Source organism: Gnatocerus cornutus, chromosome 1 (assembly GCF_029298725.1).
Source record: "Gnatocerus cornutus isolate USDA-ARS CGAHR chromosome 1, icGnaCorn1.1, whole genome shotgun sequence".
In the NCBI taxonomy this organism is placed as follows: Eukaryota; Metazoa; Arthropoda; class Insecta; order Coleoptera; family Tenebrionidae; genus Gnatocerus; species Gnatocerus cornutus.
Genome location: NC_142233.1, coordinates 23,242,245 through 23,314,029, shown reverse-complemented (window position 1 = coordinate 23,314,029; position 71,785 = coordinate 23,242,245).

Sequence of the window (71,785 nt, the reverse complement as noted above, 5' to 3'; positions counted from 1 at the left end):
TTCTTGGCGAATTCAAGATAGAAAACAACGAAAATCGGCGAGAAATCGTTGTTTTGCATCGAAATATTCAGTTTTCTCTAAGAATTTTGATGATTTCGTGCAGAATTCTGCTGTTTTCTTGCAATTCAGGCGTAGAATCTTGGTAAAAAGTGATGATTTTGTAGATTTTGTGCTCTTCTTTGCGAATTCAAGCCAGAAAACAACGAATATCGGCGAGAAATCGTCGTTTTGCATCGAAATATGCGGTTTTCTGTAAGAATTTTGATGATTTCGTGCAGAATTCTGCTGTTTTCTTGCAATTCAGCGGTTGAATCTTGGTAAAAGGTCATGATTTTGTAGATTTCGTGCTCTTCTTTACGAATTCAAGCCAGAAAACAACGAAAATCGGTGAGAAATCGTCGATTTGCATCGAAAAATGCGGTTTTCTGTAAGAATTTTGATGATTTCGTGCAGAATTCTGCTGTTTTCTTGCAATTCAGCCGTTGAATCTTGGTAAAAAGTGATGATTTTGTAGATTTCGTGCTCTTCTTTGCGAATTCAAGCCAGAAAACAACGAAAATCGGCGAGAAATCGTCGTTTTGCATCGAAATATGCGGTTTTCTCTAAGAATTTTGATGATTTCGTGCAGAATTCTGCTGTTTTCTTGCAATTCAGCCGTTGAATCTTGGTAAAAAGTGATGATTTTGTAGATTTCGTGCTCTTCTTTGCGAATTCAAGCCAGAAAACAACGAAAATCGGCGAGAAATCGTCGTTTTTCATCGAAATATGCGGTTTTCTCTAAGAATTTTGACGATTTCGTGCAGAATTCTGCTGTTTACTTGCAATTCAGCCGTTGAATCTTGGTAAAAAGTCATGATTTTGTAGATTTTGTGCTCTTCTTTGCAAATTCATGCCAGAAAACAACGAATATCGGCGAGAAATCGTCGTTTTGCATCGAAATATGCGGTTTTCTGTAAGAATTTTGATGATTTCGTGCAGAATTCTGCTGTTTTCTTGCAATTCAGCCGTTGAATCTTGGTAAAAAGTCATGATTTTGTAGATTTCGTGCTCTTCTTTGCGAATTCAAGCGAGAAAACAACGAAAATCGGCGAGAAATCGTTATTTTGCATCGAAATATGCGGTTTTCTGTAAGAATTTTGATGATTTCGTGCAGAATTCTGCTGTTTTCTTGCAGTTCAGCCGTTGAATCTAGGTAAAAAGTCATGATTTTGTAGATTTCGTGCTCTTCTTGGCGAATTCAAGATAGAAAACAACGAAAATCGGCGAGAAATCGTTGTTTTGCATCGAAATATGCAGTTTTCTCTAAGAATTTTGACCATTTCGGGCAGAATTCTGCTGTTTTCTTGCAATTCAGCCGTTGAATCTTGGTAAAAAGTCATGATTTTGTAGATTTCGTGCTCTTCTTTGCGAATTCAAGCCAGAAAACAACGAAAATCGGCGAGAAATCGTCGTTTTGCATCGAAATATGCGGTTTTCTGTAAGAATTTTGATGATTTCGTGCAGAATTCTGCTGTTCAGCCGTAGACTCTTGGTAAAAAGTGATGATTTTGTAGATTTCGTGCTTTTCTTTGCGAATTCAAGCCAGAAAACAACGAAAATCGGCGAGAAATCGTTGTTTTGCACCGAAATATGCGGTTTTCTGTAAGAATTTTGATGATTTCGTGCAGAATTCTGCTGTTTTCTTGCAATTCAGCGGTTGAATCTTGGTAAAAGGTCATGATTTTGTAGATTTCGTGCTCTTCTTTACGAATTCAAGCCAGAAAACAACGAAAATCGGTGAGAAATCGTCGATTTGCATCGAAAAATGCGGTTTTCTGTAAGAATTTTGATGATTTCGTGCAGAATTCTGCTGTTTTCTTGCAATTCAGCCGTTGAATCTTGGTAAAAAGTGATGATTTTGTAGATTTCGTGCTCTTCTTTGCGAATTCAAGCCAGAAAACAACGAAAATCGGCGAGAAATCGTCGTTTTGCATCGAAATATGCGGTTTTCTCTAAGAATTTTGATGATTTCGTGCAGAATTCTGCTGTTTTCTTGCAATTCAGCCGTTGAATCTTGGTAAAAAGTGATGATTTTGTAGATTTCGTGCTCTTCTTTGCGAATTCAAGCCAGAAAACAACGAAAATCGGCGAGAAATCGTCGTTTTTCATCGAAATATGCGGTTTTCTCTAAGAATTTTGACGATTTCGTGCAGAATTCTGCTGTTTACTTGCAATTCAGCCGTTGAATCTTGGTAAAAAGTCATGATTTTGTAGATTTCGTGCTCTTCTTTGCGAATTCAAGATAGAAAACAACGAAAATCAGCGAGAAATCGTCGTTTTGCATCGAAATGTGCGGTTTTCTCTAAGAATTTTGATGATTTCGTGCAGAATTCTGCTGTTTTCTTGCAATTCAGCCGTTGAATCTTGGTAAAAAGTCATGATTTTGTAGATTTCGTGCTCTTCTTTGCGAATTCAAGCCAGAAAACTACGAAAATCGGCGAGAAATCGTCGTTTTGCATCGAAATGTGCGGTTTTCTGTAAGAATTTTGATGATTTCGTGCAGAATTCTGCTGTTTTCTTGCAATTCAGCCGTTGAATCTTGGTAAAAAGTCATGATTTTGTAGATTTCGTGCTCTTCTTTGCGAATTCAAGCCAGAAAACAACGAAAATCGGCGAGAAATCGTCGTTTTGCATCGAAATATGCGGTTTTCTGTAAGAATTTTGATGATTTCGTGCAGAATTCTGCTGTTTTCTTGCAATTCAGCCGTTGAATCTAGGTAAAAAGTCATGATTTTGTAGATTTCGTGCTCTTCTTGGCGAATTCAAGATAGAAAACAACGAAAATCGGCGAGAAATCGTTGTTTTGCATCGAAATATGCAGTTTTCTCTAAGAATTTTGATGATTTCGTGCAGAATTCTGCTGTTTTCTTGCAATTCAGCCGTTGAATCTTGGTAAAAAGTCATGATTTTGTAGATTTCGTGCTCTTCTTTGCGAATTCAAGCCAGAAAACAACGAAAATCGGCGAGAAATCGTCGTTTTGCATCGAAATATGCGGTTTTCTCTAAGAATTTTGATGATTTCGTGCAGAATTCTGCTGTTTTCTTGCAATTCAGCCGTTGAATCTTGGTAAAAAGTGATGATTTTGTAGATTTCGTGCTCTTCTTTGCGAATTCAAGCCAGAAAACAACGAAAATCGGCGAGAAATCGTCGATTTGCATCGAAATATGCGGTTTTCTCTAAGAATTTTGATAATTTCGTGCAGAATTCTGCTGTTTTCTTGCAATTCAGCCGTTGAATCTTGGTAAAAAGTGATGATTTTGTAGATTTCGTGCTCTTCTTTGCGAATTCAAGCCAGAAAACAACGAAAATCGCCGAGAAATCGTCGTTTTGCATCGAAATATGCGGTTTTCTCTAAGAATTTTGATGATTTCGTGCAGAATTCTGCTGTTTTCTGGCAATTCAGCCGTTGAATCTTGGTAAAAAGTCATGATTTTGTAGATTTCGTGCTCTTCTTTGCGAATTCAAGATAGAAAACAACGAAAATCAGCGAGAAATCGTCGTTTTGCATCGAAATATGCGGTTTTCTCTAAGAATTTTGATGATTTCGTGAAGAATTCTGCTGTTTTCTTGCAATTCAGCCGTTGAATCTTGGTAAAAAGTCATGATTTTGTAGATTTCGTGCTCTTCTTTGCAAATTCATGCCAGAAAACAACGAAAATCGGCGAGAAATCGTCGTTTTGCATCGAAATATGCGGTTTTCTGTAAGAATTTTGATGATTTCGAGCAGAATTCTGCTGTTTTCTTGCAATTCAGCCGTTGAATCTTGGTAAAAAGTCATGATTTTGTACATTTCGTGCTCTTCTTTGCGAATTCAAGCGAGAAAACAACGAAAATCAGCGAGAAATCGTCGTTTTGCATCGAAATATGCGGTTTTCTCTAAGAATTTTGATGATTTCGTGCAGAATTCTGCTGTTTTCTTGCAATTCAGCCGTTGAATCTTGGTAAAAAGTCATGATTTTGTAGATTTCGTGCTCTTCTTTGCAAATTCATGCCAGAAAACAACGAAAATCGGCGAGAAATCGTCGTTTTGCATCGAAATATGCGGTTTTCTGTAAGAATTTTGATGATTTCGTGCAGAATTCTGCTGTTTTCTTGCAATTCAGCCGTTGAATCTTGGTAAAAAGTCATGATTTTGTAGATTTCGTGCTCTTCTTTGCGAATTCAAGCGAGAAAACAACGAAAATCGGCGAGAAATCGTTGTTTTGCATCGAAATATGCGGTTTTCTGTAAGAATTTTGATGATTTCGTGCAGTATTCTGCTGTTTTCTTGCAATTCAGCCGTTGAATCTAGGTAAAAAGTCATGATTTTGTAGATTTCGTGCTCTTCTTGGCGAATTCAAGATAGAAAACAACGAAAATCGGCGAGAAATCGTTGTTTTGCATCGAAATATGCAGTTTTCTCTAAGAATTTTGACCATTTCGGGCAGAATTCTGCTGTTTTCTTGCAATTCAGCCGTTGAATCTTGGTAAAAAGTCATGATTTTGTAGATTTCGTGCTCTATTTTGCGAATTCAAGCCAGAAAACCACAAAAGTCGGCGAGAAATCGTCGTTTTGCATCGAAATATGCGGTTTTCTCTGAGAATTTTGATGATTTCGTGCAGAATTCTGCTGTTTTCTTGCAATTCAGCCGTTGAATCTTGGTAAAAAGTGATGATTTTGTAGATTTCGTGCTCTTCTTTGCGAATTCAAGCCAGAAAACAACGAAAATCGGCGAGAAATCGTCGTTTTGCATCGAAATATGCGGTTTTCTCTAAAAATTTTGACAATTTCGTGCAGAATTCTGCTGTTTTCTTGCAATTCAGCCGTTGAATCTTGGTAAAAAGTCATGATTTTGTAGATTTCGTGCTTTTCTTGGCGAATTCAAGATAGAAAACAACGAAAATCGGCGAGAAATCGTTGTTTTGCATCGAAATATGCAGTTTTCTCTAAGAATTTTGATGATTTCGTGCAGAATTCTGCTGTTTTCTTGCAATTCAGCCGTAGAATCTTGGTAAAAAGTGATGATTTTGTAGATTTCGTGCTCTTCTTTGCGAATTCAAGCCAGAAAACAACGAAAATCGGCGAGAAATCGTCGTTTTGCATCGAAATATGCGGTTTTCTCTAAGAATTTTGACGATTTCGTGCAGAATTCTGCTGTTTTCTTGCAATTCAGCCGTTGAATCTTGGTAAAAAGTCATGATTTTGTAGATTTCGTGCTTTTCTTTGCAAATTCAAGCCAGAAAACAACGAAAATCGTTGAGAAATTGTCGTTTTGCATCGAAATATGCGGTTTTCTGTAAGAATTTTGATGATTTCGTGCAGAATTCTGCTGTTTTCTTGCAATTCAGCCGTAGAATCTTGGTAAAAAGTGATGATTTTGTAGATTTCGTGCTCTTCTTTGCGAATTCAAGCCAGAAAACAACGAAAATCGGCGAGAAATCGTTGTTTTGCATCGAAATATGCGGTTTTCTGTAAGAATTTTGATGATTTCGTGCAGAATTCTGCTGTTTTCTTGAAATTCAGCCGTTGAATCTTGGTAAAAAGTTATGATTTTGTAGATTTCGTGCTCTTCTTTGCGAATTCAAGCCAGAAAACAACGAAAATCGGCGAAAAATCGTCGTTTTGCATCGAAATATGCGGTTTTCTCTAAGAATTTTGACGATTTCGTACAGAATTCTGCTGTTTACTTGCAATTCAGCCGTTGAATCTTGGTAAAAAGTCATGATTTTGTAGATTTCGTGCTCTTCTTTGCAAATTCATGCCAGAAAACAACGAAAATCGGCGAGAAATCGTCGTTTTGCATCGAAATATGCGGTTTTCTGTAAGAATTTTGATGATTTCGAGCAGAATTCTGCTGTTTTCTTGCAATTCAGATGTTGAATCTTGGTAAAAAGTGATGATTTTGTAGATTTCGTGCTCTTCTTTGCGAATTCAAGCCAGAAAACAACGAAAATCGGCGAGAAATCGTCGTTTTGCATCGAAATATGCGGTTTTCTCTAAGAATTTTTATCATTTCGTGCTCTTCTTTGCGAATTCAAGCGAGAAAACAACGAAAATCGGCGAGAAATCGTCGTTTTGCATCGAAATATGCGGTTTTCTGTAAGAATTTTGATGATTTCGTGCAGAATTCTGCTGTTTTCTTGCAATTCAGATGTTGAATCTTGGTAAAAAGTGATGATTTTGTAGATTTCGTGCTCTTCTTTGCGAATTCATGCCAGAAAACAACGAAAATCGGCGAGAAATCGTCGTTTTGCATCGAAATATGCGGTTTTCTCTAAGAATTTTGATGATTTCGTGCAGAATTCTGCTGTTTTCTTGCAATTCAGCCGTTGAATCTTGGTAAAAAGTGATGATTTTGTAGATTTCGTGCTCTTCTTTGCGAATTCAAGCCAGAAAACAACGAAAATCGGCGAGAAATCGTCGTTTTGCATCGAAATATGCGGTTTTCTCTAAGAATTTTGATGATTTCGTGCAGAATTCTGCTGTTTTCTTGCAATTCAGCCGTTGAATCTTGGTAAAAAGTGATGATTTTGTAGATTTCGTGCTCTTCTTTGCGAATTCAAGCCAGAAAACAACGAAAATCGGCGAGAAATCGTCGTTTTGCATCGAAATATGCGGTTTTCTCTAAGAATTTTTATGATTTCGTGCAGAATTCTGCTGTTTTCTTGCATTCAGCCGTTGAATCTTGGTAAAAAGTGATGATTTTGTAGATTTCGTGCTCTTCTGTGCGAATTCAAGCCAGAAAACAACGAAAATCGGCGAGAAATCGTCGTTTTGCATCGAAATATGCGGTTTTCTCTAAGAATTTTGACGATTTCGTGCCGAATTCTGCTGTTTACTTGCAATTCAGCCGTTGAATCTTGGTAAAAAGTTATGATTTTGTAGATTTTGTGCTCTTTTTGGCGAATTCAAGATAGAAAACAACGAAAATAGGCGAGAAATCGTCGTTTTGCATCGAAATATGCGGTTTTCTCTAAGAATTTTGACGATTTCGTGCAGAATTCTGTTGTTTTCTTGCAATTCAGCCGTTGAATCTTGGTAAAAAGTCATGATTTTGTAGATTTCGTGCTCTTCTTGGCGAATTCAAGATAGAAAACAACGAAAATCGGCGAGAAATCGTTGTTTTGCATCGAAATATGCAGTTTTCTCTAAGAATTTTGATGATTTCGTGCAGAATTCTGCTGTTTTCTTGCAATTCAGCCGTTGAATCTTGGTAAAAAGTGATGATTTTGTAGATTTCGTGCTCTTCTTTGCGAATTCAAGCCAGAAAACAACGAAAATCGGCGAGAAATCGTCGTTTTGCATCGAAATATGCGGTTTTCTGTAAGAATTTTGATGATTTCGTGCAGAATTCTGCTGTTTTCTTGCAATTCAGCCGTTGAATCTTGGTAAAAAGTCATGATTTTGTAGATTTCGTGCTCTTCTTTGCGAATTCAAGCCAGAAAACAACGAAAATCGGCGAGAAATCGTCGTTTTGCATCGAAATATGCGGTTTTCTCTAAGAATTTTGATGATTTCGTGCAGAATTCTGCTGTTTTCTTGCAATTCAGCCGTTGAATCTTAGTAAAAAGTGATGATTTTGTAGATTTCGTGCTCTTCTTTGCGAATTCAAGCCAGAAAACAACGAAAATCGGCGAGAAATCGTCGTTTTGCATCGAAATATGCGGTATTCTCTAAGAATTTTGACGATTTCGTGCAGAATTCTGCTGTTTACTTGCAATTCAACTGTTGAATCTTGGTAAAAAGTCATGATTTTGTAGATTTCGTGCTCTTCTTTGCAAATTCAAGATAGAAAACAACGAAAATCAGCGAGAAATCGTCGTTTTGCATCGAAATATGCGGTTTTCTCTAAGAATTTTGATGATTTCGTGCCGAATTCTGCTGTTTTCTTGCAATTCAGCAGTTGAATCTTGGTAAAAAGTCATGATTTTGTAGATTTCGTGCTCTTCTTTGCGAATTCAAGCCAGAAAACAACGAAAATCGGCGAGAAATGGTCGTTTTGCATCGAAATATGCGGTTTTCTGTAAGAATTTTGATGATTTCGTGCAGAATTCTGCTGTTATCTTGCAATTCAGCCGTTGAATCTTGGTAAAAAGTCATGATTTTGTAGATTTCGTGCTCTTCTTTGCGAATTCAAGCCAGAAAACAACGAAAATCGGCGAGAAATAATCATTTTGCATCGAAATATGCGGTTTTCTGTAAGAATTTTGATGATTTCGTGCAGAATTCTGCTGTTATCTTGCAATTCAGCCGTTGAATCTTGGTAAAAAGTCATGATTTTGTGGATTTCGTGCTCTTCTTTGCGAATTCAAGCCAGAAAACAACGAAAATCGGCGAGAAATAATCGTTTTGCATCGAAATATGCGGTTTTCTGTAAGAATTTTGATGATTTCGTGCAGAATTCTGCTGTTTTCTTGCAATTCAGCCGTTGAATCTTGGTAAAAAGTCATGATTTTGTAGATTTCGTGCTCTTCTTGGCGAATTCAAGATAGAAAACAACGAAAATCGGCGAGAAATCGTTGTTTTGCATCGAAATATGCAGTTTTCTCTAAGAATTTTGATGATTTCGTGCAGAATTCTGCTGTTTTCTTGCAATTCAGCCGTTGAATCTTGGTAAAAAGTCATGATTTTGTAGATTTCGTGCTCTTCTTTGCGAATTCAAGCCAGAAAACAACGAAAATCGGCGAAAAATCGTCGTTTTGCATCGAAATATGCGATTTTCTCTAAGAATTTTGACGATTTCGTGCAGAATTCTGCTGTTTACTTGCAATTCAGCCGTTGAATCTTGGTAAAAAGTCATGATTTTGTAGATTTCGTGCTCTTCTTTGCGAATTCAAGATAGAAAACAACGAAAATCAGCGAGAAATCGTCGTTTTGCATCGAAATATGCGGTTTTCTCTAAGAATTTTGATGATTTCGTGCAGAATTCTGCTGTTTTCTTGCAATTTAGCAGTTGAATCTTGGTAAAAAGTCATGATTTTGTAGATTTCGTGCTCTTCTTTGCGAATTCAAGCCAGAAAACAACGAAAATCGGCGAGAAATCGTCGTTTTGCATCGAAATATGCGGTTTTCTGTAAGAATTTTGATGATTTCGTGCAGAATTCTGCTGTTTTCTTGCAATTCAGCTGTAGAATCTTGGTAAAAAGTGATGATTTTGTATATTTCGTGCTCTTCTTTGCGAATTCAAGCCAGAAAACAACGAAAATCGGCAAGAAATCGTTGTTTTGCATCGATATATGCGGTTTTCTGTAAGAATTTTGATGATTTCGTGCAGAATTTTGCTGTTTTCTTGCAATTCAGCCGTTGAATCTTGGTAAAAAGTCATGATTTTGTAGATTTCGTGCTCTTCTTTGCGAATTCAAGCCAGAAAACAACGAAAATCGGCGAGAAATCGTCGTTTTGCATCGAAAAATGCGGTTTTCTGTAAGAATTTTGATGATTTCGTGCAGAATTCTGCTGTTTTCTTGCAATTCAGCCGTTGAATCTTGGTAAAAAGTCATGATTTTGTAGATTTCGTGCTCTTCTTTGCGAATTCAAGCCAGAAAACAACGAAAATCGGCGAGAAATCGTCGTTTTGCATCGAAATATGCGGTTTTCTCTAAGAATTTTGACGATTTCGTGCAGAATTCTGCTGTTTTCTTGCAATTCAGCCGTTGAATCTTGGTAAAAAGTCATGATTTTGTAGATTTCGTGCTCTTCTTGGCGAATTCAAGATAGAAAACAACGAAAATCGGCGAGAAATCGTTGTTTTGCATCGAAATATGCAGTTTTCTCTAAGAATTTTGATGATTTCGTGCAGAATTCTGCTGTTTTCTTGCAATTCAGCCGTTGAATCTTGGTAAAAAGTCATGCTTTTGTAGATTTCGTGCTCTTCTTTGCGAATTCAAGCCAGAAAACAACGAAAATCGGCGAAAAATCGTCGTTTTGCATCGAAATATGCGGTTTTCTGTTAGAATTTTGATAATTTCGTGCAGAATTCTGCTGTTTTCTTGCAATTCAGCCGTTGAATCTTGGTAAAAAGTCATGATTTTGTAGATTTCGTGCTCTTCTTTGCGAATTCAAGCCAGAAAACAACGAAAATCGGCGAAAAATCGTCGTTTTGCATCGAAATATGCGATTTTCTCTAAGAATTTTGACCATTTCGTGCAGAATTCTGCTGTTTACTTGCAATTCAGCCGTTGAATCTTGGTAAAAAGTCATGATTTTGTAGATTTCGTGCTCTTCTTTGCGAATTCAAGATAGAAAACAACGAAAATCAGCGAGAAATCGTCGTTTTGCATCGAAATATGCGGTTTTCTCTAAGAATTTTGATGATTTCGTGCAGAATTCTGCTGTTTTCTTGCAATTTAGCAGTTGAATCTTGGTAAAAAGTCATGATTTTGTAGATTTCGTGCTCTTCTTTGCGAATTCAAGCCAGAAAACAACGAAAATCGGCGAGAAATCGTCGTTTTGCATCGAAATATGCGGTTTTCTGTAAGAATTTTGATGATTTCGTGCAGAATTCTGCTGTTTTCTTGCAATTCAGCTGTAGAATCTTGGTAAAAAGTGATGATTTTGTATATTTCGTGCTCTTCTTTGCGAATTCAAGCCAGAAAACAACGAAAATCGGCAAGAAATCGTTGTTTTGCATCGATATATGCGGTTTTCTGTAAGAATTTTGATGATTTCGTGCAGAATTTTGCTGTTTTCTTGCAATTCAGCCGTTGAATCTTGGTAAAAAGTCATGATTTTGTAGATTTCGTGCTCTTCTTTGCGAATTCAAGCCAGAAAACAACGAAAATCGGCGAGAAATCGTCGTTTTGCATCGAAAAATGCGGTTTTCTGTAAGAATTTTGATGATTTCGTGCAGAATTCTGCTGTTTTCTTGCAATTCAGCCGTTGAATCTTGGTAAAAAGTCATGATTTTGTAGATTTCGTGCTCTTCTTTGCGAATTCAAGCCAGAAAACAACGAAAATCGGCGAGAAATCGTCGTTTTGCATCGAAATATGCGGTTTTCTCTAAGAATTTTGACGATTTCGTGCAGAATTCTGCTGTTTTCTTGCAATTCAGCCGTTGAATCTTGGTAAAAAGTCATGATTTTGTAGATTTCGTGCTCTTCTTGGCGAATTCAAGATAGAAAACAACGAAAATCGGCGAGAAATCGTTGTTTTGCATCGAAATATGCAGTTTTCTCTAAGAATTTTGATGATTTCGTGCAGAATTCTGCTGTTTTCTTGCAATTCAGCCGTTGAATCTTGGTAAAAAGTCATGATTTTGTAGATTTCGTGCTCTTCTTTGCGAATTCAAGCCAGAAAACAACGAAAATCGGCGAAAAATCGTCGTTTTGCATCGAAATATGCGGTTTTCTGTTAGAATTTTGATAATTTCGTGCAGAATTCTGCTGTTTTCTTGCAATTCAGCCGTTGAATCTTGGTAAAAAGTCATGATTTTGTAGATTTCGTGCTCTTTTTTGCGAATTCAAGCCAGAAAACCACAAAAATCGGCGAGAAATCGTCGTTTTGCATCGAAATATGCGGTTTTCTCTAAGAATTTTGATGATTTCGTGCAGATATCTGCTGTTTTCTTGCAATTCAGCCGTTGAATCTTGGTAAAAAGTGATGATTTTGTAGATTTCGTGCTCTTCTTTGCGAATTCAAGCCAGAAAACAACGAAAATCGGCGAGAAATCGTCGTTTTGCATCGAAATATGCGATTTTCTCTAAGAATTTTGACGATTTCGTGCAGAATTCTGCTGTTTACTTGCAATTCAGCCGTTGAATCTTGGTAAAAAGTCATGATTTTGTAGATTTCGTGCTCTTCTTTGCGAATTCAAGATAGAAAACAACGAAAATCAGCGAGAAATCGTCGTTTTGCATCGAAATATGCAGTTTTCTCTAAGAATTTTGATGATTTCGTGCAGAATTCTGCTGTTTTCTTGCAATTTAGCAGTTGAATCTTGGTAAAAAGTCATGATTTTGTAGATTTCGTGCTCTTCTTTGCGAATTCAAGCCAGAAAACAACGAAAATCGGCGAGAAATCGTCGTTTTGCATCGAAATATGCGGTTTTCTGTAAGAATTTTGATGATTTCGTGAAGAATTCTGCTGTTATCTTGCAATTCAGCCGTTGAATCTTGATAAAAAGTCATGATTTTGTAGATTTCGTGCTCTTCTTTGCGAATTCAAGCCAGAAAACAACGAAAATCGGCGAGAAAAAATCGTTTTGCATCGAAATATGCGGTTTTCTGTAAGAATTTTGAGGATTTCGTGCAGAATTCTGCTGTTTTCTTGCAATTCAGCTGTTGAATCTTGGTAAAAAGTCATGATTTTGTAGATTTCGTGCTCTTTTTTGCGAATTCAAGCCAGAAAACCACAAAAATCGGCGAAAAATCGTCGTTTTGCATCGAAATATGCGGTTTTCTCTAAGAATTTTGATGATTTCGTGCAGAATTCTGCTGTTTTCTTGCAATTCAGCCGTTGAATCTTGGTAAAAAGTGATGATTTGGTAGATTTCGTACTCTTCTTTGCGAATTGAAGCCAGAAAACAACGAAAATCGGCGAGAAATCGTCGTTTTGCATCGAAATATGCGGTTTTCTCTAAGAATTTTGACGATTTCGTGCAGAATTCTGCTGTTTTCTTGCAATTCAGCCGTTGAATCTTGGTAAAAAGTCATGATTTTGTAGATTTCGTGCTCTTCTTGGCGAATTCAAGATAGAAAACACCGAAAATCGGCGAGAAATCGTTGTTTTGCATCGAAATATGCAGTTTTCTCTAAGAATTTTGATGATTTCGTGCAGAATTCTGCTGTTTTCTTGCAATTCAGCCGTTGAATCTTGGTAAAAAGTCATGATTTTGTAGATTTCGTGCTCTTCTTTGCGAATTCAAGCCAGAAAACAACCAAAATCGGCGAGAAATCGTCGTTTTGCATCGAAAAATGCGGTTTTCTGTAAGAATTTTGATGATTTCGTGCAGAATTCTGCTGTTTTCTTGCAATTCAGCGGTAGAATCTTGGTAAAAAGTGATGATTTTGTAGATTTCGTGCTCTTCTTTGCGAATTCAAGCCAGAAAACAACGAAAATCGGCGAGATATCGTTGTTTTGCATCGAAATATGCGGTTTTCTGTAAGAATTTTGATGATTTCGTGCAGAATTCTGCTGTTTTCTTGCAATTCAGCCGTTAAATCTTGGTAAAAAGTGATGATTTTGTAGATTTCGTGTTCTTCTTTGCGAATTCAAGCCAGAAAACAACGAAAATCGGCGAGATATCGTTGTTTTGCATCGAAATATGCGGTTTTCTGTAAGAATTTTGATGATTTCGTGCAGAATTCTGCTGTTTTCTTGCAATTCAGCCGTTAAATCCTGGTAAAAAGTCATGATTTTGTAGATTTCGTGCTCTTCTTTGCGAATTCAAGCCAGAAAACAACGAAAATCGGCGAGAAATCGTCGTTTTGCATCGAAATATGCGGTTTTCTGTAAGAATTTTGATGATTTCGTGCAGAATTCTGCTGTTATCTTGCAATTCAGCCGTTGAAGCTTGGCAAAAAGTCATGATTTTGTAGATTTCGTGCTCTTCTTTGCGAATTCAAGCCAGAAAACAACGAAAATCGGCGAGAAATCGTCGTTTTGCATCGAAATATGCGGTTTTCTGTAAGAATTTTGATGATTTCGTGCAGAATTCTGCTGTTTTCTTGCAATTCAGCCGTAGAATCTTGGTAAAAAGTGATGATTTTGTAGATTTCGTGCTCTTCTTTGCGAATTCAAGCCAGAAAACAACGAAAATCGGCGAGAAATCGTTGTTTTGCATCGAAATATGCGGTTTTCTGTGAGAATTTTGATGATTTCGTGCAGAATTCTGCTGTTTTCTTGCAATTCAGCCGTAGAATCTTGGTAAAAAGTGATGATTTTGTAGATTTCGTGCTCTTCTTTGCGAATTCAAGCCAGAAAACAACGAAAATCGGCGAGAAATCGTCGTTTTGCATCGAAATATGCGGTTTTCTGTAAGAATTTTGATGATTTCGTGCAGAATTCTGCTGTTTTCTTGCAATTCAGCCGTAGAATCTTGGTAAAAAGTGATGATTTTGTAGATTTCGTGCTCTTCTTTGCGAATTCAAGCCAGAAAACAACGAAAATCGGCAAGAAATCGTTGTTTTGCATCGAAATATGCGGTTTTCTGTAAGAATTTTGATGATTTCGTGCAGAATTTTGCTGTTTTCTTGCAATTCAGCCGTTGAATCTTAGTAAAAAGTCATGATTTTGTAGATTTCGTGCTCTTCTTTGCGAATTCAAGCCAGAAAACAACGAAAATCGGCGAGAAATCGTCGTTTTGCATCGAAAAATGCGGTTTTCTGTGAGAATTTTGATGATTTCGTGCAGAATTCTGCTGTTTTCTTGCAATTCAGCCGTTGAATCTTGGTAAAAAGTCATGATTTTGTAGATTTCGTGCTCTTCTTTGCGAATTCAAGCCAGAAAACAACGAAAATCGGCGAGAAATAATCGTTTTGCATCGAAATATGCGGTTTTCTGTAAGAATTTTGATGATTTCGTGCAGAATTCTGCTGTTTTCTTGCAATTCAGCCGTTGAATCTTGGTAAAAAGTCATGATTTTGTAGATTTCGTGCTCTTCTTTGCGAATTCAAGCCAGAAAACAACGAAAATCGGCGAGAAATCGTCGCTTTGCATCGAAATATGCGGTTTTCTGTAAGAATTTTGATGATTTCGTGCAGAATTCTGCTGTTATCTTGCAATTCAGCCGTTGAAGCTTGGCAAAAAGTCATGATTTTGTAGATTTCGTGCTCTTCTTTGCGAATTCAAGCCAGAAAACAACGAAAATCGGCGAGAAATCGTCGTTTTGCATCGAAATATGCGGTTTTCTGTAAGAATTTTGATGATTTCGTGCAGAATTCTGCTGTTTTCTTGCAATTCAGCCGTTGAATCTTGGTAAAAAGTCATGATTTTGTAGATTTCGTGCTCTTCTTTGCGAATTCAAGCCAGAAAACAACGAAAATCGGCGAGAAATCGTCGTTTTGCATCGAAATATGCGGTTTTCTGTAAGAATTTTGATGATTTCGTGCAGAATTCTGCTGTTATCTTGCAATTCAGCCGTTGAAGCTTGGCAAAAAGTCATGATTTTGTAGATTTCGTGCTCTTCTTTGCGAATTCAAGCCAGAAAACAACGAAAATCGGCGAGAAATCGTCGTTTTGCATCGAAATATGCGGTTTTCTGTAAGAATTTTGATGATTTCGTGCAGAATTCTGCTGTTTTCTTGCAATTCAGTCGTAGAATCTTGGTAAAAAGTGATGATTTTGTAGATTTCGTGCTCTTCTTTGTGAATTCAAGCCAGAAAACAACGAAAATCGGCAAGAAATCGTTGTTTTGCATCGAAATATGCGGTTTTCTGTAAGAATTTTGATGATTTCGTGCAGAATTTTGCTGTTTTCTTGCAATTCAGCCGTTGAATCTTGGTAAAATGTCATGATTTTGTAGATTTCGTGCTCTTCTTTGCGAATTCAAGCCAGAAAACAAAGAAAATCGGCGAGAAATCGTCGTTTTGCATCGAAAAATGCGGTTTTCTGTAAGAATTTTGATGATTTCGTGCAGAATTCTGCTGTTTTCTTGCAATTCAGCCGTTGAATCTTGGTAAAAAGTCATGATTTTGTAGATTTCGTGCTCTTCTTTGCAAATTCAAGCCAGAAAACAACGAAAATCGGCGAGAAATCGTCGTTTTGCATCGAAATATGCGGTTTTCTGTAAGAATTTTGATGATTTCGTGCAGAATTCTGCTGTTTTCTTGCAATTCAGCCGTTGAATCTTGGTAAAAATCATGATTTTGTAGATTCCGTGCTCTTCTTTGCGAATTCAAGATAGAAAACAACGAAAATCAGCGAGAAATCGTCGTTTTGCATCGAAATATGCGGTTTTCTGTAAGAATTTTGATGATTTCGTGCAGAATTCTGCTGTTTTCTTGCAATTCAGCCGTAGAATCTTGGTAAAAAGTGATGATTTTGTAGATTTCGTGCTCTTCTTTGCGAATTCAAGCCAGAAAACAACGAAAATCGGCGAGAAATCGTTGTTTTGCATCGAAATATGCGGTTTTCTGTAAGAATTTTGATGATTTCGTGCAGAATTCTGCTGTTTTCTTGCAATTCAGCCGTAGAATCTTGGTAAAAAGTGATGATTTTGTAGATTTCGTGCTCTTCTTTGCGAATTCAAGCCAGAAAACAACGAAAATCGGCGAGAAATCGTCGTTTTGCATCGAAATATGCGGTTTTCTGTAAGAATTTTGATGATTTCGTGCAGAATTCTGCTGTTTTCTTGCAATTCAGCCGTAGAATCTTGGTAAAAAGTGATGATTTTGTAGATTTCGTGTTCTTCTTTGCGAATTCAAGCCAGAAAACAACGAAAATCGGCAAGAAATCGTTGTTTTGCATCGAAATATGCGGTTTTCTGTAAGAATTTTGATGATTTCGTGCAGAATTCTGCTGTTTTCTTGCAATTCAGCCGTTGAATCTTGGTAAAAAGTCATGATTTTGTAGATTTCGTGCTCTTCTTTGCGAATTCAAGCCAGAAAACAAAGAAAATCGGCGAGAAATCGTCGTTTTGCATCGAAAAATGCGGTTTTCTGTAAGAATTTTGATGATTTCGTGCAGAATTTTGCTGTTTTCTTGCAATTCAGCCGTTGAATCTTAGTAAAAAGTCATGATTTTGTAGATTTCGTGCTCTTCTTTGCGAATTCAAGCCAGAAAACAACGAAAATCGGCGAGAAATCGTCGTTTTGCATCGAAAAATGCGGTTTTCTGTGAGAATTTTGATGATTTCGTGCAGAATTCTGCTGTTTTCTTGCAATTCAGCCGTTGAATCTTGGTAAAAAGTCATGATTTTGTAGATTTCGTGCTCTTCTTTGCGAATTCAAGCCAGAAAAAAACGAAAATCGGCGAGAAATAATCGTTTTGCATCGAAATATGCGATTTTCTGTAAGAATTTTGATGATTTCGTGCAGAATTCTGCTGTTTTCTTGCAATTCAGCTGTTGAATCTTGGTAAAAAGTCATGATTTTGTAGATTTCGTGCTCTTCTTTGCGAATTCAAGCCAGAAAACAACGAAAATCGGCGAGAAATCGTCGCTTTGCATCGAAATATGCGGTTTTCTGTAAGAATTTTGATGATTTCGTGCAGAATTCTGCTGTTATCTTGCAATTCAGCCGTTGAAGCTTGGCAAAAAGTCATGATTTTGTAGATTTCGTGCTCTTCTTTGCGAATTCAAGCCAGAAAACAACGAAAATCGGCGAGAAATCGTCGTTTTGCATCGAAATATGCGGTTTTCTGTAAGAATTTTGATGATTTCGTGCAGAATTCTGCTGTTTTCTTGCAATTCAGCCGTTGAATCTTGGTAAAAAGTCATGATTTTGTAGATTTCGTGCTCTTCTTTGCGAATTCAAGCCAGAAAACAACGAAAATCGGCGAGAAATCGTCGTTTTGCATCGAAATATGCGGTTTTCTGTAAGAATTTTGATGATTTCGTGCAGAATTCTGCTGTTATCTTGCAATTCAGCCGTTGAAGCTTGGCAAAAAGTCATGATTTTGTAGATTTCGTGCTCTTCTTTGCGAATTCAAGCCAGAAAACAACGAAAATCGGCGAGAAATCGTCGTTTTGCATCGAAATATGCGGTTTTCTGTAAGAATTTTGATGATTTCGTGCAGAATTCTGCTGTTTTCTTGCAATTCAGCCGTAGAATCTTGGTAAAAAGTGATGATTTTGTAGATTTCGTGCTCTTCTTTGTGAATTCAAGCCAGAAAACAACGAAAATCGGCAAGAAATCGTTGTTTTGCATCGAAATATGCGGTTTTCTGTAAGAATTTTGATGATTTCGTGCAGAATTTTGCTGTTTTCTTGCAATTCAGCCGTTGAATCTTGGTAAAAAGTCATGATTTTGTAGATTTCGTGCTCTTCTTTGCGAATTCAAGCCAGAAAACAAAGAAAATCGGCGAGAAATCGTCGTTTTGCATCGAAAAATGCGGTTTTCTGTAAGAATTTTGATGATTTCGTGCAGAATTCTGCTGTTTTCTTGCAATTCAGCCGTTGAATCTTGGTAAAAAGTCATGATTTTGTAGATTTCGTGCTCTTCTTAGCAAATTCAAGCCAGAAAACAACGAAAATCGGCGAGAAATCGTCGTTTTGCATCGAAATATGCGGTTTTCTGTAAGAATTTTGATGATTTCGTGCAGAATTCTGCTGTTTTCTTGCAATTCAGCCGTTGAATCTTGGTAAAAATTATGATTTTGTAGATTCCGTGCTCTTCTTTGCGAATTCAAGATAGAAAACAACGAAAATCAGCGAGAAATCGTCGTTTTGCATCGAAATATGCGGTTTTCTGTAAGAATTTTGATGATTTCGTGCAGAATTCTGCTGTTTTCTTGCAATTCAGCCGTAGAATCTTGGTAAAAAGTGATGATTTTGTAGATTTCGTGCTCTTCTTTGCGAATTCAAGCCAGAAAACAACGAAAATCGGCGAGAAATCGTTGTTTTGCATCGAAATATGCGGTTTTCTGTAAGAATTTTGATGATTTCGTGCAGAATTCTGCTGTTTTCTTGCAATTCAGCCGTAGAATCTTGGTAAAAAGTGATGATTTTGTAGATTTCGTGCTCTTCTTTGCGAATTCAAGCCAGAAAACAACGAAAATCGGCGAGAAATCGTCGTTTTGCATCGAAATATGCGGTTTTCTGTAAGAATTTTGATGATTTCGTGCAGAATTCTGCTGTTTTCTTGCAATTCAGCCGTAGAATCTTGGTAAAAAGTGATGATTTTGTAGATTTCGTGTTCTTCTTTGCGAATTCAAACCAGAAAACAACGAAAATCGGCAAGAAATCGTTGTTTTGCATCGAAATATGCGGTTTTCTGTAAGAATTTTGATGATTTCGTGCAGAATTCTGCTGTTTTCTTGCAATTCAGCCGTTGAATCTTGGTAAAAAGTCATGATTTTGTAGATTTCGTGCTCTTCTTTGCGAATTCAAGCCAGAAAACAACGAAAATCGGCGAGAAATCGTCGTTTTGCATCGAAATATGCGGTTTTCTGTAAGAATTTTGATGATTTCGTGCAGAATTCTGCTGTTCTCTTGCAATTCAGCCGTTAAATCTTGGTAAAAAGTCATGATTTTGTAGATTTCGTGCTCTTCTTTGCGAATTCAAGCCAGAAAACAACGAAAATCGGCGAGAAATCGTCGTTTTGCATCGAAATATGCGGTTTTCTGTAAGAATTTTGATGATTTCGTGCAGAATTCTGCTGTTATCTTGCAATTCAGCCGTTGAAGCTTGGCAAAAAGTCATGATTTTGTAGATTTCGAGCTCTTCTTTGCGAATTCAAGCCAGAAAACAACGAAAATCGGCGAGAAATCGTCGTTTTGCATCGAAATATGCGGTTTTCTGTAAGAATTTTGATGATTTCGTGCAGAATTCTGCTGTTTTCTTGCAATTCAGCCGTAGAATCTTGGTAAAAAGTGATGATTTTGTAGATTTCGTGCTCTTCTTTGCGAATTCAAGCCAGAAAACAACGAAAATCGGCGAGAAATCGTTGTTTTGCATCGAAATATGCGGTTTTCTGTAAGAATTTTGATGATTTCGTGCAGAATTCTGCTGTTTTCTTGCAATTCAGCCGTAGAATCTTGGTAAAAAGTGATGATTTTGTAGATTTCGTGCTCTTCTTTGCGAATTCAAGCCAGAAAACAACGAAAATCGGCGAGAAATTGTCGTTTTGCATCGAAATATGCGGTTTTCTGTAAGAATTTTGATGATTTCGTGCAGAATTCTGCTGTTTTCTTGCAATTCAGCCGTAGAATCTTGGTAAAAAGTGATGATTTTGTAGATTTCGTGCTCTTCTTTGCGAATTCAAGCCAGAAAACAACGAAAATCGGCAAGAAATCGTTGTTTTGCATCGAAATATGCGGTTTTCTGTAAGAATTTTGATGATTTCGTGCAGAATTTTGCTGTTTTCTTGCAATTCAGCCGTTGAATCTTGGTAAAAAGTCATGATTTTGTAGATTTCGTGCTCTTCTTTGCGAATTCAAGCCAGAAAACAACGAAAATCGGCGAGAAATCGTCGTTTTGCATCGAAAAATGCGGTTTTCTGAAAGAATTTTGATGATTTCGTGCAGAATTCTGCTGTTTTCTTGCAATTCAGCCGTTGAATCTTGGTAAAAAGTCATGATTTTGTAGATTTCGTGCTCTTCTTTACGAATTCAAGCCAGAAAACAACGAAAATCGGCGAGAAATCGTCGTTTTGCATCGAAATATGCGGTTTTCTGTAAGAATTTTGATGATTTCGTGCAGAATTCTGCTGTTATCTTGCAATTCAGCCGTTGAAGCTTGGCAAAAAGTCATGATTTTGTAGATTTCGAGCTCTTCTTTGCGAATTCAAGCCAGAAAACATCGAAAATCGGCGAGAAATCGTCGTTTTGCATCGAAATATGCGGTTTTCTGTAAGAATTTTGATGATTTCGTGCAGAATTCTGCTGTTTTCTTGCAATTCAGCCGTAGAATCTTGGTAAAAAGTGATGATTTTGTAGATTTCGTGCTCTTCTTTGCGAATTCAAGCCAGAAAACAACGAAAATCGGCGAGAAATCGTTGTTTTGCATCGAAATATGCGGTTTTCTGTAAGAATTTTGATGATTTCGTGCAGAATTCTGCTGTTTTCTTGCAATTCAGCCGTAGAATCTTGGTAAAAAGTGATGATTTTGTAGATTTCGTGCTCTTCTTTGCGAATTCAAGCCAGAAAACAACGAAAATCGGCGAGAAATTGTCGTTTTGCATCGAAATATGCGGTTTTCTGTAAGAATTTTGATGATTTCGTGCAGAATTCTGCTGTTTTCTTGCAATTCAGCAGTAGAATCTTGGTAAAAAGTGATGATTTTGTAGATTTCGTGCTCTTCTTTGCGAATTCAAGCCAGAAAACAACGAAAATCGGCAAGAAATCGTTGTTTTGCATCGAAATATGCGGTTTTCTGTAAGAATTTTGATGATTTCGTGCAGAATTTTGCTGTTTTCTTGCAATTCAGCCGTTGAATCTTGGTAAAAAGTCATGATTTTGTAGATTTCGTGCTCTTCTTTGCGAATTCAAGCCAGAAAACAACGAAAATCGGCGAGAAATCGTCGTTTTGCATCGAAAAATGCGGTTTTCTGTAAGAATTTTGATGATTTCGTGCAGAATTCTGCTGTTTTCTTGCAATTCAGCCGTTGAATCTTGGTAAAAAGTCATGATTTTGTAGATTTCGTGCTCTTCTTTGCGAATTCAAGCCAGAAAACAACGAAAATCGGCGAGAAATCGTCGTTTTGCATCGAAATATGCGGTTTTCTGTAAGAATTTTGATGATTTCGTGCAGAATTCTGCTGTTTTCTTGCAATTCAGCCGTTAAATCTTGGTAAAAAGTCATGATTTTGTAGATTTCGTGCTCTTCTTTGCGAATTCAAGCCAGAAAACAACGAAAATCGGCGAGAAATCGTCGTTTTGCATCGAAATATGCGGTTTTCTGTAAGAATTTTGATGATTTCGTGCAGAATTCTGCTGTTATCTTGCAATTCAGCCGTTGAAGCTTGGCAAGAAGTCATGATTTTGTAGATTTCGTGCTCTTCTTTGCGAATTCAAGCCAGAAAACAACGAAAATCGGCGAGAAATCGTCGTTTTGCATCGAAATATGCGGTTTTCTGTAAGAATTTTGATGATTTCGTGCAGAATTCTGCTGTTTTCTTGCAATTCAGCCGTAGAATCTTCGTAAAAAGTGATGATTTTGTAGATTTCGTGCTCTTCTTTGCGAATTCAAGCCAGAAAACAACGAAAATCGGCGAGAAATCGTTGTTTTGCATCGAAATATGCGGTTTTCTGTAAGAATTTTGATGATTTCGTGCAGAATTCTGCTGTTTTCTTGCAATTCAGCCGTAGAATCTTGGTAAAAAGTGATGATTTTGTAGATTTCGTGCTCTTCGTTGCGAATTCAAGCCAGAAAACAACGAAAATCGGCGAGAAATTGTCGTTTTGCATCGAAATATGCGGTTTTCTGTAAGAATTTTGATGATTTCGTGCAGAATTCTGCTGTTTTCTTGCAATTCAGCCGTAGAATCTTGGTAAAAAGTGATGATTTTGTAGATTTCGTGCTCTTCTTTGCGAATTCAAGCCAGAAAACAACGAAAATCGGCAAGAAATCGTTGTTTTGCATCGAAATATGCGGTTTTCTGTAAGAATTTTGATGATTTCGTGCAGAATTTTGCTGTTTTCTTGCAATTCAGCCGTTGAATCTTGGTAAAAAGTCATGATTTTGTAGATTTCGTGCTCTTCTTTGCGAATTCAAGCCAGAAAACAACGAAAATCGGCGAGAAATCGTCGTTTTGCATCGAAAAATGCGGTTTTCTGTAAGAATTTTGATGATTTCGTGCAGAATTCTGCTGTTTTCTTGCAATTCAGCCGTTGAATCTTGGTAAAAAGTCATGATTTTGTAGATTTCGTGCTCTTCTTTGCGAATTCAAGCCAGAAAACAACGAAAATCGGCGAGAAATCGTCGTTTTGCATCGAAAAATGCGGTTTTCTGTAAGAATTTTGATGATTTCGTGCAGAATTCTGCTGTTTTCTTGCAATTCAGCTGTTGAATCTTGGTAAAAAGTCATGATTTTGTAGATTTCGTGCTCTTCTTTGCGAATTCAAGCCAGAAAACAACGAAAATCGGCGAGAAATCGTCGTTTTGCATCGAAATATGCGGTTTTCTGTAAGAATTTTGATGATATCGTGCAGAATTCTGCTGTTATCTTGCAATTCAGCCGTTGAATCTTGCTAAAAAGTCATGATTTTGTAGATTTCGTGCTCTTCTTTGCGAATTCAAGCCAGAAAACAACGAAAATCGGCGAGAAATCGTCGTTTTGCATCGAAATATGCGGTTTTCTGTAAGAATTTTGATGATTTCGTGCAGAATTCTGCTGTTTTCTTGCAATTCAGCCGTTAAATCTTGGTAAAAAGTCATGATTTTGTAGATTTCGTGCTCTTCTTTGCGAATTCAAGCCAGAAAACAACGAAAATCGGCGAGAAATCGTCGTTTTGCATCGAAATATGCGGTTTTCTGTAAGAATTTTGATGATTTCGTGCAGAATTCTGCTGTTATCTTGCAATTCAGCCGTTGAAGCTTGGCAAAAAGTCATGATTTTGTAGATTTCGTGCTCTTCTTTGCGAATTCAAGCCAGAAAACAACGAAAATCGGCGAGAAATCGTCGTTTTGCATCGAAATATGCGGTTTTCTGTAAGAATTTTGATGATTTCGTGCAGAATTCTGCTGTTTTCTTGCAATTCAGCCGTAGAATCTTGGTAAAAAGTGATGATTTTGTAGATTTCGTGCTCTTCTTTGCGAATTCAAGCCAGAAAACAACGAAAATCGGCGAGAAATCGTTGTTTTGCATCGAAATATGCGGTTTTCTGTAAGAATTTTGATGATTTCGTGCAGAATTCTGCTGTTTTCTTGCAATTCAGCCGTAGAATCTTGGTAAAAAGTGATGATTTTGTAGATTTCGTGCTCTTCGTTGCGAATTCAAGCCAGAAAACAACGAAAATCGGCGAGAAATTGTCGTTTTGCATCGAAATATGCGGTTTTCTGTAAGAATTTTGATGATTTCGTGCAGAATTCTGCTGTTTTCTTGCAATTCAGCCGTGGAATCTTGGTAAAAAGTGATGATTTTGTAGATTTCGTGCTCTTCTTTGCGAATTCAAGCCAGAAAACAACGAAAATCGGCAAGAAATCGTTGTTTTGCATCGAAATATGCGGTTTTCTGTAAGAATTTTGATGATTTCGTGCAGAATTTTGCTGTTTTCTTGCAATTCAGCCGTTGAATCTTGGTAAAAAGTCATAATTTTGTAGATTTCGTGCTCTTCTTTGCGAATTCAAGCCAGAAAACAACGAAAATCGGCGAGAAATCGTTGTTTTGCATCGAAATATGCGGTTTTCTGTAAGAATTTTGATGATTTCGTGCAGAATTCTGCTGTTTTCTTGCAATTCAGCGGTTGAATCTTGGTAAAAAGTCATGATTTTGTAGATTTCGTGCTCTTCTTTGCGAATTCAAGCCAGAAAACAACGAAAATCGGTGAGAAATCGTCGATTTGCATCGAAAAATGCGGTTTTCTGTAAGAATTTTGATGATTTCGTGCAGAATTCTGCGGTTTTCTTGCAATTCAGCCGTTGAATCTTAGTAAAAAGTCATGATTTTGTAGATTTCGTGCTCTTCTTTGCGAATTCAAGCCAGAAAACAACGAAAATCGGCGAGAAATCGTCGTTTTGCATCGAAATATGCGGTTTTCTGTAAGAATTTTGATGATTTCGTGCAGAATTCTGCTGTTTTCTTGCAATTCAGCCGTTGAATCTTGGTAAAAAGTCATGATTTTGTAGATTTCGTGCTCTTCTTTGCGAATTCAAGCCAGAAAACAACGAAAATCGGTGAGAAATCGTCGATTTGCATCGAAAAATGCGGTTTTCTGTAAGAATTTTGATGATTTCGTGCAGAATTCTGCGGTTTTCTTGCAATTCAGCCGTTGAATCTTAGTAAAAAGTCATGATTTTGTAGATTTCGTGCTCTTCTTTGCGAATTCAAGCCAGAAAACAACGAAAATCGGCGAGAAATCGTCGTTTTGCATCGAAATATGCGGTTTTCTGTAAGAATTTTGATGATTTCGTGCAGAATTCTGCTGTTTTCTTGCAATTCAGCCGTAGAATCTTCGTAAAAAGTGATGATTTTGTAGATTTCGTGCTCTTCTTTGCGAATTCAAGCCAGAAAACAACGAAAATCGGCGAGAAATCGTTGTTTTGCATCGAAATATGCGGTTTTCTGTAAGAATTTTGATGATTTCGTGCAGAATTCTGCTGTTTTCTTGCAATTCAGCCGTAGAATCTTGGTAAAAAGTGATGATTTTGTAGATTTCGTGCTCTTCGTTGCGAATTCAAGCCAGAAAACAACGAAAATCGGCGAGAAATTGTCGTTTTGCATCGAAATATGCGGTTTTCTGTAAGAATTTTGATGATTTCGTGCAGAATTCTGCTGTTTTCTTGCAATTCAGCCGTAGAATCTTGGTAAAAAGTGATGATTTTGTAGATTTCGTGCTCTTCTTTGCGAATTCAAGCCAGAAAACAACGAAAATCGGCAAGAAATCGTTGTTTTGCATCGAAATATGCGGTTTTCTGTAAGAATTTTGATGATTTCGTGCAGAATTTTGCTGTTTTCTTGCAATTCAGCCGTTGAATCTTGGTAAAAAGTCATGATTTTGTAGATTTCGTGCTCTTCTTTGCGAATTCAAGCCAGAAAACAACGAAAATCGGCGAGAAATCGTCGTTTTGCATCGAAAAATGCGGTTTTCTGTAAGAATTTTGATGATTTCGTGCAGAATTCTGCTGTTTTCTTGCAATTCAGCCGTTGAATCTTGGTAAAAAGTCATGATTTTGTAGATTTCGTGCTCTTCTTTGCGAATTCAAGCCAGAAAACAACGAAAATCGGCGAGAAATCGTCGTTTTGCATCGAAAAATGCGGTTTTCTGTAAGAATTTTGATGATTTCGTGCAGAATTCTGCTGTTTTCTTGCAATTCAGCTGTTGAATCTTGGTAAAAAGTCATGATTTTGTAGATTTCGTGCTCTTCTTTGCGAATTCAAGCCAGAAAACATCGAAAATCGGCGAGAAATCGTCGTTTTGCATCGAAATATGCGGTTTTCTGTAAGAATTTTGATGATATCGTGCAGAATTCTGCTGTTATCTTGCAATTCAGCCGTTGAATCTTGCTAAAAAGTCATGATTTTGTAGATTTCGTGCTCTTCTTTGCGAATTCAAGCCAGAAAACAACGAAAATCGGCGAGAAATCGTCGTTTTGCATCGAAATATGCGGTTTTCTGTAAGAATTTTGATGATTTCGTGCAGAATTCTGCTGTTTTCTTGCAATTCAGCCGTTAAATCTTGGTAAAAAGTCATGATTTTGTAGATTTCGTGCTCTTCTTTGCGAATTCAAGCCAGAAAACAACGAAAATCGGCGAGAAATCGTCGTTTTGCATCGAAATATGCGGTTTTCTGTAAGAATTTTGATGATTTCGTGCAGAATTCTGCTGTTATCTTGCAATTCAGCCGTTGAAGCTTGGCAAAAAGTCATGATTTTGTAGATTTCGTGCTCTTCTTTGCGAATTCAAGCCAGAAAACAACGAAAATCGGCGAGAAATCGTCGTTTTGCATCGAAATATGCGGTTTTCTGTAAGAATTTTGATGATTTCGTGCAGAATTCTGCTGTTTTCTTGCAATTCAGCCGTAGAATCTTGGTAAAAAGTGATGATTTTGTAGATTTCGTGCTCTTCTTTGCGAATTCAAGCCAGAAAACAACGAAAATCGGCGAGAAATCGTTGTTTTGCATCGAAATATGCGGTTTTCTGTAAGAATTTTGATGATTTCGTGCAGAATTCTGCTGTTTTCTTGCAATTCAGCCGTAGAATCTTGGTAAAAAGTGATGATTTTGTAGATTTCGTGCTCTTCGTTGCGAATTCAAGCCAGAAAACAACGAAAATCGGCGAGAAATTGTCGTTTTGCATCGAAATATGCGGTTTTCTGTAAGAATTTTGATGATTTCGTGCAGAATTCTGCTGTTTTCTTGCAATTCAGCCGTGGAATCTTGGTAAAAAGTGATGATTTTGTAGATTTCGTGCTCTTCTTTGCGAATTCAAGCCAGAAAACAACGAAAATCGGCAAGAAATCGTTGTTTTGCATCGAAATATGCGGTTTTCTGTAAGAATTTTGATGATTTCGTGCAGAATTTTGCTGTTTTCTTGCAATTCAGCCGTTGAATCTTGGTAAAAAGTCATAATTTTGTAGATTTCGTGCTCTTCTTTGCGAATTCAAGCCAGAAAACAACGAAAATCGGCGAGAAATCGTTGTTTTGCATCGAAATATGCGGTTTTCTGTAAGAATTTTGATGATTTCGTGCAGAATTCTGCTGTTTTCTTGCAATTCAGCGGTTGAATCTTGGTAAAAAGTCATGATTTTGTAGATTTCGTGCTCTTCTTTGCGAATTCAAGCCAGAAAACAACGAAAATCGGTGAGAAATCGTCGATTTGCATCGAAAAATGCGGTTTTCTGTAAGAATTTTGATGATTTCGTGCAGAATTCTGCGGTTTTCTTGCAATTCAGCCGTTGAATCTTAGTAAAAAGTCATGATTTTGTAGATTTCGTGCTCTTCTTTGCGAATTCAAGCCAGAAAACAACGAAAATCGGCGAGAAATCGTCGTTTTGCATCGAAATATGCGGTTTTCTGTAAGAATTTTGATGATTTCGTGCAGAATTCTGCTGTTTTCTTGCAATTCAGCCGTTGAATCTTGGTAAAAAGTCATGATTTTGTAGATTTCGTGCTCTTCTTTGCGAATTCAAGCCAGAAAACAACGAAAATCGGTGAGAAATCGTCGATTTGCATCGAAAAATGCGGTTTTCTGTAAGAATTTTGATGATTTCGTGCAGAATTCTGCGGTTTTCTTGGCTTGAATTCGCAAAGAAGAGCACGAAATCTACAAAATCATCACTTTTTATCAAGATTCTACGGCTGAATTGCCAGAAAACAGCAGAATTCTGCACGAAATCATCAAAATTCTTACAGAAAACCGCATATTTCGATGCAAAACGACGATTTCTCGCCGATTTTCGTTGTTTTCTGGCTTGAATTCGCAAAGAAGAGCACGAAATCTACAAAAACAACGAAAATCGGCGAGAAATCGTTGTTTTGCATCGAAATATGCGGTTTTCTGTAAGAATTTTGATGATTTCGTGCAGAATTCTGCTGTTTTCTTGCAATTCAGCGGTTGAATCTTGGTAAAAAGTCATGATTTTGTAGATTTCGTGCTCTTCTTTGCGAATTCAAGCCAGAAAACAACGAAAATCGGTGAGAAATCGTCGATTTGCATCGAAAAATGCGGTTTTCTGTAAGAATTTTGATGATTTCGTGCAGAATTCTGCTGTTTTCTTGCAATTCAGCCGTTGAATCTTGGTAAAAAGTCATGATTTTGTAGATTTCGTGCTCTTCTTTGCGAATTCAAGCCAGAAAACAACGAAAATCGGCGAGAAATCGTCGTTTTGCATCGAAATATGCGGTTTTCTCTAAGAATTTTGACGATTTCGTGCAGAATTCTGCTGTTTACTTGCAATTCAGCCGTTGAATCTTGGTAAAAAGTCATGATTTTGTAGATTTCGTGCTCTTCTTTGCGAATTCAAGACAGAAAACAACGAAAATCAGCGAGAAATCATCGTTTTGCATCGAAATATGCGGTTTTCTCTAAGAATTTTGATGATTTCGTGCAAAATTCTGCTGTTTTCTTGCAATTCAGCCGTTGAATCTTGGAAAAAAGTCATGATTTTGTAGATTTCGTGCTCTTCTTTGCGAATTCAAGACAGAAAACAACGAAAATCAGCGAGAAATCATCGTTTTGCATCGAAATATGCGGTTTTCTCTAAGAATTTTGATGATTTCGTGCAGAATTCTGCTGTTTTCTTGCAATTCAGCCGTTGAATCTTAGCAAAAAGTCATGATTTTGTAGATTTCGTGCTCTTCTTTGCGAATTCAAGCCAGAAAACAACGAAAATCGGCGAGAAATCGTCGTTTTGCATCGAAATATGCGGTTTTCTGTAAGAATTTTGATGATTTCGTGCAGAATTCTTCTGTTTTCTTGCAATTCAGCCGTTGAATCTTGGTAAAAAGTGATGATTTTGTAGATTTCGTGCTTTTCTTTGCGAATTCAAGCCAGAAAACAACGAAAATCGGCGAGAAATCGTCGTTTTGCATCGAAATATGCGGTTTTCTGTAAGAATTTTGATGATTTCGTGCAGAATTTTGCTGTTTTCTTGCAATTCAGCCGTTGAATCTTGGTAAAAAGTCACGATTTTGTAGATTTCGTGCTCTTCTTTGCGAATTCAAGCCAGAAAACAACGAAAATCGGCGAGAAATCGTCGTTTTGCATCGAAATATGCGGTTTTCTGTAAGAATTTTGATGATTTCGTGCAGAATTTTGATGTTTTCTTGCAATTTAGCCGTTGAATCTTGGTAAAAAGTCATGATTTTGTAGATTTAGTGCTCTTCTTTGCGAATTCAAGCCAGAAAACAATGAAAATCAGCGAGAAATCGTCGTTTTGCATCGAAATATGCGGTTTTCTCTAAGAATTTTGATGATTTAGTGCAGAATTCTGCTGTTTTCTTGCAATTCAGCAGTTGAATCTTGGTAAAAAGTCATGATTTTGTAGATTTTGTGCTCTTCTTTGCAAATTCATGCCAGAAAACAACGAAAATCGCCGAGAAATCGTCGTTTTGCATCGAAATATGCGGTTTTCTGTAAGAATTTTGATGATTTCGTGCAGAATTCTGCTGTTTTCTTGCAATTCAGCCGTTGAATCTTGGTAAAAAGTCATGATTTTGTAGATTTTGTGCTCTTCTTTGCAAATTCAAGCCAGAAAACAACAAAAATCGGCGAGAAATCGTCGTTTTGCATCGAAATATGCGATTTTCTGTAAGAATTTTGATGATTTCGTGCAGAATTCTGCTGTTTTCATGCAATTCAGCCGTTGAATCTAGGTAAAAAGTCATGATTTTATAGATTTCGTGCTCTTCTTGGCGAATTCAAGATAGGAAACAACGAAAATCGGCGAGAAATCGTCGTTTTGCATCGAAATATGCGATTTTCTGTAAGAATTTTGACGATTTCGTGCAGAATTCTGCTGTTTTCTTGCAATTCAGCCGTTGAATCTAGGTAAAAAGTCATGATTTTATAGATTTCGTGCTCTTCTTGGCGAATTCAAGATAGAAAACAACGAAAATCGGCGAGAAATCGTTGTTTTGCATCGAAATATGCGGTTTTCTGTAAGAATTTTGATGATTTCGTGCAGAATTCTGCCGTTTTCTTGCAATTCAGCCGTTGAATCTAGGTAAAAAGTCATGATTATGTAGATTTCGTGCTCTTCTTGGCGAATTCAAGATAGAAAACAACGAAAATCGGCGAAAAATCGTTGTTTTGCATCGAAATATGCAGTTTTCTCTAAGAATTTTGATGATTTCGTGCAGAATTCTGCTGTTTTCTTGCAATTCAGTTGTTGAATCTTGGTAAAAAGTCATGATTTTGTAGATTTTGTGCTCTTCTTTGCGAATTCAAGCCAGAAAACAACGAAAATCGGCGAGAAATCGTCGTTTTGCATCGAAATATGCGGTTTTCTGTGAGAATTTTGATGATTTCGTGCAGAATTCTGCTGTTTTCTTGCAATTCAGCCGTAGAATCTTGGTAAAAAGTGATGATTTTGTAGATTTCGTGCTCTTCTTTGCGAATTCAAGCTAGAAAACAACGAAAATCGGCGAGAAATCGTTGTTTTGCATCGAAATATGCGGTTTTCTGCAAGAATTTTGATGATTTCGTGCAGAATTCTGCTGTTATCTTGCAATTCAGCCGTTGAATCTTGGTAAAAAGTCATGATTTTGTAGATTTCGTGCTCTCCTTTGCGAACTCAAGCCAGAAAACAACGAAAATCGGCGAGAAATAATCGTTTTGCATCGAAATATGCGGTTTTCTGTAAGAATTTTGATGATTTCGTGCAGAATTCTGCTGTTTTCTTGCAATTCAGCCGTTGAATCTTGGTAAAAAGTCATGATTTTGTAGATTTCGTGCTCTTCTTTGCGAATTCAAGCCAGAAAACAACGAAAATCGGCGAGAAATCGTCGTTTTGCATCGAAATATGCGGTTTTCTGTAAGAATTTTGATGATTTCGTGCAGAATTCTGCTGTTATCTTGCAATTCAGCCGTTGAATCTTGGTAAAAAGTCATGATTTTGTAGATTTCGTGCTCTTCTTTGCGAATTCAAGCCAGAAAACAACGAAAATCGGCGAGAAATAATCGTTTTGCATCGAAATATGCGGTTTTCTGTGAGAATTTTGATGATTTCGTGCAGAATTCTGCTGTTTTCTTGCAATTCAGCCGTTGAATCTTGGTAAAAAGTCATGATTTTGTAGATTTCGTGCTCTTTTTTGCGAATTCAAGCCAGAAAACCACAAAAATCGGCGAGAAATAGTCGTTTTGCATCGAAATATGCGGTTTTCTCTAAGAATTTTGATGATTTCGTGCAGAATTCTGCTGTTTTCTTGCAATTCAGCCGTTGAATCTTGGTAAAAAGTGATGATTTTGTAGATTTCGTGCCCTTCTTTGCGAATTCAAGCCAGAAAACAACGAAAATCGGCGAGAAATCGTCGTTTTGCATCGAAATATGCGGTTTTCTCTAAGAATTTTGACGATTTCGTGCAGAATTCTGCTGTTTTCTTGCAATTCAGCCGTTGAATCTTGGTAAAAAGTCATGATTTTGTAGATTTCGTGCTCTTCTTGGCGAATTCAAGATAGAAAGCAACGAAAATCGGCGAGAAATCGTTGTTTTGCATCGAAATATGCAGTTTTCTCTAAGCATTTTGATGATTTCGTGCAGAATTCTGCTGTTTTCTTGCAATTCAGCCGTTGAATCTTGGTAAAAAGTCATGATTTTGTAGATTTCGTGCTCTTCTTTGCGAATTCAAGCCAGAAAACAACGAAAATCGGCGAGAAATCGTCGTTTTGCATCGAAATATGCGGTTTTCTGTAAAAATTTTGATGATTTCGTGCAGAATTCTGCTGTTTTCTTGCAATTCAGCCGTAGAATCTTGGTAAAAAATGATGATTTTGTAGATTTCGTGCTCTTCTTTGCGAATTCAAGCCAGAAAACAACGAAAATCGGCGAGAAATCGTCGTTTTGCATCGAAATATGCGGTTTTCTCTAAGAATTTTGACGATTTCGTGCAGAATTCTGCTGTTTTCTTGCAATTCAGCCGTAGAATATTGGTAAAAAGTGATGATTTTGCAGATTTCGTGCTCTTCTTTGCGAATTCAAGCCAGAAAACAACGAAAATCGGCGAGAAATCGTCGTTTTGCATCGAAATATGCGGTTTTCTGTAAGAATTTTGATGATTTCGTGCAGAATTCTGCTGTTTTCTTGCAATTCAGCCGTAGAATCTTGGTAAAAAGTGATGATTTTGTAGATTTCGTGCTCATCTTTGCGAATTCAAGCCAGAAAACAACGAAAATCGGCAAGAAATCGTTGTTTTGCATCGAAATATGCGGTTTTCTGTAAGAATTTTGATGATTTCGTGCAGAATTTTGCTGTTTTCTTGCAATTCAGCCGTTGAATCTTGGTAAAAAGTCATGATTTTGTAGATTTCGTGCTCTTCTTTGCGAATTCAAGCCAGAAAACAACGAAAATCGGCGAGAAATCGTCGTTTTGCATCGAAATATGCGGTTTTCTGTAAGAATTTTGATGATTTCCTGCAGAATTCTGCTATTTTCTTGCAATTCAGCCGTTGAATCTTGGTAAAAAGTTATGATTTAGTAGATTTCGTGCTCTTCTTTGAGAATTCAAGCCAGAAAACAACGAAAATCGGCGAGAAATCGTCGTTTTGCATCGAAATATGCGGTTTTCTGTAAGAATTTTGATGATTTCGTGCAGAATTCTGCTGTTATCTTGCAATTCAGCCGTTGAATCTTGGTAAAAAGTCATGATTTTGTAGATTTCGTGCTCTTCTTTGCGAATTCAAGCCAGAAAACAACGAAAATCGGCGAGAAATAGTCGTTTTGCATCGAAATATGCGGTTTTCTCTAAGAATTTTGACGATTTCGTGCAGAATTCTGCTGTTTACTTGCAATTCAGCCGTTGAATCTAGGTAAAAAGTCATGATTTTATAGATTTCGTGCTCTTCTTGGCGAATTCAAGATAGAAAACAACGAAAATCGGCGAGAAATCGTTGTTTTGCATCGAAATATGCGGTTTTCTGTAAGAATTTTGATGATTTCGTGCAGAATTCTGCTGTTATCTTGCAATTCAGCCGTTGAATCTTGGTAAAAAGTCATGATTTTGTAGATTTCGTGCTCTTCTTTGCGAATACAAGCCAGAAAACAACGAAAATCGGCGAGAAATCGTCGTTTTGCATCGAAATATGCGGTTTTCTGTAAGAATTTTGATGATTTCGTGCAGAATTCTGCTGTTATCTTGCAATTCAGCCGTTGAATCTTGGTAAAAAGTCATGATTTTGTAGATTTCGTGCTCTTCTTTGCGAATTCAAGATAGAAATCAACGAAAATCAGCGAGAAATCGTCGTTTTGCATCGAAATATGCGGTTTTCTCTAAGAATTTTGATGATTTAGTGCAGAATTCTGCTGTTTTCTTGCAATTCAGCAGTTGAATCTTGGTAAAAAGTCATGATTTTGTAGATTTTGCGTTCTTCTTTGCAAATTCATGCCAGAAAACAACGAAAATCGCCGAGAAATCGTCGTTTTGCATCGAAATATGCGGTTTTCTGTAAGAATTTTGATGATTTCGTGCAGAATTCTGCTGTTTTCTTGCAATTCAGCCGTTGAATCTAGGTAAAAAGTCATGATTTTATAGATTTCGTGCTCTTCTTTGCGAATTCAAGCCAGAAAACAACGAAAATCGGCGAGAAATAGTCGTTTTGCATCGAAATATGCGGTTTTCTCTAAGAATTTTGACGATTTCGTGCAGAATTCTGCTGTTTACTTGCAATTCAGCCGTTGAATCTTGGTAAAAAGTCATGATTTAGTAGATTTCGTGCTCTTCTTTGCGAATTCAAGCCAGAAAACAACGAAAATCGGCGAGAAATCGTCGTTTTGCATCGAAATATGCGGTTTTCTGTAAGAATTTTGATGATTTCGTGCAGAATTCTGCTGTTATCTTGCAATTCAGCCGTTGAATCTTGGTAAAAAGTCATGATTTTGTAGATTTCGTGCTCTTCTTTGCGAATACAAGCCAGAAAACAACGAAAATCGGCGAGAAATCGTCGTTTTGCATCGAAATATGCGGTTTTCTGTAAGAATTTTGATGATTTCGTGCAGAATTCTGCTGTTATCTTGCAATTCAGCCGTTGAATCTTGGTAAAAAGTCATGATTTTGTAGATTTCGTGCTCTTCTTTGCGAATTCAAGATAGAAATCAACGAAAATCAGCGAGAAATCGTCGTTTTGCATCGAAATATGCGGTTTTCTCTAAGAATTTTGATGATTTAGTGCAGAATTCTGCTGTTTTCTTGCAATTCAGCAGTTGAATCTTGGTAAAAAGTCATGATTTTGTAGATTTTGCGTTCTTCTTTGCAAATTCATGCCAGAAAACAACGAAAATCGCCGAGAAATCGTCGTTTTGCATCGAAATATGCGGTTTTCTGTAAGAATTTTGATGATTTCGTGCAGAATTCTGCTGTTTTCTTGCAATTCAGCCGTTGAATCTTGGTAAAAAGTCATGATTTTGTAGATTTTGTGCTCTTCTTTGCAAATTCAAGCCAGAAAACAACGAAAATCGGCGAGAAATCGTCGTTTTGCATCGAAATATGCGATTTTCTGTAAGAATTTTGATGATTTCGTGCAGAATTCTGCTGTTTTCTTGCAATTCAGCCGTTGAATCTAGGTAAAAAGTCATGATTTTATAGATTTCGTGCTCTTCTTGGCGAATTCAAGATAGAAAACAACGAAAATCGGCGAGAAATCGTTGTTTTGCATCGAAATATGCGGTTTTCTGTAAGAATTTTGATGATTTCGTGCAGAATTCTGCTGTTTTCTTGCAATTCAGCCGTTGAATCTAGGTAAAAAGTCATGATTTTGTAGATTTCGTGCTCTTCTTGGCGAATTCAAGATAGAAAACAACGAAAATCGGCGAGAAATCGTTGTTTTGCATCGAAATATGCAGTTTTCTCTAAGAATTTTGATGATTTCGTGCAGAATTCTGCTGTTTTCTTGCAATTCAGTTGTTGAATCTTGGTAAAAAGTCATGATTTTGTAGATTTTGTGCTCTTCTTTGCGAATTCAAGCCAGAAAACAACGAAAATCGGCGAGAAATCGTCGTTTTGCATCGAAATATGCGGTTTTCTGCAAGAATTTTGATGATTTCGTGCAGAATTCTGCTGTTTTCTTGCAATTCAGCCGTAGAATCTTGGTAAAAAGTGATGATTTTGTAGATTTCGTGCTCTTCTTTGCGAATTCAAGCCAGAAAACAACGAAAATCGGCGAGAAATCGTCGTTTTGCATGGAAATATGCGGTTTTATGTAAGAATTTTGATGATTTCGTGCAGAATTCTGCTGTTATCTTGCAATTTAGCCGTTGAATCTTGGTAAAAAGTCATGATTTTGTAGATTTCGTGCTCTCCTTTGCGAATTCAAGCCAGAAAACAACGAAAATCGGCGAGAAATAATCGTTTCGCATCGAAATATGCGGTTTTCTGTAAGAATTTTGATGATTTCGTGCAGAATTCTGCTGTTTTCTTGCAATTCAGCCGTTGAATCTTGGTAAAAAGTCATGATTTTGTAGATTTCGTGCTCTCCTTTGCGAATTCAAGCCAGAAAACAACGAAAATCGGCGAGAAATAATCGTTTTGCATCGAAATATGCGGTTTTCTGTAAGAATTTTGATGATTTCGTGCAGAATTCTGCTGTTTTCTTGCAATTCAGCCGTTAAATCTTGGTAAAAAGTCATGATTTTGTAGATTTCGTGCTCTTCTTTGCGAATTCAAGCCAGAAAACAACGAAAATCGGCGAGAAATCGTCGTTTTGCATCGAAATATGCGGTTTTCTGTAAGAATTTTGATGATTTCGTGCAGAATTCTGCTGTTATCTTGCAATTCAGCCGTTGAATCTTGGTAAAAAGTCATGATTTTGTAGATTTCGTGCTCTTCTTTGCGAATTCAAGCCAGAAAACAACGAAAATCGGCGAGAATTAATCGTTTTGCATCGAAATATGCGGTTTTCTGTAAGAATTTTGATGATTTCGTGCAGAATTCTGCTGTTTTCTTGCAATTCAGCCGTTGAATCTTGGTAAAAAGTCATGATTTTGTAGATTTCGTGCTCTTTTTTGCGAATTCAAGCCAGAAAACCACAAAAATCGGCGAGAAATCGTCGTTTTGCATCGAAATATGCGGTTTTCTCTAAGAATTTTGATGATTTCGTGCAAAATTCTGCTGTTTTCTTACAATTCAGCCGTTGAATCTTGGTAAAAAGTGATGATTTTGTAGATTTCGTGCTCTTCTTTGCGAATTCAAGCCAAAAAACAACGAAAATCGGCGAGAAATCGTCGTTTTGCATCGAAATATGCGGTTTTCTCTAAGAATTTTGACGATTTCGTGCAGAATTCTGCTGTTTTCTTGCAATTCAGCCGTTGAATCTTGGTAAAAAGTCATGATTTTGTAGATTTCGTGCTCTTCTTGGCGAATTCAAGATAGAAAACAACGAAAATCGGCGAGAAATCGTCGTTTTGCATCGAAATATGCGATTTTCTGTAAGAATTTTGATGATTTCGTGCAGAATTCTGCTGTTTTCTTGCAATTCAGCGGTTGAATCTAGGTAAAAAGTCATGATTTTATAGATTTCGTGCTCTTCTTGGCGAATTCAAGATAGAAAACAACGAAAATCGGCGAGAAATCGTTGTTTTGCATCGAAATATGCGGTTTTCTGTAAGAATTTTGATGATTTCGTGCAGAATTCTGCTGTTTTCTTGCAATTCAGCCGTTGAATCTAGGTAAAAAGTCATGATTTTGTAGATTTCGTGCTCTTCTTGGCGAATTCAAGATAGAAAACAACGAAAATCGGCGAGAAATCGTTGTTTTGCATCGAAATATGCAGTTTTCTCTAAGAATTTTGATGATTTCGTGCAGAATTCTGCTGTTTTCTTGCAATTCAGTTGTTGAATCTTGGTAAAAAGTCATGATTTTGTAGATTTTGTGCTCTTCTTTGCGAATTCAAGCCAGAAAACAACGAAAATCGGCGAGAAATCGTCGTTTTGCATCGAAATATGCGGTTTTCTGCAAGAATTTTGATGATTTCGTGCAGAATTCTGCTGTTTTCTTGCAATTCAGCCGTAGAATCTTGGTAAAAAGTGATGATTTTGTAGATTTCGTGCTCTTCTTTGCGAATTCAAGCCAGAAAACAACGAAAATCGGCGAGAAATCGTCGTTTTGCATGGAAATATGCGGTTTTATGTAAGAATTTTGATGATTTCGTGCAGAATTCTGCTGTTATCTTGCAATTTAGCCGTTGAATCTTGGTAAAAAGTCATGATTTTGTAGATTTCGTGCTCTCCTTTGCGAATTCAAGCCAGAAAACAACGAAAATCGGCGAGAAATAATCGTTTCGCATCGAAATATGCGGTTTTCTGTAAGAATTTTGATGATTTCGTGCAGAATTCTGCTGTTTTCTTGCAATTCAGCCGTTGAATCTTGGTAAAAAGTCATGATTTTGTAGATTTCGTGCTCTCCTTTGCGAATTCAAGCCAGAAAACAACGAAAATCGGCGAGAAATAATCGTTTTGCATCGAAATATGCGGTTTTCTGTAAGAATTTTGATGATTTCGTGCAGAATTCTGCTGTTTTCTTGCAATTCAGCCGTTAAATCTTGGTAAAAAGTCATGATTTTGTAGATTTCGTGCTCTTCTTTGCGAATTCAAGCCAGAAAACAACGAAAATCGGCGAGAAATCGTCGTTTTGCATCGAAATATGCGGTTTTCTGTAAGAATTTTGATGATTTCGTGCAGAATTCTGCTGTTATCTTGCAATTCAGCCGTTGAATCTTGGTAAAAAGTCATGATTTTGTAGATTTCGTGCTCTTCTTTGCGAATTCAAGCCAGAAAACAACGAAAATCGGCGAGAATTAATCGTTTTGCATCGAAATATGCGGTTTTCTGTAAGAATTTTGATGATTTCGTGCAGAATTCTGCTGTTTTCTTGCAATTCAGCCGTTGAATCTTGGTAAAAAGTCATGATTTTGTAGATTTCGTGCTCTTTTTTGCGAATTCAAGCCAGAAAACCACAAAAATCGGCGAGAAATCGTCGTTTTGCATCGAAATATGCGGTTTTCTCTAAGAATTTTGATGATTTCGTGCAAAATTCTGCTGTTTTCTTACAATTCAGCCGTTGAATCTTGGTAAAAAGTGATGATTTCGTAGATTTCGTGCTCTTCTTTGCAAATTCAAGCCAAAAAACAACGAAAATCGGCGAGAAATCGTCGTTTTGCATCGAAATATGCGGTTTTCTCTAAGAATTTTGACGATTTCGTGCAGAATTCTGCTGTTTTCTTGCAATTCAGCCGTTGAATCTTGGTAAAAAGTCATGATTTTGTAGATTTCGTGCTCTTCTTGGCGAATTCAAGATAGAAAACAACGAAAATCGGCGAGAAATCGTTGTTTTGCATCGAAATATGCAGTTTTCTCTAAGCATTTTGATGATTTCGTGCAGAATTCTGCTGTTTTCTTGCAATTCAGCCGTTGAATCTTGGTAAAAAGTTATGATTTTGTAGATTTCGTGCTCTTCTTTGCGAATTCAAGCCAGAAAACAACGAAAATCGGCGAGAAATCGTCGTTTTGCATCGAAATATGCGGTTTTCTCTAAGAATTTTGACGATTTCGTGCAGAATTCTGCTGTTTTCTTGCAATTCAGCCGTAGAATCTTGGTAAAAAGTGATGATTTTGTAGATTTCGTGCTCTTCTTTGCGAATTCAAGCCAGAAAACAACGAAAATCGGCGAGAAATCGTCGTTTTGCATCGAAAAATGCGGTTTTCTGTAAGAATTTTGATGATTTCGTGCAGAATTCTGCTGTTTTCTTGCAATTCAGCCGTTGAATCTTGGTAAAAAGTCATGATTTTGTAGATTTCGTGCTTTTCTTTGCGAATTCAAGCCAGAAAACAACGAAAATCGGCGAGAAATCGTCGTTTTGCATCGAAATATGCGGTTTTCTGTAAGAATTTTGATGATTTCGTGCAGAATTCTGCTGTTTTCTTGCAATTCAGCCGTAGAATCTTGGTAAAAAGTGATAATTTTGTGGATTTCGTGCTCTTCTTTGCGAATTCAAGCCACAAAACAACGAAAATCGGCGAGAAACCTTTGTTTTGCATCGAAACATGCGGTTTTCTGTAAGAATTTTGATGATTTCGTGCAGAATTCTGCTGTTTTCTTGCAATTCAGCCGTTGAATCTTGGTAAAAAGTCATGATTTTGTAGATTTCGTGCTCCTCTTTGCGAATTCAAGCCAGAAAACAACGAAAATCGGCGAGAAATCGTCGTTTTGCATCGAAATATGCGGTTTTCTGTAAGAATTTTGATGATTTCGTGCAGAATTCTGCTGTTATCTTGCAATTCAGCCGTTGAATCTTGGTAAAAAGTCATGATTTTGTAGATTTCGTGCTCTTCTTTGCGAATTTAAGGCGAGTGCCAAGACATTTTTCTTATGGAGAATCCCATGTAAAGTATCGTCTAAATATTTCGCTTATTTTTTGATGTATCAGTTTCGTTCTTATTCTCAACTGCTTGTAATCACATTTTCTTCTAAAACTAAGAATCAAACATTGGAAAAAACATTTAATTTAAAAGTTAAAGGACTTGAAAATTCGATAATTTAGGGGTAGTTTTACGAATAGAAGTTTATGTCCGATTTTTGTGAATTTTTAAACTTAGAATTAGTAAAGAATACTTTCAAAATCACTTTCCCGCTAAATTTAAATCGATATCATTAAAATTGGTCTAGTTATGAGTGAGATAAACTAAAAATTTTTCAATCGAAGCTCTGAGCTTTGCAGATAATTTACGACTAGGTGATTTACAAGCGTACCCTCATTTGCGGTTTCTTGACCAGCTTTGGAAGTTGTAAATCAAGGGATTTCTTCTAAAAATTTTACCTGCTTGTTTCGCACAGAGGATAATAAAATGGTTACAATTAGAAGAGCGTTATTAAAAGTGCTAATAAGTACAAGCACATCGAAGTTTCATAATGCTTGATGTATGAAATTATAGAAACAACTATGTAGTATGAAAAGTCATTTAATTTATAGTCATGTTTTCAACTAAAGTCTTTCAATGACATACGAATTAATTTCTCGACTACTTCACGGTGTTGGACGTAAAATTTAGAAAATGAAATTTAATAAAATAGTAATTTATTATTATTTTTCTTATTACATATTTTATTATTTATGTTTATTTTTTTCTTATTTCACTAGAATTTAAAAGTTCATCAATGAATAAAAAATGTTGAATGAAACAAAATTGTTTTGAATGGTATGTCTCTATGGAGCGACCTGACCGGATGCAATTTACCTGATGTTTGCAATATTGGATTAGAGTTTATCTAAGAAACTGACCGGAGTTTTACTAGGTGATGACAATTTCTTTCATTTTGCCGCCGGCCGGTTCAACTTTTACTGAAAAACCCACTAAATCTTGTTCCTTTGAGAACAATATAAATTTTTTTTGGGAGAATAAAATGGTTGACTTCTGGTAACTAGAAAAAAATGGAACATACATTGTAAATTCAAATCATAATTGGTATTACCAAATCCAAGGGCAGTTAAGAATAACACGAAAAAAAATGTGTATTCTGGGTGTTTGGTTTGGACAAGAAAGTGATATGAAATATGAATATATTTATGAAGACACAACTTTGTGGAAAAAAAATGGAACCAAAATTGATTAAGTTTTATTTTGATCAATGTTGCTGGAATTAATTGACTCTAGGAAACAAAGATTGTCTATTCCGATCCGCCGTCATTAAGTTTGTATTACCTATGTATTAGTTAATTGTTAATATTGTAAATAAGTACCTATTATGTAAATACCACTTTTCTTATAAATACTTACTAACATGTACATATTATACATATTATTATACTATGTATTTTGTATCTTTTGAGTATACCTTCATACCAAATACGTATCTATTTGAAAACAAATAAAATTAAACATAAAACAGATAAGTTTAGTTTTTTTTAGAAAATTTCTGTTTGGCATTCTAATATTAAATAATACTTTAATCTATTTATTATTTGACTAGTCAAATTATTTTTTGAACAACGTATTAATGTACTTAAAATTTTAAAATAACATTTTTTGATTCACATTATTTTACCCATGAGAAAGTATTTCTACCAGACAGAGGCAAAATAAGCATTTATCATTTTACAATCACTTTACGATAGCACAGTAAGGGGTGTTGTAAACAGAGGTACCGCTTGACACCCTTTCCGATGTGACAGCTCAGCTCGAATTCTGACCAGCGACGAGTCTTGGCACTCGCCTTAAGCCAGAAAACAACGAAAATCGGCGAGAAATAATCGTTTTGCATCGAAATATGCGGTTTTCTGTAAGAATTTTGATGATTTCCTGCAGAATTCTGCTGTTTTCTTGCAATTCAGCCGTTGAATCTTGGTAAAAAGTCATGATTTAGTAGATTTCGTGCTCTTCTTTGCGAATTCAAGCCAGAAAACAACGAAAATCGGCGAGAAATCGTCGTTTTGCATCGAAATATGCGGTTTTCTGTAAGAATTTTGATGATTTCGTGCAGAATTCTGCTGTTATCTTGCAATTCAGCCGTTGAATCTTGGTAAAAAGTCATGATTTTGTAGATTTCGTGCTCTTCTTTTCGAATTCAAGCCAGAAAACAACGAAAATCGGCAAGAAATAATCGTTTTGCATCGAAATATGCGGTTTTCTGTAAAAATTTTGATGATTTCGTGCAGAATTCTGCTGTTATCTTGCAATTCAGCCGTTGAATCTTGGTAAAAAGTCATGATTTTGTAGATTTCGTGCTCTTCTTTTCGAATTCAAGCCAGAAAACAACGAAAATCGGCAAGAAATAATCGTTTTGCATCGAAATATGCGGTTTTCTGTAAAAATTTTGATGATTTCGTGCAGAATTCTGCTGTTTTCTTGCAATTCAGCCGTTGAATCTTGGTAAAAAGTCATGATTTTGTAGATTTCGTGCTCTTTCTTGCGAATTCAAGCCAGAAAACCACAAAAATCGGCGAGAAATCGTCGTTTTGCATCGAAATATGCGGTTTTCTCTAAGAATTTTGATGATTTCGTGCAGAATTCTGCTGTTTTCTTGCAATTCAGCCGTAGAATCTTGGTAAAAAGTGATGATTTTGTAGATTTCGTGCTCTTCTTTGCGAATTCAAGCCAGAAAACAACGAAAATCGGCGAGAAATCGTCGTTTTGCATCGAAATATGCGGTTTTCTCTAAGAATTTTGATGATTTCGTGCAGAATTCTGCTGTTTTCTTGCAATTCAGCCGTAGAATCTTGGTAGAAAGTGATGCTTTTGTAGATTTCGTGCTTTTCTTTGCGAATTCAAGCCAGAAAACAACGAAAATCGGCGAGAAATCGTCGTTTTGCATCGAAATATGCGGTTTTCTCTAAGAATTTTGATGATTTCGTGCAGAATTCTGCTGTTTTCTTGCAATTCAGCCGTAGAATCTTGGTAAAAAGTGACGATTTTGTAGATTTCGTGCTCTTCTTTGCGAATTCAAGCCAGAAAACAACGAAAATCGGCGAGAAATCGTCGTTTTGCATCGAAATATGCGGTTTTCTCTAAGAATTTTGACGATTTCGTGCAGAATTCTGCTGTTTTCTTGCAATTCAGCCGTTGAATCTTGGTAAAAAGTCATGATTTTGTAGATTTCGTGCTCTTCTTGGCGAATTCAAGATAGAAAACAACGAAAATCGGCGAGAAATCGTTGTTTTGCATCGAAATATGCAGTTTTCTCTAAGAATTTTGATGATTTCGGGCAGAATTCTGCTGTTTTCTTGCAATTCAGCCGTTGAATCTTGGTAAAAAGGCATGATTTTGTAGATTTCGTGCTCTTCTTTGCTAATTCAAGCCAGAAAACAACGAAAATCGGCGAGAAATCGTCGTTTTGCATCGAAATATGCGGTTTTCTGTAAGAATTTTGATGATTTCGTGCAGAATTCTGCTGTTCTCTTGCAATTCAGCCGTAGAATCTTGGTAGAAAGTGATGCTTTTGTAGATTTCGTGCTTTTCTTTGCGAATTCAAGCCAGAAAACAACGAAAATCGGCGAGAAATCGTTGTTTTGCATCGAAATATGCGGTTTTCTGTAAGAATTTTGATGATTTCGTGCAGAACTCTGCTGTTTTCTTGCAATTCAGCCGTAGAATCTTGGTAAAATGTGATGATTTTGTAGATTTCGTGCTCTTCTTTGCGAATTCAAGCCAGAAAACAACGAAAATCGACGAGAAATCGTCGTTTTGCATCGAAATATGCGGTTTTCTGTAAGAATTTTGATGATTTCGTGCAGAATTCTGCTGTTTTCTTGCAATTCAGCCGTAGAATCTTGGTAAAAAGTGATGATTTTGTAGATCTCGTGCTCTTCTTTGCGAATTCAAGCCAGAAAACAACGAAAATCGGCGAGAAATCGTCGTTTTGCATCGAAATATGCGGTTTTCTTTAGGAATTTTGATGATTTCGTGCAGAATTCTGCTGTTTTCTTGCAATTCAGCCGTTGAATCTTGGTAAAAAGTGATGATTTTGTAGATTTCGTGCTCTTCTTTGCGAATTCAAGCCAGAAAACAACGAAAATCGGCGAGAAATCGTCGTTTTTCATCGAAATATGCGGTTTTCTCTAAGAATTTTGACGATTTCGTGCAGAATTCTGCTGTTTACTTGCAATTCAGCCGTTGAATCTTGGTAAAAAGTCATGATTTTGTAAATTTCGTGCTCTTCTTTGCGAATTGAAGATAGAAAACAACGAAAATCAGCGAGAAATCGTCGTTTTGCATCGAAATATGCGGTTTTCTCTAAGAATTTTGATGATTTCGTGCAGAATTCTGCTGTTTTCTTGCAACTCAGCCGTTGAATCTTGGTAAAAAGTCATGATTTTGTAGATTTCGTGCTCTTCTTTGCGAATTCAAGCCAGAAAACAACGAAAATCGGCGAGAAATCGTCGTTTTGCATCGAAATATGCGGTTTTCTGTAAGAATTTTGAAGATTTCGTGCAGAATTCTGCTGTTTTCTTGCAATTCAGCCGTTGAATCTTGGTAAAAAGTCATGATTTTGTAGATTTCGTGCTCTTCTTTGCGAATTCAAGCCAGAAAACAACGAAAATCGGCGAGAAATCGTCGTTTTGCATCGAAATATGCGGTTTTCTGTAAGAATTTTGATGATTTCGTGCAGATTTCTGCTGTTTTCTTGCAATTCAGCCGTTGAATCTAGGTAAAAAGTCATGATTTTGTAGATTTCGTGCTCTTCTTGGCGAATTCAAGATAGAAAACAACGAAAATCGGCGAGAAATCGTTGTTTTGCATCGAAATATGCAGTTTTCTCTAAGAATTTTGATGATTTCGTGCAGAATTCTGCTGTTTTCTTGCAATTCAGCCGTTGAATCTAGGTAAAAAGTCATGATTTTGTAGATTTCGTGCTGTTCTTGGCGAATTCAAGATAGAAAACAACGAAAATCGGCGAGAAATCGTTGTTTTGCATCGAAATATGCAGTTTTCTCTAAGAATTTTGATGATTTCGTGCAGAATTCTGCTGTTTTCATGCAATTCAGCTGTTGAATCTTGGTAAAAAGTCATGATTTTGTAGATTTCGTGCTCTTCTTTGCGAATTCAAGCCAGAAAACAACGAAAATCGGCGAGAAATCGTCGTTTTGCATCGAAATATGCGGTTTTCTGTAAGAATTTTGATGATTTCGTGCAGAATTCTGCTGTTTTCTTGCAATTCAGCCGTTGAATCTTGGTAAAAAGTCATGATTTTGTAGATTTCGTGCTCTTCTTTGCGAATTCAAGCCAGAAAACAACGAAAATCGGCGAGAAATCGTCGTTTTGCATCGAAATATGCGGTTTTCTCTAAGAATTTTGACGATTTCGTGCAGAATTCTGCTGTTTACTTGCAATTCAGCCGTTGAATCTTGGTAAAAAGTCATGATTTTGTAGATTTCGTGCTCTTCTTTGCGAATTCAAGACAGAAAACAACGAAAATCAGCGAGAAATCATCGTTTTGCATCGAAATATGCGGTTTTCTCTAAGAATTTTGATGATTTCGTGCAAAATTCTGCTGTTTTCTTGCAATTCAGTCGTTGAATCTTGGAAAAAAGTCATGATTTTGTAGATTTCGTGCTCTTCTTTGCGAATTCAAGACAGAAAACAACGAAAATCAGCGAGAAATCATCGTTTTGCATCGAAATATGCGGTTTTCTCTAAGAATTTTGATGATTTCGTGCAGAATTCTGCTGTTTTCTTGCAATTCAGCAGTTGAATCTTTGTAAAAAGTCATGATTTTGTAGATTTCGTGCTCTTCTTTGCAAATTCATGCCAGAAAACAACGAAAATCGCCGAGAAATCGTCGTTTTGCATCGAAATATGCGGTTTTCTGTAAGAATTTTGATGATTTCGTGCAGAATTCTGCTGTTTTCTTGCAATTCAGCCGTTGAATCTTGGTAAAAAGTCATGATTTTGTAGATTTCGTGCTCTTCTTTGCGAATTCAAGCCAGAAAACAACGAAAATCGGCGAGAAATCGTCGATTTGCATCGAAAATTGCGGTTTTCTGTAAGAATTTTGATGATTTCGTGCAGAAATCTGCGGTTTTCTTGCAATTCAGCCGTTGAGTCTTGGTAAAAAGTCATGATTTTGTAGATTTCGTGCTCTTCTTTGCGAATTCAAGCCAGAAAACAACGAAAATCGGCGAGAAATCGTCGTTTTGCATCGAATAATGCGGTTTTCTGTAAGAATTTTGATAATTTCGTGCAGAATTCTGCTGTTTTCTTGCAATTCAGCCGTTGAATCTTGGTAAAAAGTCATGATTTTGTAGATTTCGTGCTATTCTTTGCGAATTCAAGCCAGAAAACAACGAAAATCGGCGAGAAATAATCGTTTTGCATCGAAATATGCGGTTTTCTGTAAGAATTTTGATGATTTCGTGCAAAATTCTGCTGTTTTCTTGCAATTCAGCCGTTGAATCTTGGAAAAAAGTCATGATTTTGTAGATCTCGTTCTCTTCTTGGCGAATTCAAGATAGAAAACAACGAAAATCGGCGAGAAATCGTTGTTTTGCATCGAAATATGCAGTTTTCTCTAAGAATTTTCATGATTTCGTGCAGAATTCTGCTGTTTTCTTGCAATTCAGCCGTTGAATCTTGGTAAAAAGTCATGATTTTGTAGATTTCGTGCTCTTCTTTGCGAATTCAAGCCAGAAAACAACGAAAATCGGCGAGAAATCGTCGTTTTGCATCGAAATATGCGGTTTTCTGTAAGAATTTTGATGATTTCGTGTAGAATTCTGCTGTTTTCTTGCAATTCAGCCGTAGAATCTTGGTAAAAAGTGATGATTTTGTAGATTTCGTTCTCTTCTTTGCGAATTCACGCCAGAAAACAACGAAAATCGGCGAGAAATCGTTGTTATGCGTCGAAATATGCGGTTTTTTGTAAGAATTTTGATGATTTCGTGCAGAATTCTGCTGTTTTCTTGCAATTCAGCCGTAGAATCTTGGTAAAAAGTGATGATTTTGTAGATTTCGTGCTCTTCTTTGCGAATTCAAGCCAGAAAACAACGAAAATCGGCGAGAAATCGTCGTTTTGCATCGAAATATGCGGTTTTCTGTAAGAATTTTGATGATTTTGAACAGAATTCTGCTGTTTTCTTGCAATTCAGCCGTAGAATCTTGGTAAAAAGTGATGATTTTGTTGATTTCGTGCTCTTCTTTGCGAATTCAAGCCAGAAAACAACGAAAATCGGCGAGAAATCGTTGTTTTGCATCGAAATATGCGGTTTTCTGTAAGAATTTTGATGATTTCGTGCAGAATTCTGCTGTTTTCTTGCAATTCAGCCGCTGAATCTTGGTAAAAAGTTATGATTTTGTAGATTTCGTGCTCTTCTTTGCGAATTCAAGCCAGAAAACAACGAAAATCGGCGAGAAATCGTCGTTTTGCATCGAAAAATGCGGTTTTCTGTAAGAATTTTGATGATTTCGTGCAGAATTCTGCTGTTTTCTTGCAATTCAGCCGTTGAATCTTGGTAAAAAGTCATGATTTTGTAGATTTCGTGCTCTTCTTTGCGAATTCAAGCCAGAAAACAACGAAAATCGGCGAGAAATCGTCGTTTTGCATCGAAATATGCGGTTTTCTCTAAGAATTTTGATGATTTCGTGCAGAATTCTGCTGTTTTCTTGCAATTCAGCCGTTGAATCTTGGTAAAAAGTGATGATTTTGTAGATTTTGTGCTCTTCTTTGCGAATTCAAGCCAGAAAACAACGAAAATCGGCGAGAAATCGTCGTTTTGCATCGAAATATGCGGTTTTCTCTAAGAATTTTGATAATTTCCTGCAGAATTCTGCTGTTTTCTTGCAATTCAGCCGTTGAATCTTGGTAAAAAGTGATGATTTTGTAGATTTCGTGCTCTTCTTTGCGAATTCAAGCCAGAAAACAACGAAAATCGCCGAGAAATCGTCGTTTTGCATCGAAATATGCGGTTTTCTCTAAGAATTTTGATGATTTCGTGCAGAATTCTGCTGTTTTCTTGCACTTCAGCCGTTGAATCTTGGTAAAAAGTCATGATTTTGTAGATTTCGTGCTCTTCTTTGCAAATTCATGCCAGAAAACAACGAAAATCGGCGAGAAATCGCCGAGAAATCGTCGTTTTGCATCGAAATATGCGGTTTTCTCTAAGAATTTTGATGATTTCGTGCAGAATTCTGCTGTTTTCTTGCAATTCAGCCGTTGAATCTTGGTAAAAAGTCATGATTTTGTAGATTTCGTGCTCTTCTTTGCAAATTCATGCCAGAAAACAACGAAAATCGGCGAGAAATCGTCGTTTTGCATCGAAAAATGCGGTTTTCTGTAAGAATTTTGATGATTTCGTGCAGAATTCTGCTGTTTTCTTGCAATTCAGCCGTAGAACCTTGGTAAAAAGTGATGATTTTGTAGATTTCGTGCTCTTCTTTGCGAATTCAAGCCAGAAAACAACGAAAATCGGCGAGAAATCGTTGTTATGCGTCGAAATATGCGGTTTTCTGTAAGAATTTTGATGATTTCGTGCAGAATTCTGCTGTTTTCTTGCAATTCAGCCGTAGAATCTTGGTAAAAAGTGATGATTTTGTAGATTTCGTGCTCTTCTTTGCGAATTCAAGCCAGAAAACAACGAAAATCGTCGAGAAATTGTCGTTTTGCATCGAAATATGCGGTTTTCTGTAAGAATTTTGATGATTTCGTGCAGAATTCTGCTGTTTTCTTGCAATTCAGCCGTAGAATCTTGGTAAAAAGTGATGATTTTGTAGATTTCGTGCTCTTCTTTGCGAATTCAAGCCAGAAAACAACGAAAATCGGCGAGAAATCGTCGTTTTGCATCGAAATATGCGGTTTTCTGTAAGAATTTTGATGATTTTGAACAGAATTCTGCTGTTTTCTTGCAATTCAGCCGTAGAATTTTGGTAAAAAGTGATGATTTTGTTGATTTCGTGCTCTTCTTTGCGAATTCAAGCCAGAAAACAACGAAAATCGGCGAGAAATCGTTGTTTTGCATCGAAATATGCGGTTTTCTGTAAGAATTTTGATGATTTCGTGCAGAATTCTGCTGTTTTCTTGCAATTCAGCCGCTGAATCTTGGTAAAAAGTTATGATTTTGTAGATTTCGTGCTCTTCTTTGCGAATTCAAGCCAGAAAACAACGAAAATCGGCGAGAAATCGTCGTTTTGCATCGAAAAATGCGGTTTTCTGTAAGAATTTTGATGATTTCGTGCAGAATTCTGCTGTTTTCTTGCAATTCAGCCGTTGAATCTTGGTAAAAAGTCATGATTTTGTAGATTTCGTGCTCTTCTTTGCGAATTCAAGCCAGAAAACAACAAAAATCGGCGAGAAATCGTCGTTTTGCATCGAAATATGCGGTTTTCTCTAAGAATTTTGATGATTTCGTGCAGAATTCTGCTGTTTTCTTGCAATTCAGCCGTTGAATCTTGGTAAAAAGTGATGATTTTGTAGATTTTGTGCTCTTCTTTGCGAATTCAAGCCAGAAAACAACGAAAATCGGCGAGAAATCGTCGTTTTGCATCGAAATATGCGGTTTTCTCTAAGAATTTTGATAATTTCCTGCAGAATTCTGCTGTTTTCTTGCAATTCAGCCGTTGAATCTTGGTAAAAAGTCATGATTTTGTAGATTTCGTGCTCTTCTTTGCAAATTCATGCCAGAAAACAACGAAAATCGGCGAGAAATCGTCGTTTTGCATCGAAAAATGCGGTTTTCTGTAAGAATTTTGATGATTTCGTGCAGAATTCTGCTGTTTTCTTGCAATTCAGCCGTAGAATCTTGGTAACAAGTGATGATTTTGTAGATTTCGTGCTCTTCTTTGCGAATTCAAGCCAGAAAACAACGAAAATCGGCGAGAAATCGTTGTTATGCGTCGAAATATGCGGTTTTCTGTAAGAATTTTGATGATTTCGTGCAGAATTCTGCTGTTTTCTTGCAATTCAGCCGTTGAATCTTGGTAAAAAGTCATGATTTTGTAGATTTCGTGCTCTTCTTTGCGAATTCAAGCCAGAAAACAACGAAAATCGGCGAGAAATCGTCGTTTTGCATCGAAATATGCGGTTTTCTCTAAGAATTTTGATGATTTCGTGCAGAATTCTGCTGTTTTCTTGCAATTCAGCCGTTGAATCTTGGTAAAAAGTGATGATTTTGTAGATTTTGTGCTCTTCTTTGCGAATTCAAGCCAGAAAACAAAGAAAATCGGCGAGAAATCGTCGTTTTGCATCAAAATATGCGGTTTTCTCTTAGAATTTTGATAATTTCGTGCAGAATTCTGCTGTTTTCTTGCAATTCAGCCGTTGAATCTTGGTAAAAAGTGATGATTTTGTAGATTTCGTGCTCTTCTTTGCGAATTCAAGCCAGAAAACAACGAAAATCGCCGAGAAATCGTCGTTTTGCATCGAAATATGCGGTTTTCTCTAAGAATTTTGATGATTTCGTGCAGAATTCTGCTGTTTTCTTGCAATTCAGCCGTTGAATCTTGGTAAAAAGTCATGATTTTGTAGATTTCGTGCTCTTCTTTGCAAATTCATGCCAGAAAACAACGAAAATCGGCGAGAAATCGTCGTTTTGCATCGAAAAATGCGGTTTTCTGTAAGAATTTTGATGATTTCGTGCAGAATTCTGCTGTTTTCTTGCAATTCAGCCGTAGAACCTTGGTAAAAAGTGATGATTTTGTAGATTTCGTGCTCTTCTTTGCGAATTCAAGCCAGAAAACAACGAAAATCGGCGAGAAATCGTTGTTATGCGTCGAAATATGCGGTTTTCTGTAAGAATTTTGATGATTTCGTGCAGAATTCTGCTGTTTTCTTGCAATTCAGCCGTAGAATCTTGGTAAAAAGTGATGATTTTGTAGATTTCGTGCTCTTCTTTGCGAATTCAAGCCAGAAAACAACGAAAATCGTCGAGAAATTGTCGTTTTGCATCGAAATATGCGGTTTTCTGTAAGAAATTTGATGATTTCGTGCAGAATTCTGCTGTTTTCTTGCAATTCAGCCGTAGAATCTTGGTAAAAAGTGATGATTTTGTAGATTTCGTGCTCTTCTTTGCGAATTCAAGCCAGAAAACAACGAAAATCGGCGAGAAATCGTCGTTTTGCATCGAAATATGCGGTTTTCTGTAAGAATTTTGATGATTTTGAACAGAATTCTGCTGTTTTCTTGCAATTCAGCCGTAGAATCTTGGTAAAAAGTGATGATTTTGTTGATTTCGTGCTCTTCTTTGCGAATTCAAGCCAGAAAACAACGAAAATCGGCGAGAAATCGATGTTTTGCATCGAAATATGCGGTTTTCTGTAAGAATTTTGATGATTTCGTGCAGAATTCTGCTGTTTTCTTGCAATTCAGCCGCTGAATCTTGGTAAAAAGTTATGATTTTGTAGATTTCGTGCTCTTCTTTGCGAATTCAAGCCAGAAAACAACGAAAATCGGCGAGAAATCGTCGTTTTGCATCGAAAAATGCGGTTTTCTGTAAGAATTTTGATGATTTCGTGCAGAATTCTGCTGTTTTCTTGCAATTCAGCCGTTGAATCTTGGTAAAAAGTCATGATTTTGTAGATTTCGTGCTCTTCTTTGCGAATTCAAGCCAGAAAACAACGAAAATCGGCGAGAAATCGTCGTTTTGCATCGAAATATGCGGTTTTCTCTAAGAATTTTGATGATTTCGTGCAGAATTCTGCTGTTTTCTTGCAATTCAGCCGTTGAATCTTGGTAAAAAGTGATGATTTTGTAGATTTTGTGCTCTTCTTTGCGAATTCAAGCCAGAAAACAACGAAAATCGGCGAGAAATCGTCGTTTTGCATCGAAATATGCGGTTTTCTCTAAGAATTTTGATAATTTCCTGCAGAATTCTGCTGTTTTCTTGCAATTCAGCCGTTGAATCTTGGTAAAAAGTGATGATTTTGTAGATTTCGTGCTCTTCTTTGCGAATTCAAGCCAGAAAACAATGAAAATCGCCGAGAAATCGTCGTTTTGCATCGAAATATGCGGTTTTCTCTAAGAATTTTGATGATTTCGTGCAGAATTCTGCTGTTTTCTTGCAATTCAGCCGTTGAATCTTGGTAAAAAGTCATGATTTTGTAGATTTCGTGCTCTTCTTTGCAAATTCATGCCAGAAAACAACGAAAATCGGCGAGAAATCGTCGTTTTGCATCGAAAAATGCGGTTTTCTGTAAGAATTTTGATGATTTCGTGCAGAATTCTGCTGTTTTCTTGCAATTCAGCCGTAGAATCTTGGTAAAGAGTGATGATTTTGTAGATTTCGTGCTCTTCTTTGCGAATTCAAGCCAGAAAACAACGAAAATCGGCGAGAAATCGTCGTTTTGCATCGAAATATGCGGTTTTCTCTAAGAATTTTGATGATTTCGTGCAGAATTCTGCTGTTTTCTTGCAATTCAGCCGTTGAATCTTGGTAAAAAGTGATGATTTTGTAGATTTTGTGCTCTTCTTTGCGAATTCAAGCCAGAAAACAACGAAAATCGGCGAGAAATCGTCGTTTTGCATCGAAATATGCGGTTTTCTCTAAGAATTTTGATAATTTCCTGCAGAATTCTGCTGTTTTCTTGCAATTCAGCCGTTGAATCTTGGTAAAAAGTCATGATTTTGTAGATTTCGTGCTCTTCTTTGCAAATTCATGCCAGAAAACAACGAAAATCGGCGAGAAATCGTCGTTTTGCATCGAAAAATGCGGTTTTCTGTAAGAATTTTGATGATTTCGTGCAGAATTCTGCTGTTTTCTTGCAATTCAGCCGTAGAATCTTGGTAAAAAGTGATGATTTTGTAGATTTCGTGCTCTTCTTTGCGAATTCAAGCCAGAAAACAACGAAAATCGGCGAGAAATCGTTGTTATGCGTCGAAATATGCGGTTTTCTGTAAGAATTTTGATGATTTCGTGCAGAATTCTGCTGTTTTCTTGCAATTCAGCCGTTGAATCTTGGTAAAAAGTCATGATTTTGTAGATTTCGTGCTCTTCTTTGCGAATTCAAGCCAGAAAACAACGAAAATCGGCGAGAAATCGTCGTTTTGCATCGAAATATGCGGTTTTCTCTAAGAATTTTGATGATTTCGTGCAGAATTCTGCTGTTTTCTTGCAATTCAGCCGTTGAATCTTGGTAAAAAGTGATGATTTTGTAGATTTTGTGCTCTTCTTTGCGAATTCAAGCCAGAAAACAAAGAAAATCGGCGAGAAATCGTCGTTTTGCATCAAAATATGCGGTTTTCTCTTAGAATTTTGATAATTTCGTGCAGAATTCTGCTGTTTTCTTGCAATTCAGCCGTTGAATCTTGGTAAAAAGTGATGATTTTGTAGATTTCGTGCTCTTCTTTGCGAATTCAAGCCAGAAAACAACGAAAATCGCCGAGAAATCGTCGTTTTGCATCGAAATATGCGGTTTTCTCTAAGAATTTTGATGATTTCGTGCAGAATTCTGCTGTTTTCTTGCAATTCAGCCGTTGAATCTTGGTAAAAAGTCATGATTTTGTAGATTTCGTGCTCTTCTTTGCAAATTCATGCCAGAAAACAACGAAAATCGGCGAGAAATCGTCGTTTTGCATCGAAAAATGCGGTTTTCTGTAAGAATTTTGATGATTTCGTGCAGAATTCTGCTGTTTTCTTGCAATTCAGCCGTAGAACCTTGGTAAAAAGTGATGATTTTGTAGATTTCGTGCTCTTCTTTGCGAATTCAAGCCAGAAAACAACGAAAATCGGCGAGAAATCGTTGTTATGCGTCGAAATATGCGGTTTTCTGTAAGAATTTTGATGATTTCGTGCAGAATTCTGCTGTTTTCTTGCAATTCAGCCGTAGAATCTTGGTAAAAAGTGATGATTTTGTAGATTTCGTGCTCTTCTTTGCGAATTCAAGCCAGAAAACAACGAAAATCGTCGAGAAATTGTCGTTTTGCATCGAAATATGCGGTTTTCTGTAAGAATTTTGATGATTTCGTGCAGAATTCTGCTGTTTTCTTGCAATTCAGCCGTAGAATCTTGGTAAAAAGTGATGATTTTGTAGATTTCGTGCTCTTCTTTGCGAATTCAAGCCAGAAAACAACGAAAATCGGCGAGAAATCGTCGTTTTGCATCGAAATATGCGGTTTTCTGTAAGAATTTTGATGATTTTGAACAGAATTCTGCTGTTTTCTTGCAATTCAGCCGTAGAATCTTGGTAAAAAGTGATGATTTTGTTGATTTCGTGCTCTTCTTTGCGAATTCAAGCCAGAAAACAACGAAAATCGGCGAGAAATCGTTGTTTTGCATCGAAATATGCGGTTTTCTGTAAGAATTTTGATGATTTCGTGCAGAATTCTGCTGTTTTCTTGCAATTCAGCCGCTGAATCTTGGTAAAAAGTTATGATTTTGTAGATTTCGTGCTCTTCTTTGCGAATTCAAGCCAGAAAACAACGAAAATCGGCGAGAAATCGTCGTTTTGCATCGAAAAATGCGGTTTTCTGTAAGAATTTTGATGATTTCGTGCAGAATTCTGCTGTTTTCTTGCAATTCAGCCGTTGAATCTTGGTAAAAAGTCATGATTTTGTAGATTTCGTGCTCTTCTTTGCGAATTCAAGCCAGAAAACAACGAAAATCGGCGAGAAATCGTCGTTTTGCATCGAAATATGCGGTTTTCTCTAAGAATTTTGATGATTTCGTGCAGAATTCTGCTGTTTTCTTGCAATTCAGCCGTTGAATCTTGGTAAAAAGTGATGATTTTGTAGATTTTGTGCTCTTCTTTGCGAATTCAAGCCAGAAAACAACGAAAATCGGCGAGAAATCGTCGTTTTGCATCGAAATATGCGGTTTTCTCTAAGAATTTTGATAATTTCCTGCAGAATTCTGCTGTTTTCTTGCAATTCAGCCGTTGAATCTTGGTAAAAAGTGATGATTTTGTAGATTTCGTGCTCTTCTTTGCGAATTCAAGCCAGAAAACAATGAAAATCGCCGAGAAATCGTCGTTTTGCATCGAAATATGCGGTTTTCTCTAAGAATTTTGATGATTTCGTGCAGAATTCCGCTGTTTTCTTGCAATTCAGCCGTTGAATCTTGGTAAAAAGTCATGATTTTGTAGATTTCGTGCTCTTCTTTGCAAATTCATGCCAGAAAACAACGAAAATCGGCGAGAAATCGTCGTTTTGCATCGAAAAATGCGGTTTTCTGTAAGAATTTTGATGATTTCGTGCAGAATTCTGCTGTTTTCTTGCAATTCAGCCGTAGAATCTTGGTAAAAAGTGATGATTTTGTAGATTTCGTGCTCTTCTTTGCGAATTCAAGCCAGAAAACAACGAAAATCGGCGAGAAATCGTCGTTTTGCATCGAAATATGCGGTTTTCTCTAAGAATTTTGATGATTTCGTGCAGAATTCTGCTGTTTTCTTGCAATTCAGCCGTTGAATCTTGGTAAAAAGTGATGATTTTGTAGATTTCGTGCTCTTCTTTGCGAATTCAAGCCAGAAAACAACGAAAATCGCCGAGAAATCGTCGTTTTGCATCGAAATATGCGGTTTTCTCTAAGAATTTTGATGATTTCGTGCAGAATTCTGCTGTTTTCTTGCAATTCAGCCGTTGAATCTTGGTAAAAAGTCATGATTTTGTAGATTTCGTGCTCTTCTTTGCAAATTCATGCCAGAAAACAACGAAAATCGGCGAGAAATCGTCGTTTTGCATCGAAAAATGCGGTTTTCTGTAAGAATTTTGATGATTTCGTGCAGAATTCTGCTGTTTTCTTGCAATTCAGCCGTAGAATCTTGGTAAAAAGTGATGATTTTGTAGATTTCGTGCTCTTCTTTGCGAATTCAAGCCAGAAAACAACGAAAATCGGCGAGAAATCGTTGTTATGCGTCGAAATATGCGGTTTTCTGTAAGAATTTTGATGATTTCGTGCAGAATTCTGCTGTTTTCTTGCAATTCAGCCGTAGAATCTTGGTAAAAAGTGATGATTTTGTAGATTTCGTGCTCTTCTTTGCGAATTCAAGCCAGAAAACAACGAAAATCGTCGAGAAATTGTCGTTTTGCATCGAAATATGCGGTTTTCTGTAAGAATTTTGATGATTTCGTGCAGAATTCTGCTGTTTTCTTGCAATTCAGCCGTAGAATCTTGGTAAAAAGTGATGATTTTGTAGATTTCGTGCTCTTCTTTGCGAATTCAAGCCAGAAAACAACGAAAATCGGCGAGAAATCGTCGTTTTGCATCGAAATATGCGGTTTTCTCTAAGAATTTTGACGATTTCGTGCAGAATTCTGCTGTTTACTTGCAATTCAGCCGTTGAATCTTGGTAAAAAGTCATGATTTTGTAGATTTCGTGCTCTTCTTTGCGAATTCAAGATAGAAAACAACGAAAATCAGCGAGAAATCGTCGTTTTGCATCGAAATATGCGGTTTTCTCTAAGAATTTTGATGATTTCGTGCAGAATTCTGCTGTTTTCTTGCAATTCAGCCGTTGAATCTTGGTAAAAAGTCATGATTTTGTAGATTTCGTGCTCTTCTTTGCAAATTCATGCCAGAAAACAACGAAAATCGGCGAGAAATCGTCGTTTTGCATCGAAATATGCGGTTTTCTGTAAGAATTTTGATGATTTCGAGCAGAATTCTGCTGTTTTCTTGCAATTCAGCCGTTGAATCTTGGTAAAAAGTCATGATTTTGTAGATTTCGTGCTCTTCTTTGCGAATTCAAGCCAGAAAACAACGAAAATCGGCGAGAAATCGTCGTTTGGCATCGAAATATGCGGTTTTCTGTAAGAATTTTGATGATTTCGTGCAGAATTCTGCTGTTCAGCCGTAGACTCTTGGTAAAAAGTGATGATTTTGTAGATTTCGTGCTTTTCTTTGTGAATTCAAGCCAGAAAACAACGAAAATCGGCGAGAAATCGTTGTTTTGCACCGAAATAAGCGGTTTTCTGTAAGAATTTTGATGATTTCGTGCAGAATTCTGCTGTTTTCTTGCAATTCAGCGGTTGAATCTTGGTAAAAAGTCATGATTTTGTAGATTTCGTGCTCTTCTTTACGAATTCAAGCCAGAAAACAACGAAAATCGGTGAGAAATCGTCGATTTGCATCGAAAAATGCGGTTTTCTGTAAGAATTTTGATGATTTCGTGCAGAATTCTGCTGTTTTCTTGCAATTCAGCCGTTGAATCTTGGTAAAAAGTCATGATTTTGTAGATTTCGTGCTCTTCTTTGCAAATTCATGCCAGAAAACAACGAAAATCGGCGAGAAATCGTCGTTTTGCATCGAAATATGCGGTTTTCTGTAAGAATTTTGATGATTTCGTGCAGAATTCTGCTGTTTTCTTGCAATTCAGCCGTTGAATCTTGGTAAAAAGTCATGATTTTGTAGATTTCGTGCTCTTCTTTGCGAATTCAAGCCAGAAAACAACGAAAATCGGCGAGAAATCGTCGTTTTGCATCGAAATATGCGGTTTTCTGTAAGAATTTTGATGATTTCGTGCAGAATTCTGCTGTTCAGCCGTAGACTCTTGGTAAAAAGTGATGATTTTGTAGATTTCGTGCTTTTCTTTGTGAATTCAAGCCAGAAAACAACGAAAATCGGCGAGAAATCGTTGTTTTGCACCGAAATATGCGGTTTTCTGTAAGAATTTTGATGATTTCGTGCAGAATTCTGCTGTTTTCTTGCAATTCAGCGGTTGAATCTTGGTAAAAAGTCATGATTTTGTAGATTTCGTGCTCCTCTTTACGAATTCAAGCCAGAAAACAACGAAAATCGGTGAGAAATCGTCGATTTGCATCGAAAAATGCGGTTTTCTGTAAGAATTTTGATGATTTCGTGCAGAATTCTGCTGTTTTCTTGCAATTCAGCCGTTGAATCTTGGTAAAAAGTCATGATTTTGTAGATTTCGTGCTCTTCTTTGCAAATTCATGCCAGAAAACAACGAAAATCGGCGAGAAATCGTCGTTTTGCATCGAAATATGCGGTTTTCTGTAAGAATTTTGATGATTTCGTGCAGAATTCTGCTGTTTTCTTGCAATTCAGCCGTTGAATCTTGGTAAAAAGTCATGATTTTGTAGATTTCGTGCTCTTCTTTGCGAATTCAAGCGAAAAAACAACGAAAATCGGCGAGAAATCGTTGTTTTGCATCGAAATATGCGGTTTTCTGTAAGAATTTTGATGATTTCGTGCAGAATTCTGCTGTTTTCTTGCAATTCAGCCGTTGAATCTAGGTAAAAAGTCATGATTTTGTAGATTTCGTGCTCTTCTTGGCGAATTCAAGATAGAAAACAACGAAAATCGGCGAGAAATCGTTGTTTTGCATCGAAATATGCAGTTTTCTCTAAGAATTTTGACCATTTCGGGCAGAATTCTGCTGTTTTCTTGCAATTCAGCCGTTGAATCTTGGTAAAAAGTCATGATTTTGTAGATTTCGTGCTCTTCTTTGCGAATTCAAGCCAGAAAACAACGAAAATCGGCGAGAAATCGTCGTTTTGCATCGAAATATGCGGTTTTCTGTAAGAATTTTGATGATTTCGTGCAGAATTCTGCTGTTCAGCCGTAGACTCTTGGTAAAAAGTGATGATTTTGTAGATTTCGTGCTTTTCTTTGCGAATTCAAGCCAGAAAACAACGAAAATCGGCGAGAAATCGTTGTTTTGCACCGAAAAATGCGGTTTTCTGTAAGAATTTTGATGATTTCGTGCAGAATTCTGCTGTTTTCTTGCAATTCAGCGGTTGAATCTTGGTAAAAGGTCATGATTTTGTAGATTTCGTGCTCTTCTTTACGAATTCAAGCCAGAAAACAACGAAAATCGGTGAGAAATCGTCGATTTGCATCGAAAAATGCGGTATTCTGTAAGAATTTTGATGATTTCGTGCAGAATTCTGCTGTTTTCTTGCAATTCAGCCGTTGAATCTTGGTAAAAAGTCATGATTTTGTAGATTTCGTGCTCTTCTTTGCGAATTCAAGCGAGAAAACAACGAAAATCGGCGAGAAATCGTTGTTTTGCATCGAAATATGCGGTTTTCTGTAAGAATTTTGATGATTTCGTGCAGAATTCTGCTGTTTTCTTGCAATTCAGCCGTTGAATCTAGGTAAAAAGTCATGATTTTGTAGATTTCGTGCTCTTCTTGGCGAATTCAAGATAGAAAACAACGAAAATCGGCGAGAAATCGTTGTTTTGCATCGAAATATGCAGTTTTCTCTAAGAATTTTGACCATTTCGGGCAGAATTCTGCTGTTTTCTTGCAATTCAGCCGTTGAATCTTGGTAAAAAGTCATGATTTTGTAGATTTCGTGCTCTTCTTTGCGAATTCAAGCCAGAAAACAACGAAAATCGGCGAGAAATCGTCGTTTTGCATCGAAATATGCGGTTTTCTGTAAGAATTTTGATGATTTCGTGCAGAATTCTGCTGTTCAGCCGTAGACTCTTGGTAAAAAGTGATGATTTTGTAGATTTCGTGCTTTTCTTTGCGAATTCAAGCCAGAAAACAACGAAAATCGGCGAGAAATCGTTGTTTTGCACCGAAATATGCGGTTTTCTGTAAGAATTTTGATGATTTCGTGCAGAATTCTGCTGTTTTCTTGCAATTCAGCGGTTGAATCTTGGTAAAACGTCATGATTTTGTAGATTTCGTGCTCTTCTTTACGAATTCAAGCCAGAAAACAACGAAAATCGGTGAGAAATCGTCGATTTGCATCGAAAAATGCGGTTTTCTGTAAGAATTTTGATGATTTCGTGCAGAATTCTGCTGTTTTCTTGCAATTCAGCCGTTGAATCTTGGTAAAAAGTGATGATTTTGTAGATTTCGTGCTCTTCTTTGCGAATTCAAGCCAGAAAACAACGAAAATCGGCGAGAAATCGTCGTTTTGCATCGAAATATGCGGTTTTCTCTAAGAATTTTGATGATTTCGTGCAGAATTCTGCTGTTTTCATGCAATTCAGCCGTTGAATCTTGGTAAAAAGTGATGATTTTGTAGATTTCGTGCTCTTCTTTGCGAATTCAAGCCAGAAAACAACGAAAATCGGCGAGAAATCGTCGTTTTTCATCGAAATATGCGGTTTTCTCTAAGAATTTTGACGATTTCGTGCAGAATTCTGCTGTTTACTTGCAATTCAGCCGTTGAATCTTGGTAAAAAGTCATGATTTTGTAGATTTCGTGCTCTTCTTTGCGAATTCAAGATAGAAAACAACGAAAATCAGCGAGAAATCGTCGTTTTGCATCGAAATATGCGGTTTTCTCTAAGAATTTTGATGATTTCGTGCAGAATTCTGCTGTTTTCTTGCAATTCAGCCGTTGAATCTTGGTAAAAAGTCATGATTTTGTAGATTTCGTGCTCTTCTTTGCGAATTCAAGCCAGAAAACAACGAAAATCGGCGAGAAATCGTCGTTTTGCATCGAAATATGCGGTTTTCTGTAAGAATTTTGATGATTTCGAGCAGAATTCTGCTGTTTTCTTGCAATTCAGCCGTTGAATCTTGGTAAAAAGTGATGATTTTGTAGATTTCGTGCTTTTCTTTGCGAATTCAAGCCAGAAAACAACGAAAATCGTCGAGAAATCGTTGTTTTGCACCGAAATATGCGGTTTTCTGTAAGAATTTTGATGATTTCGTGCAGAATTCTGCTGTTTTCTTGCAATTCAGCGGTTGAATCTTGGTAAAAGGTCATGATTTTGTAGATTTCGTGCTTTTCTTTGCGAATTCAAGCCAGAAAACAACGAAAATCGGCGAGAAATCGTTGTTTTGCACCGAAATATGCGGTTTTCTGTAAGAATTTTGATGATTTCGTGCAGAATTCTGCTGTTTTCTTGCAATTCAGCCGTTGAATCTAGGTAAAAAGTCATAATTTTGTAGATTTCGTGCTCTTCTTGGCGAATTCAAGATAGAAAACAACGAAAATCGGCGAGAAATCGTTGTTTTGCATCGAAATATGCAGTTTTCTCTAAGAATTTTGACCATTTCGGGCAGAATTCTGCTGTTTTCTTGCAATTCAGCCGTTGAATCTTGGCGAAAAGTCATGATTTTGTAGATTTCGTGCTCTTCTTTGCAAATTCATGCCAGAAAACAACGAAAATCGGCGAGAAATCGTTGTTTTGCACCGAAATATGCGGTTTTCTGTAAGAATTTTGATGATTTCGAGCAGAATTCTGCTGTTTTCTTGCAATTCAGCGGTTGAGTCTTGGTAAAAAGTCATGATTTTGTAGATTTCGTGCTCTTCTTTACGAATTCAAGCCAGAAAACAACGAAAATCGGTGAGAAATCGTCGATTTGCATCGAAAAATGCGGTTTTCTGTAAGAATTTTGATGATTTCGTGCAGAATTCTGCTGTTTTCTTGCAATTCAGCCGTTGAATCTTGGTAAAAAGTCATGATTTTGTAGATTTCGTGCTCTTCTTTGCAAATTCATGCCAGAAAACAACGAAAATCGGCGAGAAATCGTCGTTTTGCATCGAAATATGCGGTTTTCTGTAAGAATTTTGATGATTTCGTGCAGAATTCTGCTGTTTTCTTGCAATTCAGCCGTTGAATCTTGGTAAAAAGTCATGATTTTGTAGATTTCGTGCTCTTCTTTGCGAATTCAAGCGAAAAAAACAACGAAAATCGGCGAGAAATCGTTGTTTTGCATCGAAATATGCGGTTTTCTGTAAGAATTTTGATGATTTCGAGCAGAATTCTGCTGTTTTCTTGCAATTCAGCCGTTGAATCTTGGTAAAAAGTCATGATTTTGTAGATTTCGTGCTCTTCTTTGCGAATTCAAGCGAAAAAAACAACGAAAATCGGCGAGAAATCGTTGTTTTGCATCGAAATATGCGGTTTTCTGTAAGAATTTTGATGATTTCGTGCAGAATTCTGCTGTTTTCTTGCAATTCAGCCGTTGAATCTAGGTAAAAAGTCATAATTTTGTAGATTTCGTGCTCTTCTTGGCGAATTCAAGATAGAAAACAACGAAAATCGGCGAGAAATCGTTGTTTTGCATCGAAATATGCAGTTTTCTCTAAGAATTTTGACCATTTCGGGCAGAATTCTGCTGTTTTCTTGCAATTCAGCCGTTGAATCTTGGTAAAAAGTCATGATTTTGTAGATTTCGTGCTCTTCTTTGCGAATTCAAGCCAGAAAACAACGAAAATCGGCGAGAAATCGTCGTTTTGCATCGAAATATGCGGTTTTCTGTAAGAATTTTGATGATTTCGTGCAGAATTCTGCTGTTCAGCCGTAGACTCTTGGTAAAAAGTGATGATTTTGTAGATTTCGTGCTTTTCTTTGCGAATTCAAGCCAGAAAACAACGAAAATCGGCGAGAAATCGTTGTTTTGCACCGAAATATGCGGTTTTCTGTAAGAATTTTGATGATTTCGTGCAGAATTCTGCTGTTTTCTTGCAATTCAGCGGTTGAATCTTGGTAAAAGGTCATGATTTTGTAGATTTCGTGCTCTTCTTTACGAATTCAAGCCAGAAAACAACGAAAATCGGTGAGAAATCGTCGATTTGCATCGAAAAATGCGGTATTCTGTAAGAATTTTGATGATTTCGTGCAGAATTCTGCTGTTTTCTTGCAATTCAGCCGTTGAATCTTGGTAAAAAGTCATGATTTTGTAGATTTCGTGCTCTTCTTTGCGAATTCAAGCGAGAAAACAACGAAAATCGGCGAGAAATCGTTGTTTTGCATCGAAATATGCGGTTTTCTGTAAGAATTTTGATGATTTCGTGCAGAATTCTGCTGTTTTCTTGCAATTCAGCCGTTGAATCTAGGTAAAAAGTCATGATTTTGTAGATTTCGTGCTCTTCTTGGCGAATTCAAGATAGAAAACAACGAAAATCGGCGAGAAATCGTTGTTTTGCATCGAAATATGCAGTTTTCTCTAAGAATTTTGACCATTTCGGGCAGAATTCTGCTGTTTTCTTGCAATTCAGCCGTTGAATCTTGGTAAAAAGTCATGATTTTGTAGATTTCGTGCTCTTCTTTGCGAATTCAAGCCAGAAAACAACGAAAATCGGCGAGAAATCGTCGTTTTGCATCGAAATATGCGGTTTTCTGTAAGAATTTTGATGATTTCGTGCAGAATTCTGCTGTTCAGCCGTAGACTCTTGGTAAAAAGTGATGATTTTGTAGATTTCGTGCTTTTCTTTGCGAATTCAAGCCAGAAAACAACGAAAATCGGCGAGAAATCGTTGTTTTGCACCGAAATATGCGGTTTTCTGTAAGAATTTTGATGATTTCGTGCAGAATTCTGCTGTTTTCTTGCAATTCAGCGGTTGAATCTTGGTAAAACGTCATGATTTTGTAGATTTCGTGCTCTTCTTTACGAATTCAAGCCAGAAAACAACGAAAATCGGTGAGAAATCGTCGATTTGCATCGAAAAATGCGGTTTTCTGTAAGAATTTTGATGATTTCGTGCAGAATTCTGCTGTTTTCTTGCAATTCAGCCGTTGAATCTTGGTAAAAAGTGATGATTTTGTAGATTTCGTGCTCTTCTTTGCGAATTCAAGCCAGAAAACAACGAAAATCGGCGAGAAATCGTCGTTTTGCATCGAAATATGCGGTTTTCTCTAAGAATTTTGATGATTTCGTGCAGAATTCTGCTGTTTTCATGCAATTCAGCCGTTGAATCTTGGTAAAAAGTGATGATTTTGTAGATTTCGTGCTCTTCTTTGCGAATTCAAGCCAGAAAACAACGAAAATCGGCGAGAAATCGTCGTTTTTCATCGAAATATGCGGTTTTCTCTAAGAATTTTGACGATTTCGTGCAGAATTCTGCTGTTTACTTGCAATTCAGCCGTTGAATCTTGGTAAAATGTCATGATTTTGTAGATTTCGTGCTCTTCTTTGCGAATTCAAGATAGAAAACAACGAAAATCAGCGAGAAATCGTCGTTTTGCATCGAAATATGCGGTTTTCTCTAAGAATTTTGATGATTTCGTGCAGAATTCTGCTGTTTTCTTGCAATTCAGCCGTTGAATCTTGGTAAAAAGTCATGATTTTGTAGATTTCGTGCTCTTCTTTGCGAATTCAAGCCAGAAAACAACGAAAATCGGCGAGAAATCGTCGTTTTGCATCGAAATATGCGGTTTTCTGTAAGAATTTTGATGATTTCGAGCAGAATTCTGCTGTTTTCTTGCAATTCAGCCGTTGAATCTTGGTAAAAAGTGATGATTTTGTAGATTTCGTGCTTTTCTTTGCGAATTCAAGCCAGAAAACAACGAAAATCGGCGAGAAATCGTTGTTTTGCACCGAAATATGCGGTTTTCTGTAAGAATTTTGATAATTTCGTGCAGAATTCTGCTGTTTTCTTGCAATTCAGCGGTTGAATCTTGGTAAAAGGTCATGATTTTGTAGATTTCGTGCTCTTCTTTACGAATTCAAGCCAGAAAACAACGAAAATCGGTGAGAAATCGTCGATTTGCATCGAAAAATGCGGTTTTCTGTAAGAATTTTGATGATTTCGTGCAGAATTCTGCTGTTTTCTTGCAATTCAGCCGTTGAATCTTGGTAAAAAGTGATGATTTTGTAGATTTCGTGCTCTTCTTTGCGAATTCAAGCCAGAAAACAACGAAAATCGGCGAGAAATCGTCGTTTTGCATCGAAATATGCGGTTTTCTCTAAGAATTTTGATGATTTCGTGCAGAATTCTGCTGTTTTCTTGCAATTCAGCCGTTGAATCTTGGTAAAAAGTGATGATTTTGTAGATTTCGTGCTCTTCTTTGCGAATTCAAGCCAGAAAACAACGAAAATCGGCGAGAAATCGTCGTTTTTCATCGAAATATGCGGTTTTCTCTAAGAATTTTGACGATTTCGTGCAGAATTCTGCTGTTTACTTGCAATTCAGCCGTTGAATCTTGGTAAAAAGTCATGATTTTGTAGATTTCGTGCTCTTCTTTGCGAATTCAAGATAGAAAACAACGAAAATCAGCGAGAAATCGTCGTTTTGCATCGAAATATGCGGTTTTCTCTAAGAATTTTGATGATTTCGTGCAGAATTCTGCTGTTTTCTTGCAATTCAGCCGTTGAATCTTGGTAAAAAGTCATGATTTTGTAGATTTCGTGCTCTTCTTTGCGAATTCAAGCCAGAAAACAACGAAAATCGGCGAGAAATCGTCGTTTTGCATCGAAATATGCGGTTTTCTGTAAGAATTTTGATGATTTCGAGCAGAATTCTGCTGTTTTCTTGCAATTCAGCCGTTGAATCTTGGTAAAAAGTGATGATTTTGTAGATTTCGTGCTTTTCTTTGCGAATTCAAGCCAGAAAACAACGAAAATCGGCGAGAAATCGTTGTTTTGCACCGAAATATGCGGTTTTCTGTAAGAATTTTGATAATTTCGTGCAGAATTCTGCTGTTTTCTTGCAATTCAGCGGTTGAATCTTGGTAAAAGGTCATGATTTTGTAGATTTCGTGCTCTTCTTTACGAATTCAAGCCAGAAAACAACGAAAATCGGTGAGAAATCGTCGATTTGCATCGAAAAATGCGGTTTTCTGTAAGAATTTTGATGATTTCGTGCAGAATTCTGCTGTTTTCTTGCAATTCAGCCGTTGAATCTTGGTAAAAAGTGATGATTTTGTAGATTTCGTGCTCTTCTTTGCGAATTCAAGCCAGAAAACAACGAAAATCGGCGAGAAATCGTCGTTTTGCATCGAAATATGCGGTTTTCTCTAAGAATTTTGATGATTTCGTGCAGAATTCTGCTGTTTTCTTGCAATTCAGCCGTTGAATCTTGGTAAAAAGTGATGATTTTGTAGATTTCGTGCTCTTCTTTGCGAATTCAAGCCAGAAAACAACGAAAATCGGCGAGAAATCGTCGTTTTTCATCGAAATATGCGGTTTTCTCTAAGAATTTTGACGATTTCGTGCAGAATTCTGCTGTTTACTTGCAATTCAGCCGTTGAATCTTGGTAAAAAGTCATGATTTTGTAGATTTCGTGCTCTTCTTTGCGAATTCAAGATAGAAAACAACGAAAATCAGCGAGAAATCGTCGTTTTGCATCGAAATATGCGGTTTTCTCTAAGAATTTTGATGATTTCGTGCAGAATTCTGCTGTTTTCTTGCAATTCAGCCGTTGAATCTTGGTAAAAAGTCATGATTTTGTAGATTTCGTGCTCTTCTTTGCGAATTCAAGCCAGAAAACAACGAAAATCGGCGAGAAATCGTCGTTTTGCATCGAAATATGCGGCTTTCTGTAAGAATTTTGATGATTTCGAGCAGAATTCTGCTGTTTTCTTGCAATTCAACCGTTGAATCTTGGTAAAAAGTCATGATTTTGTACATTTCGTGCTCTTCTTTGCGAATTCAAGCGAGAAAACAACGAAAATCAGCGAGAAATCGTCGTTTTGCATCGAAATATGCGGTTTTCTCTAAGAATTTTGATGATTTCGTGCAGAATTCTGCTGTTTTCTTGCAATTCAGCCGTTGAATCTTGGTAAAAAGTCATGATTTTGTAGATTTCGTGCTCTTCTTTGCAAATTCATGCCAGAAAACAACGAAAATCGGCGAGAAATCGTCGTTTTGCATCGAAATATGCGGTTTTCTGTAAGAATTTTGATGATTTCGTGCAGAATTCTGCTGTTTTCTTGCAATTCAGCCGTTGAATCTTGGTAAAAAGTCATGATTTTGTAGATTTCGTGCTCTTCTTTGCGAATTCAAGCGAGAAAACAACGAAAATCGGCGAGAAATCGTTGTTTTGCATCGAAATATGCGGTTTTCTGTAAGAATTTTGATGATTTCGTGCAGTATTCTGCTGTTTTCTTGAAATTCAGCCGTTGAATCTAGGTAAAAAGTCATGATTTTGTAGATTTCGTGCTCTTCTTGGCGAATTCAAGATAGAAAACAACGAAAATCGGCGAGAAATCGTTGTTTTGCATCGAAATATGCAGTTTTCTCTAAGAATTTTGACCATTTCGGGCAGAATTCTGCTGTTTTCTTGCAATTCAGCCGTTGAATCTTGGTAAAAAGTCATGATTTTGTAGATTTCGTGCTCTATTTTGCGAATTCAAGCCAGAAAACCACAAAAATCGGCGAGAAATCGTCGTTTTGCATCGAAATATGCGGTTTTCTCTGAGAATTTTGATGATTTCGTGCAGAATTCTGCTGTTTTCTTGCAATTCAGCCGTTGAATCTTGGTAAAAAGTGATGATTTTGTAGATTTCGTGCTCTTCTTTGCGAATTCAAGCCAGAAAACAACGAAAATCGGCGAGAAATCGTCGTTTTGCATCGAAATATGCGGTTTTCTCTAAGAATTTTGACGATTTCGTGCAGAATTCTGCTGTTTTCTTGCAATTCAGCCGTTGAATTTTGGTAAAAAGTCATGATTTTGTAGATTTCGTGCTTTTCTTGGCGAATTCAAGATATAAAACAACGAAAATCGGCGAGAAATCGTTGTTTTGCATCGAAATATGCAGTTTTCTCTAAGAATTTTGATGATTTCGTGCAGAATTCTGCTGTATTCTTGCAATTCAGCCGTAGAATCTTGGTAAAAAGTGATGATTTTGTAGATTTCGTGCTCTTCTTTGCGAATTCAAGCCAGAAAACAACGAAAATCGGCGAGAAATCGTCGTTTTGCATCGAAATATGCGGTTTTCTCTAAGAATTTTGACGATTTCGTGCAGAATTCTGCTGTTTTCTTGCAATTCAGCCGTTGAATCTTGGTAAAAAGTCATGATTTTGTAGATTTCGTGCTTTTCTTGGCGAATTCAAGATAGAAAACAACGAAAATCGGCGAGAAATCGTTGTTTTGCATCGAAATATTCAGTTTTCTCTAAGAATTTTGATGATTTCGTGCAGAATTCTGCTGTTTTCTTGCAATTCAGGCGTAGAATCTTGGTAAAAAGTGATGATTTTGTAGATTTTGTGCTCTTCTTTGCGAATTCAAGCCAGAAAACAACGAAAATCGGCGAGAAATCGTCGTTTTGCATCGAAATATGCGGTTTTCTGTAAGAATTTTGATGATTTCGTGCAGAATTCTGCTGTTTTCTTGCAATTCAGCCGTAGAATCTTGGTAGAAAGTGATGATTTTGTAGATTTCGTGCTCTTCTTTGCGAATTCAAGCCAGAAAACAACGAAAATCGGCGAGAAATCGTTGTTTTGCATCGAAATATGCGGTTTTCTGTAAGAATTTTGATGATTTCGTGCAGAATTCTGCTGTTTTCTTGCAATTCAGCCGTTGAATCTTGGTAAAAAGTCATGATTTTGTAGATTTTGTGCTCTTCTTTGCAAATTCATGCCAGAAAACAACGAAAATCGGCGAGAAATCGTCGTTTTGCATCGAAATATGCGGTTTTCTGTAAGAATTTTGATGATTTCGTGCAGAATTTTGCTGTTTTCTTGCAATTCAGCCGTTGAATCTTGGTAAAAAGTCATGATTTTGTAGATTTCGTGCTCTTCTTTGCGAATTAAAGCGAGAAAACAACGAAAATCGGCGAGAAATCGTTATTTTGCATCGAAATATGCGGTTTTCTGTAAGAATTTTGATGATTTCGTGCAGAATTCTGCTGTTTTCTTGCAGTTCAGCCGTTGAATCTAGGTAAAAAGTCATGATTTTGTAGATTTCGTGCTCTTCTTGGCGAATTCAAGATAGAAAACAACGAAAATCGGCGAGAAATCGTTGTTTTGCATCGAAATATGCAGTTTTCTCTAAGAATATTGACCATTTCGGGCAGAATTCTGCTGTTTTCTTGCAATTCAGCCGTTGAATCTTGGTAAAAAGTCATGATTTTGTAGATTTCGTGCTCTTCTTTGCGAATTCAAGCCAGAAAACAACGAAAATCGGCGAGAAATCGTCGTTTTGCATCGAAATATGCGGTTTTCTGTAAGAATTTTGATGATTTCGTGCAGAATTCTGCTGTTCAGCCGTAGACTCTTGGTAAAAAGTGATGATTTTGTATATTTCGTGCTTTTCTTTGCGAATTCAAGCCAGAAAACAACGAAAATCGGCGAGAAATCGTTGTTTTGCACCGAAATATGCGGTTTTCTGTAAGAATTTTGATGATTTCGTGCAGAATTCTGCTGTTTTCTTGCAATTCAGCGGTTGAATCTTGGTAAAAGGTCATGATTTTGTAGATTTCGTGCTCTTCTTTACGAATTCAAGCCAGAAAACAACGAAAATCGGTGAGAAATCGTCGATTTGCATCGAAAAATGCGGTTTTCTGTAAGAATTTTGATGATTTCGTGCAGAATTCTGCTGTTTTCTTGCAATTCAGCCGTTGAATCTTGGTAAAAAGTGATGATTTTGTAGATTTCGTGCTCTTCTTTGCGAATTCAAGCCAGAAAACAACGAAAATCGGCGAGAAATCGTCGTTTTGCATCGAAATATGCGGTTTTCTCTAAGAATTTTGATGATTTCGTGCAGAATTCTGCTGTTTTCTTGCAATTCAGCCGTTGAATCTTGGTAAAAAGTGATGATTTTGTAGATTTCGTGCTCTTCTTTGCGAATTCAAGCCAGAAAACAACGAAAATCGGCGAGAAATCGTTGTTTTGCATCGAAATATTCAGTTTTCTCTAAGAATTTTGATGATTTCGTGCAGAATTCTGCTGTTTTCTTGCAATTCAGCCGTAGAATCTTGGTAAAAAGTGATGATTTTGTAGATTTTGTGCTCTTCTTTGCGAATTCAAGCCAGAAAACAACGAAAATCGGCGAGAAATCGTCGTTTTGCATCGAAATATGCGGTTTTCTGTAAGAATTTTGATGATTTCGTGCAGAATTCTGCTGTTTTCTTGCAATTCAGCCGTTGAATCTTGGTAAAAAGTCATGATTTTGTAGATTTCGTGCTCTTCTTTGCGAATTCAAGCCAGAAAACAACGAAAATCGGCGAGAAATCGTCGTTTTGCATCGAAATATGCGGTTTTCTGTAAGAATTTTGATGATTTCGTGCAGAATTCTGCTGTTTTCTTGCAATTCAGCCGTTGAATCTAGGTAAAAAGTCATGATTTTGTAGATTTCGTGCTCTTCTTGGCGAATTCAAGATAGAAAACAACGAAAATCGGCGAGAAATCGTTGTTTTGCATCGAAATATGCAGTTTTCTCTAAGAATTTTGATGATTTCGTGCAGAATTCTGCTGTTTTCTTGCAATTCAGCCGTTGAATCTTGGTAAAAAGTCATGATTTTGTAGATTTCGTGCTCTTCTTTGCGAATTCAAGCCAGAAAACAACGAAAATCGGCGAGAAATCGTCGTTTTGCATCGAAATATGCGGTTTTCTCTAAGAATTTTGATGATTTCGTGCAGAATTCTGCTGTTTTCTTGCAATTCAGCCGTTGAATCTTGGTAAAAAGTGATGATTTTGTAGATTTCGTGCTCTTCTTTGCGAATTCAAGCCAGAAAACAACGAAAATCGGCGAGAAATCGTCGTTTTGCATCGAAATATGCGGTTTTCTCTAAGAATTTTGACGATTTCGTGCAGAATTCTGCTGTTTTCTTGCAATTCAGCCGTTGAATCTTGGTAAAAAGTCATGATTTTGTAGATTTCGTGCTCTTCTTTGCGAATTCAAGCCAGAAAACAACGAAAATCGGCGAGAAATCGTCGTTTTGCATCGAAATATGCGGTTTTCTGTAAGAATTTTGATGATTTCGTGCAGAATTCTGCTGTTTTCTTGCAATTCAGCCGTTGAATCTTCGTAAAAAGTGATGATTTTGTAGATTTCGTGCTCTTCTTTGCGAATTCAAGCCAGAAAACAACGAAAATCGGCGAGAAATCGTCGTTTTGCATCGAAATATGCGGTTTTCTGTAGGAATTTTGATCATTTCGTGCAGAATTCTGCTGTTTTCTTGCAATTCAGCTGTTGAATCTTGGTAAAAATCATGATTTTGTAGATTCCGTGCTCTTCTTTGCGAATTCTAGATAGAAAACAACGAAAATCAGCGAGAAATCGTCGTTTTGCATCGAAATATGCGGTTTTCTCTAAGAATTTTGATGATTTCGTGCAGAATTCTGCTGTTTTCTTGCAATTCAGCCGTTGAATCTTGGTAAAAAGTGATGATTTTGTATATTTCGTGCTCTTCTTTGCGAATTCAAGCCAGAAAACAACGAAAATCGGCAAGAAATCGTCGTTTTGCATCGAAATATGCGGTTTTCTTTAAGAATTTTGATGATTTCGTGCAGAATTCTGCTGTTTTCTTGCAATTCAGCCGTTGAATCTTGGTAAAAAGTGATGATTTTGTAGATTTCGTGCTCTTCTTTGCGAATTCAAGCCAGAAAACAACGAAAATCGGCGAGAAATCGTCGTTTTGCATCGAAATATGCGGTTTTCTCTAAGAATTTTGACGATTTCGTGCAGAATTCTGCTGTTTACTTGCAATTCAGCCGTTGAATCTTGGTAAAAAGTCATGATTTTGTAGATTTCGTGCTCTTCTTTGCGAATTCAAGATAGAAAACAACGAAAATCAGCGAGAAATCGTCGTTTTGCATCGAAATATGCGGTTTTCTCTAAGAATTTTGATGATTTCGTGCAGAATTCTGCTGTTTTCTTGCAATTCAGCCGTTGAATCTTGGTAAAAAGTCATGATTTTGTAGATTTCGTGCTCTTCTTTGCGAATTCAAGCCAGGAAACAACGAAAATCGGCGAGGAATCGTCGTTTTGCATCGAAATATGCGGTTTTCTGTAAGAATTTTGATGATTTCGTGCAGAATTCTGCTGTTTTCTTGCAATTCAGCTGTTGAAACTTGGTAAAAAGTCATGATTTTGTAGATTTCGTGCTCTTCTTTGCGAATTCAAGCCAGAAAACAACGAAAATCGGCGAGAAATCGTCGTTATGCATCGAAATATGCGGTTTTCTGTAAGAATTTTGATGATTTCGTGCAGAATTCTGCTGTTTTCTTGCAATTCAGCCGTTGAATCTAGGTAAAAAGTCATGATTTTGTAGATTTCGTGCTCTTCTTGGCGAATTCAAGATAGAAAACAACGAAAATCGGCGAGAAATCGTTGTTTTGCATCGAAATATGCAGTTTTCTCTAAGAATTTTGATGATTTCGTGCAGAATTCTGCTGTTTTCTTGCAATTCAGCCGTTGAATCTTGGTAAAAAGTCATGATTTTGTAGATTTCGTGCTCTTCTTTGCGAATTCAAGCCAGAAAACAACGAAAATCGGCGAGAAATCGTCGTTTTGCATCGAAATATGCGGTTTTCTGTAAGAATTTTGATGATTTCGTGCAGAATTCTGCTGTTATCTTGCAATTCAGCCGTTGAAGCTTGGCAAAAAGTCATGATTTTGTAGATTTCGTGCTCTTCTTTGCGAATTCAAGCCAGAAAACAACGAAAATCGGCGAGAAATCGTCGTTTTGCATCGAAATATGCGGTTTTCTGTAAGAATTTTGATGATTTCGTGCAGAATTCTGCTGTTTTCTTGCAATTCAGCTGTTGAATCTTGGTAAAAAGTCATGATTTTGTAGATTTCGTGCTCTTCTTTGCGAATTCAAGCCAGAAAACAACGAAAATCGGCGAGAAATCGTCGTTATGCATCGAAATATGCGGTTTTCTGTAAGAATTTTGATGATTTCGTGCAGAAT